Source organism: Eschrichtius robustus, chromosome 2 (assembly GCF_028021215.1).
Source record: "Eschrichtius robustus isolate mEscRob2 chromosome 2, mEscRob2.pri, whole genome shotgun sequence".
NCBI classification, from domain to species: Eukaryota; Metazoa; Chordata; class Mammalia; order Artiodactyla; family Eschrichtiidae; genus Eschrichtius; species Eschrichtius robustus.
The window spans coordinates 127,408,936-127,479,065 of NC_090825.1; the positions used below are offsets into that span (position 1 = coordinate 127,408,936).

The window sequence follows — 70,130 nt, forward strand, 5'->3', positions numbered from 1 at the left end:
AAGGCCCAACCCAACGGCAGGCCATGCTCCCTCAACCTTCCAGCCCACCATCCATGAGATCAGTACTCCCGAGTCTGGTGCAGCACAGGTCTTCCTTAGACCCTTGGAACTGTAGGGCCACAGAGACCACCATGGAGAGATTGTCAAAGACTCTTGTCTAACAGATTAACCAACTGAGGCCCAGAGAAAGAAAGTAACTTGTCTGTGGCCCCACTGCAAGCCTCAGGCTCTGACTCCTTCTTATCTCCCCCAGAGAAACCAAACACCAAGGCTAGGACTAGGGTGAGGCAAGTCAGGCCCTCAGGGTGCACCATTTAAGGAGGCACTCACTCGCGAGTGCCAGCTCTGCACTTGCCTTACCCTCGTCCTGGCTCTGTTGGACACACTTCGAAGGCAGGGATTGTAACTTCCAGAAAGCTTTTTGACATCTTTCATCATGTTGACATGATGCTAGGCACATATTTTGAGGGATCCTAGATGGCTGCTGATGCTAATGAACAATGGATTTCTGACAAACTGATATGTATACAGATGTTTGTATCTTTGGTTAAATATGACCTTCAGGAGACACCAGAACAAAGTCAACAGGGCCCGAGAATGGAGTCTAGACCTGGATTCTGGTCCCCTCTCTGCCATCAGTTTGCTTTGGGAACTTGGGTAAATTGTTCCCCATCTCTAGGCTTCAGCAAAATGAGGTGGTTGAATAAATAGCATTTATTGACTACACACTCTGTGTCAGCCACTGTTCAAATGCTTCTGTGCTTTAACTCATTTAAAGAATTCCTGGCCTTCAACACTCCCTTCACTTCAACAGGCTGTGGTGTGAGGTAAGGAAGGCTTCACAGAGAGTGTGGGATTGAGACAGACCTTCCAAATTCCCACGGGGACAATACTATCTTAAATCATAGTAAAGGCATGGTATCTCAAGGCACTTCTCCATCAGAAGACAGAGAATCACCTGCCTCAGAATCACCTTTGGAACATGTCTGAAGGTGGAGCCTCAGCCTCTGCCGCTAGAGATTCTAATGCACTGATTCTGAAGAGGGACCTGGGAATCTGTATGAAAATCTTCTCAGGTGGCTGGTAGTCTGACTTGGGAAGCACTGATCCCAACGCATTCCCCTATCGGTGGAGAGAATCATACCTAGACAGCACAGACCTAGAGCTCCCTGAACTGATCATCAGCATCTTGAAGCAGAGAAACGAAGTCATGGATTGATTAATGCTGCAAATATTACGCACATGTTGTGTTCTAGGCCCTGTGCCAGCTGGTGATTATGGTCCCTACTCTCAAGGGACTCCTGGTCTAGGTCTGTCACTTATTTTTAGAAACAAGTCATCTAGCCAGAACCAGAAGGGACTTAGAGAGCATCAACCAATCCCATCATTACACAGTTGGGGAAACTGAGGCCCAGAGAGGGAAAGCAACATGTTCAAGACTACATAGGGAGCAAATGTATTTTCCGCTCTCAAACCAGCTGAGGAATCCCAATGTTCTTCCCAGGAGAGGGCTGCATTCAAAATCCTAGGGCATTCACTCTTTGCTTTTTAAGCACTAAACCTACATAGAGTAAATAAATGTTCCTGGAAGTCTCACTTCAGATCTTGCTGACATTTTAGGTCCTTAATATACCTTCAACCAGAATGGAGGCAGGAGGGAACAGGGAACACCTTGGGGGTGCCATCAACTCTTCGGCGCTTTTCAAAGCCCATTCCCCGGCTGTGCTGAGGACATTGTGCCTGCCTCTTCCAGCACTTTAGAGTCTAAAGAAGAGGGGCCCGCCTCACGGGTTCACGAGGAGCTGGCTCCCATCTCTCTGTCCAGACTTGCTTATGTCACTGTCGCCCAGGGCCTGGGGAGGGGGAGAAGCGGAGGGTAAGTTGTGTCCGCCCCTGAAATGCCAGACGCCCTGCGATTGGCTACAAGGACTCCGGCCCGGCCGCGGATTGGTCATCGCTGAGGGCTTGAAAGGTGGATGAGAGCGGACGACACCTCAGACGAACTGCGGCCCGGGATCAGACAGCGTCTCCGGCGAGTCCGAGACGCGGCCCCAGCCCACCATGGCCCGTCTCTTCCGGGCATCCTGCCTTCTCTCCCTGCTCCTGGCCGGCTTCGTTCCGCCGAGCCGAGGACAGGAGAAGTCGAAGGTGAGTGAGCCTCGGGGATGGGTGGCCGGGGGATCGAACGTGGTCCGCAGGTGTCCATCGCTCGGTGGTGAGGCACCCTTCTTCCCGGGCTCCCCCCCAAGTAGGGTGACACCTAGGTGCGAGAGACGCCCTAACTCCCGTTGCCTCCCTCTTCAGCATACCCAGGCCGTCGTCAGACTCTTCGCGGTTCCATCTGTTGGAGACCTGGGTGCCCCGGGTGGGCAGAATGAATGAGGGAGGAAGGAAGGGTCTTCTCTCCCGGTCCACACTTTCATCCCCACGGCTACCTCCGGGTCGCCTTGCTACCTCCAAGCCACCGTCTGTTTCTGAGATATTCCCCTCCAGTGGGGCCTGAAGGGGGTGGGGGGCACAGAAAATGGCCTGGAGACTCAGGGTCTGGGTTGGCTGCAGAGGTTCCCAGGGAGAATGGCAGGCAAGGTGAAAGGGAAGGAACACGCAGCTGTGTGGTCCCCGTCTAGCCCAAGCATAAATGCAGGTAGAATTCTGGGATACTGGTAGAAGACGCAGAGTGTGACAGAAGGAGCTCTGAGCTGGCAGCAGAGAATGCCCAGGATGCTGACTAGACTCCCTTTTCCTTTGTGGACCTCAGTTTCTCCACCTGTAGCAGGTGGGAGGGCAGGGCACAACGAGGCTGATGATTTCAGAGGGGATGCTTGGAGAAGCTGCAAAATCCACACGCTGTTCTCTGAAGTGTCTCCTGTTTGGGGGCAACCTCACTACCCACCACCCACTGCCCACCTTGGCCTGAGCAAACCTAGTAGTTGGAGAAAGCTGGGGACTGCCAGCTCTATAGGAGAGGCAGAATTCTCCTGAGCCTCAGTCTATCCCCAGCAGAGTGTGTGGCCCTTAGCTAGAGTGGAGATGCTGAGGCCGGGAGCAGGGGTGACCACACATGCTTATCTCTTTGGACAGTATATGCCAAAGTGGGCACTGTAGATCTCTCCTCTTCCCCAGGGTGGGGAGGCAGAAGCCAGGCATAGACCCAAAGAGAGAGATTTATGTCTCCAGCATCCCAGTACACACACACACACACACACACACACACACACACACACACACACACACAACGCTTGTATAAGCTGAAGAAGAAGCTTTGCACTTCTGTGTTTCTCAAATCTTCCAGGTCTTAATTCTAAGATCTTATGACTCCATGATTCTGTTTCCAAAATCGTTATCTACTGTTCAGGAAGCCCATTCCAAACACAAGGTTCCTTCTGTCTGTTTCTATCCCCTGTCCTGTCCTCAGCCTAAATTCCAATCAGTCTGCCCCTGCTTGGAGTCAGCCCTGAGACTGGATGGTTATGGGGCCACTTCCTCTAAGCCTCTGGCTTTGTATCCAGTCCTGTTCATAATCTCCAACTCAGAAGGTATTTTCCAGGGCAGGGATGGTACTGAATTTCAATATTGGGGTGTGGAGTAGAAGTGAGGGTAGACCGTGGGTAGGGCAGTATCTTGGAGTCAGTCGTATAACCTCAGTTTGGGGAGAAGCAGAGAAGGGAAGATGGGCCCTGCTTCAAGAAGGCTGGAGGTGAGAACATGGATCCCATGAATAATTAATTCATCATAGCCGTGTGTTCTCTGTAGAACTCTGGGGAGGAGTAGATGGATTCAGAGAAAACAGGGTGGGTATGGTCTAGAAAACTCTTAGGGTGAGGTGTGATCATATCAGATACAACCAGCTAGGACTTGCTAGCTAATGACAGTCTGGGCATGCCTATTTCTCCTCCAGGTCCTGAGAGAGCTGAAATGTCATAGCCCTGGGTTCTAGGACTCAACCACTTATCCTACCCCAACTCCAGGGCCAAGCGATGGGGCAAGGGGCAGGTGGAGAATGGGATGGACAAAGGGTGAGAGCCCCAAAGGGATGTTTGCCTCCTCCCAATTCAAAGGGAGGGGCTGGGTAACAAAGGGAATCCTCCTTTCCTTGCCGTGTCCCCTCTCCAGTCCAGTTTAAGGCTGCCCAGCCTCCCTGTCCTTCCTCTACAAAAGGACTTTGCAGAGGCTAGAGAGAATAACAACCGCTGACGTGCATGGGATCCTAGTAACCGCTGGTTTCTAGGTGACTAAACCAGGCAGAAAGAATCATGGAACCACCGGCTGACAGTCAGGGCTGAAGAGCCCTCAAGACAGCCCTGAATCTGACCCCGCCTCACAGCTGAGGAGCCAGAGCCCCAGAGAAGGGACAGGAGTCGTCACACAGAATCAGACCCAGCCAGGCCCAGAACTCAGGTCTCCTGCCCCCAGTCCAGCTCTCCTCTCACACTTTCCCACTGGTGGGGGTGGTAAGATGGGTGAGGAGAAAGACACAGGACCAGCAACCCTAGCCAGCTGGGGTCCTGGCGGGGTCCCCCCTCCAACTCTCAAGCCATCGAAACTCTCCTGTCTTGTGCAATTGTGGGAGGATAGAGGCACCCTCACTCCCTCTCCCCACCTCCACCCACAACTCCTCTGACATCCGGGTTAAGGTGCAGGGTTCTGGGACTCCATGGGCCCAGAAAAGGGGAGGGGGCTTCCGTAAGGCCTGGGCGTGTGCTCAGTGGTGAATGCAGGCCATGGCTTCCCCCACCATAGGCGCTCTCTGACCCCTCTCGGTCGGAACTCACAGCACTGGCTTCACTGGCCCAGTAGAAAGGATGGAGGCTTTGTCACACATCCCTTCTCCTGTAAACTCCCTGCCCAGTGCATCATCTTCTTCTTACTGGCTGGGGAACATCAAAGCCCTCTTCACAATAAGGTAGGAACGTCAGGGCCCTTTACCCTATCCCTTGATGGGTGGGTGGGGCGGAGGGCGGGTACAGATTTCTTTCCAAGAGGCTTGCAAGACAGTTTTGACCTGCTAGTAAATTCTCGCAGCCATTTTGGGAGGCAGGTGGTATTATCCTCTCCCGTCAGCAGATGGAGGCTCAGACTGAACGTGACTTGCCCAGGGCCACACAGCCAGCAAAGACTCAAATCTAATGAGAGGAGATTCCCACCCTGAAACTGGTTTCAGAAGCTGATCCTCCCGCTGTTTACAAGCTTCCATTATTTAGACAACCTCTTGGCTTTTTTTCTCCCCATTTCACAGTTTGTTTTCAGACCAGGGTGGAGTGGAGAGGCAGGCAGGAGGCCTTTCCTTCTGGCTGCTAGACCTCTGTGGCCAGCTAGGGTGTGTTTGTTGTGCCCTGGCTGTCTGTATTTTGAGGTGGAGCTGACCCCAGCTGGGGCCCACGAAGCCCAGGGGCTGAAGGAATGTCAAGCTTAGGTCTCAGGCCGGCCTCCAGCAGCCACCAGAAGTCACGGGGCATGGAATATTAGACTCACGTGTAGCAGGGAATTTGTACCGGAGCCAAGAAGAGAGCTTGCAGCTGTCCGGGAATGGCCGCGTGGAGGGAGTTCCAGCTCCCCTGGCTCAGCAGGCTACGGAGTCTTCAAGACAGAGGCTGCTTTTTTCACCCTCCTGGGGCCACGCCCTGCCAGCCCAGATGGCTCTCTTCACGCAGTTGGGCAGAGGTGTAACTGGCCACAACAGCAAGTCTTCCAGGATTGGTGGGAAGAGAGGACGTGAATTTGCTTCTCTAACTCCAACCACCTGGCTCTGTCTCTCTGGTCTATAATGCTAGTTTGCATTCGATTTGTTTATTGTCTTCTCACCTCTTCTCAGATGTCCAGGCCAGGACTACCCGTCCAGCTGCTAATTATGGTAGTGATGCCATGACACTCTTTCAAGAGTAGACCCAGATTTTTGTAGTCTGTACCAAAAAATGGCAGAGGTAAGATGGGGTAGAGTGGGGTAAATGCAGCATCCCGCTTGCCGGCAGTAATCCATGCCCTCCTCTCCCACTGAGAGTGACGCTGTCAAGCCATGGTGGTTGAGAACAGCTGATCCAGTTCAAGGTTCTCATTTTATAAATGAGAAAACTGAGGCCCACAGAAGAGAAAGGGCTAGTCCAAGACCACACAGGGAGTTAGTGGCGGAGCTGGTCATGGAATCCAGGTTCCCCAACTTGCAGCCCATTTAACGCTCTCTCTACTAGTTCTGGAGGCTGACCGTGGAACAGCTTGGGCAGAGGAAGGTATAATGGTCATTGTCACAGCTGCTCGCCCACAGGGAACATTGAATCTATGCCAGGCACTGGAGCTTTACCCTGACCATCCCATTTAATGCTCATGGCAGGCCTTGCCCCATTCCTGGCTACTATCCTACTTCCCTATTTTCTAACAGCGTCAGTTTTCCAGTCCCCCAGATCGGGAACCTCTGAATCACCACTGTCCATACTGCTGCTTCCTCATTTCTATTCAGTTCTTCCTTCACGATGGTCTAGTTCAGGGTCTCATCACCACTCGCCTGCATTATTGCAATAGCCTCCCCGTCTCCACCAGCCCATCCAATAACACAACACCAGCATCGGGGGAGTCTCCCTCAGAGCCTGCCCAGTGACTGTTTATAAATTGACATGTGATGCAGAAGTAATGACCAAAGTAAGTATTTCTCCAAGTTTCCACAGCACCCACCAGCTTATTAAGTGCTTTCAAAATTATTGTCTTGTACAAGGAATTAGGAGACCTCACTTCTAGTCTGGTTCTAATTCTTGGAGTGGTCTTGGGCAAGTCAAGACCACTTGGGCCAATCAGTTCCACCTCTCCCTGTTATCTTGGAAATGGTGGAGTCCAAGTTCTCTTCCAGCTGTAACCGCTCCCCGGCACTGGTCTTCTCTTCCAGATGGACTGCCATGCTGGCGTGAGCAGCACCATCTACGAGTATGGAGCCCTCGCCATTGACGGGGAGGAGTACATCCCCTTTAAGCAGTACGCTGGCAAATACATCCTCTTTGTTAACGTGGCCAGCTACTGAGGCCTGACGGGCCAGTACGTTGGTAAGAGCCCCTCTTCCCCTGCTTTATTTGGGGCTGTTTCTGCCAGTTGGGCACATTCCAATCACAGGAGCTTTCCCCGTGCAAGGGGGAAGGGGTGACGGTGATCATGAGATTCCAAACCCTGTATCTTAATCCTACTGTGTTCCATGGTTCTTTGAAAATGATTATATAAGCCTGAGGTCTGATCACCTTCAAACATGTTCTAGAAGATTCTCAGTTATCCTTCATCCCTGGGCACCTCAACTGCTCTAAAAGCAGAAGGAGGGAGGAGATTGGGTTTGTGCCTGGAGCGTCCTTTCATTGGAGTAAGAAATAATGGCTTTGTCTTGCTAAGAATTCCTCACCTGTCCTCAGCCCCATCTGCCTTAGTGCTTCTCTTGGCCCCTGGAAAGCAGGCAACTGGCCTGAGTCCCCAGAGTACGGGTGTTAGTGACAGAACCAGGTGTCGCACCCAGGTTTCATGATCCCTAGTATCCTCACTTCTTTCTCCTTAGCTGGGTCAGAGTCAAGAGCCTGAGGGAACAGGCAGGCGAAAGGCATCTGAAAGCACCCACAAGAAAATGCTTTGGGGGGTGGGGTGGGGTGTGAGAGGGAGGCAAGGGCAATCTGACCTAGAACGTTCTGCCTGGTAATCATTGGACCTTGTGGTGGGTGACTGATTACTCATTTGATGAACCATATTGCTCTCTTTTTCCCCAAACCTCCAACCTATCCAGACTGGAATCCATAGGATGGGACTTGAATCCCAGCATTGCCACACTCAGTGGATGATCTTGGGCAAGTCCCTTCCCCTGTCAGGCCTCAGTGATTTCAGCTGTACAATGGGTGAGCAGGTGGAGTGGTACACAGGAGGGAGGGCTCCTCATCAGGCTACCCCAGTCTCTGCTCTCTCTCTCCCTGGCCCAGAACTGAATGCACTACAGGAAGAACTTGCACCATTTGGTCTGGTCATTCTGGGCTTCCCCTGCAACCAATTCGGAAAACAGGAACCAGGAGAGAACTCGGAGATCCTAGCCACTCTCAGGTGAGTGCTGACTCAGTGTCCTGAGAAAGCGCCCCAGCCTAGCCTCTAGGCATCTCTTGCACCGGCCCCTATTCATGATGGATATTTATCAGCCTCCAAGAACTACTCTCCCCTTCCAGGAACCCCGTTTAGTGGAACGAGTGGAAGAGGGGCCAGGAGAGGAACAGAGACAGGGACGATGGTTGTGAGCACATGACCGGGGAGGGGGAAGGGGAGTACAGGTGGAGGGCAGGGGTTATTAAGAAGGTACCAAACTGGAAAAAGACTGTAGACCCACATTATGCCTGTGCCCATTCAATATTCACTGGCTCCCACTGCCCACTGTAGCATAAAATCCAGACTCCCAACACCCCCTCCCCTGTTCTGTCCCTTCCTCTCATTTCTGAGCCCTGTGCCCATTTCCCTGGGACCCACATAAAAACATTGCTCTTAGGCATGTCCGACCAGGTGGGGGCTTCGTCCCCAATTTCCAGCTCTTTGAGAAAGGGGATGTGAACGGGGAGAAAGAACAGAAGTTCTACACATTCCTGAAGGTGAGTACGCAGCCACCTCTCTCAGAGCCTCTCTGCCCTGCTGAGGCAGGCTCTGCTCCAGGCTGCAGCCGCTCCTGGCTCCAGCCCACAGAAAGACAAGGCCTGTGCCACCCTCCTCCGCTCCTGGGCTCTTGGGGAATTTCTTGGCACCTGATTATTATTCCAACTAGAGGGCTTTGCAAACCCTACGGTCTCATCAGCCCATTTTACAGATGGGCCCCAGAGGGACAAGATTAGGGTCTCACAATCTGCTAGAGCCAAAACTGCGTTCTGGGATTCAGTTTTCTAACTCCCAAACTGGTGCTCTTTCCTCAGTGCCAGGCTATTCTCCTTCCCCCAAGAAGTCCTGGGAAGGAGGCGGGATAAGGGTGGGAGGGGTCCCAAGCAGGGTTGACTCTATTCTCATCTCTGCTCCAGAACTCCTGTCCTCCTACCTCGGAGCTCCTGGGCTCACCGGGCCGCCTCTTCTGGGATCCCATGAAGGTCCATGACATCCGCTGGAACTTTGAGAAGTTCCTGGTGGGGCCAGATGGTGCTCCCATCATGCGCTGGCACCACCGCACCACGGTCAACACTGTCAAGATGGACATCCTGACCTACATGCGGCGCCGGGCTGCCCTGGAGGCCAAGGGGAAGTAACTGAGGCCCACCCCACCCCATGTCCACCACGCAGGGGCTGGGGAGGACTCCGTTCAGGAAGGAATCCATTTCTCCACCCACACCATACTCCCACACTAGACCCCTTACGATTACACAAGGCCTCAGCCTGACACGAACGTGTGCATACAATTGTCTGTACTGCTGTGCACATGGGTGTTTGCACGCATGCCTACAGCTGTGTGTGACCAGGTGTGTGCACACACTTATGTGTACGGCCACACGGGCTGACCTGCACGAATACCCAGGAACGTGTACCGTGTGTGTGGCGACAGCTGTGTGCCGTGGAGAGTGCCAGAGAGTAACTCCCCTCTTTCCAGTTCTCTGTTCCAATGACAACAATTCACTTCCTGCTGAGCCCAAAGAAAAAAACCAGCTCTAGATTCAACCTGGACCTCAACCCTTGGGGCCGGCACCTCCCACTGCCTCCAAACACCACCCCTGAAGTGCCCAGAAGTTTCTGGGTCTGCCACACTGCCCGACCATCCTCCTCTCCATCACACAGCCTCCCTCCTTCCTGAGGGCCCTCCCAAGCCCCCTACCCCGCCCCGCAGTGTTCCCTGAGAGTAGCCAAGGCAGATGTGAGAGCAAGGGCCATGTTCCCCGTGTCAGGGGTGGCATCTCCATGAAGGAGGGGCCCAAAGCCCTTGTGGGCGGACCTCCCTTGAGCCTGTCTGAAGGGCCAGCCCTTAGTGCATTCAGGCTGAGGCCCCTGGGCAGGGATGCCACCCCCGCTCCTTTGAGGGATGTGCCCTCTCCTCTCACCCCGACCCACTGGCATTAGACTCACCCCTGTCTGCCTAGTAAAGGCCTTTCTGCAGCAGCTGAGCCTACTGTGGTGCTTCCTCAATGGGGCCACCCTCGCCGGGGGGAAGGGAGAAGAGGAAGAGGAAGAGAAAAGGAATGAAGGGAGACCTTTGGGCCCTTGCTTTTTGGTTTCTACCTAGGCCCACTCTGCTTCCTCACTCGGCATCTGGAGTTTGTAAAACCAGCTCACGTCTACCGTCATCCCACAGTTCTCCACGGCAGCTAGGGCTCAGGTGAGGTGTGCATGTGACAGACGAAGAAACAGGCTCACAGAAGGTCCAGGCCTTGCCCAACGTCTCCTGACAAGTGAGGGGCAGGACGAGAATGTAGACCCAGGTTGCCTGACCCCCAGCCCCTGGATGACCCTCACGGAGGCTCTGAGCAGGGCCCCAGGGGCTATCTGCCAAGAGTAACGGTGATGCTCCCGGGGGTGTCTGGGAGGAATGGGGTACGGAGGGAGGGGGCCAGGAAAGCAGCACTCTGGTTGACCAGGAGGGGAACATTCATCAGGGCATAAAAGAATACCAGTCACAAAATGTTAATCTTCAACTTGGATTTATGTCCAAGATTCGTGCAAACAGCTGTCCGGGGATCAACAGCCACCCCGATCCGGGCCTCCAGCACCACAAGCCTCCAGCTGAGGGCCTGGCAGCTTCAGGCTGGGGCCCCTCAGCCGATGTGGCCGGCATGGGCTTCATCCCAGGCTGCAGTGGTGCTGGCAAGGCTGCCGTGGGCGGAAGTGGAGGGCCCAGGAGTAGAGCATCCTGTCTCTTCTGCTCCCAGAGGCAAACCCGCTCTTCCCGCAGCTCCTCAGAGGGGGAGGGGATGTGCGTGGGGCAGGTCCTGCTACTGCAGAGCTTGAAGCAAAAACTAAACACACACATGAGCTGACTGTGGTCCCCGGAGGGGCTGCTGAACCACTTCTGGGGAAGTTGTGAAAGGAAGGGGTCTTCACTGCACCCCACTTGAGATTAACATCTGCCAGCACTTTCTGCAGAGGATGGCGGGTCAAGGCCGGATGACGCCTCTCTCCGCTCAGTGGCAGAGTAGTGAGTTTTTCCCAGTCACTCCAAAGGAAAGGCCCAGATGGACGCCTTCTGGATGGAGCCTCCCGAGTCTCTAAACAGGTCAGGTTGGGGCCAGGGCTCAAGCTGGCCATCCATCTCAGCCTCCCGAGTGGCTGAGGCTCGGAGAGCCCGTGGCCTCTAGTTTTCCAGTAAGCTGAAGTCAGCTGGCTCTGCAAGACGAAGCTGGAGCCAAGGGACTGGTTTCACTGAGGTCCCTCACGGTCATTTTTGGTGGACTCTAAATAAACAAAAATTTTGAGGATTTGAAGATGAGGTGCTACAGTAGGTTTCAAAGTCCTATGGAAACCAATATAGTAAGAGTGGAAAAAACCAGTTAGGGTTGTTGGGTATTACCAAGTGCCAGGCCCTGGGCTAAGTGCCTTAGGTATATTTGTCATTCAGTCCTTGCCCAGCCCTATGAAGCAGACAGATTATTATCCCTTTATGGGGGGGAGGGAACTGGGACACAGAGAGGTTTTTAAAAACTCGCTCAAAGTCCCAGGTCTAGGAGGTGCTGGCGCCTAGTCAGTCTGGTTTCAGATCCCAGAAATGGAGTAGTTCTGGGCGAGGGGACAGTCCTGCCCACTTGGCCGCCCTCCGCCCTCATCAAAGCAGGCTCCGAGGGGCTCCACAGAACCTCTAGGGCTCCGCAGGGAAACATCAGAAAATGACCAGCCCAATACCTCCTCCTTCCAACCACGAGATCCTCCAAACCACACTCCTCTAAGTCACCCTGTAGTCTCTGCTCCCACTCCTTCTGCAGAGGGGCACTCGACCTCCTGGCACAGCTGTGACCCTTAGAAAACTCCTCTTCGTGCTGAGATGGACTTGGCCTCCCTATTGCTCCCCTTAGTTGCAGTTCTGCTCCCAGAAGCCCCACAGGCAAGGCAGTGCCTTCTGCCCCATGAGAGCCTCGCAGAAAGTGAGGGAGTGACCAAGGGCCCAGGGTGCTCTTGTGACTAGCGAACGGACCTCCAGTCCCCAACTGTTTATGGCGGACACCGTGGCCAAAGGGAGCTTTACAAAATGCAAATCTAATCTCTCATGCTGCTCTGATTTTATTTTTTATTTGTTTATTTTTTTGGCTGCACGGCAGGGCTTGTGGGTTCCCCAACCAGGGATCGAACCTGGGCCCCATGCAGTGGAAGCACAGAGTCCTAACCACTGGACCGCCAGGGAGTTCCCATGCCACTCTGATTTTAAAATGTCCAAGGGCTGCACGTCATCCTTAGGATAAAGACCAGCCCTCCTGCCGTGGCCTGCAAGGCCCTCTCGGTCAGGACCCGCCAACCTCCCTGACCTCGCCTTGCCCATCCCCCCTTCCCCACCTTGTTCCTGGCTCCAGCCACGCCAGCCTTCTCTCAATCCTCAAGTTGGCCACAGTTCTTCATCCCCTCCCACCAAGGCCTTTTTGCATTTGTCCTTTCTCTGCAAGAACACCCGTGCCTTCTGTCTCTTTACCTCGTTAATGCCACTCATTCTGAGGGTCTCAACTCAAACACCATGGCCCCCAGGCTGGGTCAGGTCCCTCTGCTGTCTGCTCTCATAGAAACCTGCTCTTCTTCCTTCAGGGCACTTGAGTGCAGTTGTATGCCCACTGGTGTGATTTTAACCATTCATTTCTGCCCGCCTCACTAGACAGTGAGGTCAGAGGGCTGGGACCATATCCGAGCTTCCCCAGAACCTCATACAGCACACAGCATTTAGACCCTAAACTGTAATGAAGGAAGGAATGGTTTCAACCCCCTCATGATGCAGTCACCATCCCTTTCTTCTCAACACTATTTCAGAAAGCTGGGCCTCCTCCTCCACCTAGATCAGAAGGTAGCAACATCGTCATCCCCAAACGGGGGTGATCCTGGCAGATAAGAAGTTATCTCCCCCCATGGAAGACAAGGCCCATTACCAGGGGATCGTGCTCACCTGGTTCCGTAGGCCTGGCCGTGGGTGAGCCCATCACTTGGGAGCTCTGACTGCGTATCCCTCCACAGGGCAGCCGCCAGGTGTATTCTGGCTGCAACAACACTGGTGCTTAGTAATCAATAAACCACACTCGAAAAGTACAGTAGCAGCTACCGTGCCGGAATAGTACTAAGTTCATATTAATCGGGTATAACTGAATCCTTACAACTACCCAGGTTGCCACCCCCATTTTACAGGTTAGCAAACTGAGGCTCAGATGGGTTAAGCAACTTGTTGAAGGTCGTCCAGTTAGGCAAGTGGCCAAGCTTTGATTTGAGTCCAGGTCTCTATAATCCTGGAGCTAATCTCTTAAGCCCCACAGTACACTCCAGTGTTTAAAGATGCATGTAAGGAACGGTCATGGGAGAGAAGCTGGATGGAAGGCAGCTGTCACCAGGTGAGAGCGGGGGGTGCCTGAGGGGGCTGTGGCAGAGGCACTGGAGAGGATGGGACAGGTGACAGCAGCTCTTTGGAGACAGAATGATAAGCAAGGGAAGAAAAAAGCAGCCCAAAAAATGGAAGAAAAGAGAAAAGGAAAGGAAACTGAAAAGGGAAAAGAGAAAGAAAAGCAAAGGGAGAGAATGCATGGTGAGGATCTGGTACCTGGTTCCATGTGGAGGTTATAAAGAAGGTCAAACCCAAACTCCAGTACCCCTGGCCTGGTGGGCGGGAGAAAGCCCTCCTTCTGGGCCCACTCCCTTACTTGGCCTCTTCTGTCCTACACCAGTGACCCTGAGCAGCCCTGGGCTGGAAGGTCCTGCCCCTGAGACAGCAGGCTGCACACCACAGTGCTGTTCAGAAGGGGCCAAGGATGCAGCTTCTGACTCCCTCACTTGACCTTGCCCTCTGGAATGTGTCTGGGTGGCCTGTGTGTGTGTCCTGGAGTGAAAGAGGGGCACAGACTCACCAGGTGGAAGAGGCGCGAGTTGGGAAGCGGGGGTGGGTGCTCCATGGCCGTGGGGGGAGGCGGGTAGCGGACCTGGGACCAGTCCTCAAAGCCACGGTGCGGCACAACGGGGGGCATGGGCGGGTAGGCGTAGGGGTAGGCCCCGAAGAGATGCTCCGGGTGGGGCTCCACGTGGTAGCGGTCTGCCGAGGTCTGCAAGAAAGGCTGACATCTGGCTCTGGCCTGTGACAGGCTGCATGGGCCGTCCCAGTGACATCCATCCCATCTCCCGTTCTCCACTTAGAATCTCAGTTCTCTGAAGGCTGGCACGTGGCCACGGAAGGCTGGCACATGCACACAGGAGTGGCACATGGGCATGGAAAACTGGTACACGGGCACAGAATATCAACTATGATAACGGTTAGTGTGTCCTGAGCACGTATGCTGTACCAAGTACTGTTATGAATGCTCCACCCACATTACCTCATTAGTTAGCTGGGCACCTGAGCAAACGATGCCCCCCCCGCCCCCCGCCCCAGTGACTGCAGCACCCTGAAGGAGGTAAAATGCAGTAAGTGCTGCTTCCTCCCTCAAGCCTCCTCACCTTTGCTTTCCTCTTCTGCTGTCTCAGGGCATCTTTCGCCCTTTCCTCATCTTTGAAGGCTTTTAGCTGAGAGAAGGAGGGAAGGAGAGAAGACTGTTAGGCTAGGTGCTTCCTGGCCAGGCCTGGATTCAGGGCCTAACCAACCGCAGGGTTGACCAGCCAATGCATGAGGCACTGCTATGGGCTGTCCTGCCTGGCCCAGCCCCGGGAAAGGGCCCTATGAGACATAGCACAGCCCAGGCTGCAGGCTGCAGGTAAGGCCTGCTCACCCATCACTGGGGGTGGTCTGAACACAGGTCAGGAGGGTTGTGTGAGCCTCACTGCTTCTGTGCTTTCGCATTAACACCTTTTAGTTACAATGCGGGAGAGAGTGGATGGCTCAGAGCTAACTCCTAAATTTGCTCTTTTAAGGCGTGAAAACTGATTGTGGAAAATCAGAGCTAGAGGTCAGAGAAGGGAAGGGCCTTTCTGAGGGCCACAGAAATGTGGCAGCAGAGCTGAAAGGAGGATCAGTGAGTGTCCTGACATCCAGTCTCACCAGGGACCCTCCAATCCCTGCCCCCTCCCCGTGAGGACAGCCAGCTGCCCCCTCCTTGGTCCAGCTCTTCTCACCTGGGCATGTGACAGGGTGACCTGGGCTTGCAGTTTCTCCACCTGCTTCTTCAGCTCTTCCTTCTCCTCATTCATGCGCTCACGGTCGCTGCGCTCCCTCTGGAAGTCCTCCTCAAAAATCTTCACCTGAAGGGGTGGGAAGGGGTGGGGAGGTGGTGAGAAAGGGATGAGGCAGGAGGGGCAGTTTGAGTGGAGACTCAGACCTGCTCGGGCCTAGAACCCCGGGCCTCCTGATGGGAGTGAGACATCAAAACTGGTTTCACCGCATCTCAAAAATCCCCATGGGGAGGGGAACAGGTGTACCTCTGGCCCCCCACCCGCAAGTTCAAACAGATAGCTCTGGGTCTGTCTATCTTATATTCTGGGCTTCAACATAGGCTTTATTTGAAAAAAGGATCCATGCCAAACAAGAAAACAACAGGTTGACAGCCATCAACCAGTCCCATCCTTTCCTTCTGCTGAGGCCCACAGAGAGGTGGAGGCCACAGAAAAAGAATATGAGTGGAGGACTGGAGTTCCAGTCTCCTGGCTCCGAGAGCAGAGGGCCTACAAACTCTCCCAAGGCTCTGGGGTGCACTGGCAAGGAAGGGACGGGGTGGGGCCCTGTCTCTGCCTCTGAAGTTTCACAACCTTACTGCAGATCAGTGAGAAGCCGACCAGGCTCAAAATGATTTAGAAGGATCGAAAGCATGGCACCAAACAGCACAGAAACACGTGAGAGAACCAAAACCTTTTCAACTTCCTTTCAATTCTCTGTGTCCCTCAAGAAGAAAGTCTGCATTTTATGCTACTGTGTCTTTAACAGGTTTCTAGTACTTAACTTCCCTTAAATAAAGGGAGAGGTGACTCAAGCTCAGAGTCTTCATCAGGCAACAGTGTCTAGCTAGAGTTCAATAACACTATTTTACCTTTTACTGTATTTATTGCTTACAGTTACTTTCTATTTATGGCAAATAATAAACAGGTTTTCCCATTTATAGTAGAAATCTGAAGTTCCCTTTTAAATATATTTATTGAATTTATTTTAAAATTTGTTTTCAAAATATTAGGTAAATAATAGCGCAGCTGGGGCACAGAAATGTTTAAGCCATGACGGTGGTAGAGGAATGACCTAGATAGGGATACACTGGTGGTGAGGATAAACCTATATCCAGACAGGGGTCCTGGCCAATGGCCAGAAAGTGGACTACAGATTACAGCTTCCACATGGTTCAAGGCCCATCCTGGGCCCTCAGGAATGCTCCAGCTCCCACTGGGCACCTCCTACCTGACCTCTTCCCCCTAGCCTCACCTGCTGTTTCAGCAGTTCATTCTGCGTGACCAGCTCCTGTTTCCTTAGCAGGCCTCCAGCTCCTTCCGGGCTCCCGAATGCTGTTGCTGGAGATGATGGGGAGGCCTGGATACTCAGTGCTTCCTCCAGGGCCTGGAATGAGGAACAGAGGAGACGGGCCCATCAGCAGAAAGCCCCTGGAAGTCAGGCCTCATTGGAAGGGTAAGGCCCCAATGAAAGGCCCCTTTCCTGATAACAATAATAATAATAATAACCACCACTATTTAATAAGTGCTATCTTATTTATGAACACTATACACATCATTTCACTGAATCCTTGCCACAGTCCTATGAAGAAAAGATTGTGACCATCATCCCCATTTTATGGATGTGAAAACTGAGGTTCAGAGACCTGAAGTGATTTGTCCAAAGTCACACAGCTAGTAAGTGGCAAAGCAGGGATTCAAAGCCAGCGTGTGCTCTTAACCAGCAGCCTAACCTGTGGTCTTTATGTAGAAGGGAGAAATCTCCTTCCCTGAGGATGAGTGGCTCAATTCTTAGCACCCAGACCTAGAAAAATACTAAGTCCTTTGGGGGAAGAAATTTCAGCCTCCTCGACAACTGCGTGCCCTGTGATTCTTCAGCTTCCGTAACCCATTCCCACCAAGCCAACCTCTCCATCCCCAGCTCTTCTGTATTAGATTAGCCTGGATTCTAATTTTGACTTAATTAATATTTTACCTTTCCAACCCTGAAAATGGGCTGACACATCACCAAATAGCATTTTGAAAATTTAAAAAGCACCTGTTTTACCATGTCCACAAGATACCTTTCCTTACGTAAACAGTGTGCTCACATTCTCTTAAAAGTTTGCCATTAACTGGTTTTCTCCTTCAACCCTGTTAACGTGTTGCGTGAGAACTCTGGAACACCTCTCGAGACTGGACACCCCCATCACCACCTGGACTTTCGCTCCTAGACAGCAGGGCCTCTGCTGGCCATGCGTCAGCACTGCTCACAGTGCCTCCCTGGACCTGGGGAGATAAAGGAAACCTTCCCCAACTTGGACTTGGGCCCCACTTGGTCTCCAAGACCTCCCCAGAAACATGAGGAAACTGCTGAGCCAAGAGTAAATTCAGGATGCTCAAGGGGCGGCTACGGCTGCACTTCACCCTCCTCCTCCGTCTGCCCCATTTTTCAGATGAGCAGGCTGAGGCCCAGGGACAGGGAGAGCCTCGCGTTAATCATCCCCACCGGTGTCTGTCCCCAGCTACGCCACAGAAACCTGGAGGGCAGCGACCCTGTCTGAGTCATCCCTACAACCAGCAGCAGGCACGACATCCTGCCTGGATTTAGACCCCCAATTCCCACAGCTCAGGACAGATCGTTCTTTTCCCAGAGAACAGGTCCCAGGGCCCCACACTCAGCATCATCAGCGCTTACCAAACACCAAAACCAAACAGAAAGGGTCACCCCCGGGGCCTAGTGAATGCAAACTCACAGCAGAGCCCGCTGTGAGCAGGAGAGCAGGCAGAAGGGAAAGGCAGGCAGACAGACAGGACAGGAGGAAATGCTGAGCACAGGCTCCACAGCAGGAAAAGCTGAGCCTTAGGAGAAAGTTTCCTTTCAAAGCCCCTCCTGTCAGCTTGTTCCTTTAGCCCCTGCACTGGAAGGCAGGCAGGGGTTATAACCTGGGACCAGAAACAGCCCGGCCCACCGCCTCTCACCGTGGCTCAGAGCAAAGGGCTCCCGCTTTACCTGGGCTCTCCCACCCCGACCCCGAGCCCCATCTCCCTGGATCCCCCTGCTCGAGGGCAGGAACCTCAGGCCAGTGATCATCCACTCCCTTCAGTGAGTTTTTCCTGAACACGGACGGGCTTGGCGCCAGGTGCTGGGGGATACGTACCCTGGTGAAGACGCACACCCCCCACAGTCAGATGGGAAGACAGGTCATCGATAAGTAATGACAAGAAAATGCCAGAAGGGGTGTGAAAGAAGCTGCCGGTACTTTAGACACACAGAATAGGGAGCTCAAAGGAGACTTGGGTTGGGAAGGCCTCACTGAGGAAGCAGTGTTAAAGCTAAACCTGAACGATGAGGGGGTAGCACTGTGTGAGCAAACAGCACGTCCAAGGGCCGCAGGGGAGCAAGCATGGGGTCGTCCCAGCCTGGCACTCAGCGTGCGGGGAGGGGAAGGCAGAGGTGGCGGAAATCACGGGGCAGCACCGAGAGCCTCAGCGCCTCCGCCCTGACCCAGGAGTCGCCCCTCCTGAGCTGAGGGTCTGAGGCACCGGCCACAGGGCGGGCACCGCGGCTGGCTCAGGGAAGCCCTGCCCGCCCAACGGACCACAGCCGAGGCGCCCACCTTGTTGAGCCGCTGAATCTCCTTCTCCTGGTACTCCCGCTGCCGGGTGAGCGGGCTCAGCTGATCCTGCAGGTATTTGACCTTCTGGCGCAGCTCCTTGGCCTCTGCTGTCAGCTGCTCCTTGTCGGTCTGCAGGGAACACAGGACTGGTAAGCAGGGAGCCTCTCCAGGAGGCCTAGACTCCCTGACTGCCCGCCCCGCCCTGCACACGGCCATGCCTCCCCTCTCGCTCTCACTCTGCTGCCCCACGATGCTCGTGCACAAGACCCCAGGCGAGGCACCCGGGTGACAGCGGTAATGTCTACATGGTCCTGTCCTCAAGGAAGGGGTGGCTCAGGTGAATGAAAGGCCCCGGGTTCTGCCACCAGCTCCTCCAACACTGAGCTGAGCCCTTGGGCACTGACCCAGCCCTCTCTGGTCTAAGCTCTCCTATCTGCCATGGGTAAGGGGTTCGTAACAGGAGTCACAAGTGGGCTTCAGGAGGTCTGTGAGCCCCCAAACCGAGCACACAATTTTGACTGTGCAACTTTCTAGAGAGAAAAGCCACAGTTTTCACCAGATTCACACAGGGGTCTTCTATGATGCACAGAAAGTGATAAGCCACTGAAAGTCTCCAAAGGACCTTTCAGCTCTTACAGCCTCTGACCCCAGAGGAGATAAGACCCTCATAGAAATAAATGCGGCATAAGGCAGAAAGGGTTCCTCCACGGAGAAACAAAGTACTACTATGAGGTTAAAAGAAAGAATACTACAGCTGAAAAGAAACCAGGCAAGGCTTCAAGGTGGAAGCACTGCTTCCAGACCTACTATGGAACAATCCAGGTTCTTCATCGCAAAGAGCCACATCTGGAATGGCCCTCAGAGAGCGTCAAGTCCTAGCCCCTTTACACGACAGGAAATGACTATCCAGAGAGGGGAGGTGACTTACCCAAGGCCACGCTGTGAGCTGGGGCTAGACTAGAGCCCAGGTCTCCTAATTCTGGTGCTCTCTGTCCCCTTGCAAGTCAAAGGGAGTGTTTGAAATAGAAGAGGGCAGCACAGTGCAGAGGAAAGACCAGGCACACCCATATTAAACTGTCTACTTCTGTGTGTTTATTTGTGATAAGAGGCCTGGAAAGATACACCAAAATGGTAACCGTGGTTACCACTGGGAAGGGGCTGGAATTGGGGGGGTGGGGGTGGTGAGGGGAGACAGTCCAGGGAAATTCTCACTGTATCTGTATCGTGTGAACATGTCAATATCCTACAAGCTAGCTGGTGAGCTGCTTTCAGCCAAAGATGGCCGAGGGCAGCCTTGGTTGGATCTTGTGGGAGTTGTTGCGGACTCCCGGCTTAAGAGGTTCCCGGGTCAGCACGGCCTCTATGGCCATGTGTCCCTAACCACAGGGCCACGCTTCTGTCTTGAAACATCCTGCCTTTCCCCCAGCTGACAGGGAAGAGTGTCAGATGCCAGGAACTTATCCCACCCACTAACGTGAGCCAGGGTCTGGCTGACAGTCCCAAGCTGTGACTGTGCACTCACCAGAAAAGACAGGCAGTGTCCTCCCTAACACACATCTCCAAGGTACGGGGCGGTCGCCAAGGCAGGCTGACCGCTAGGAGAAGGCCCCTGGGTGTCGCATACTGATGGGAAGGAACTCTGCTGGAAATGGCCATTTCTAAGCCAGGCAAAAGCAGCCCGTACCCAGTTCTCATGAAGGAGAAGGCATGGTGACAGAAATAAAATCTCCAGAGAGCCTGGGGGTCAAATGGCCTTTTCTCTTTAAGCTGCTCCAGGATCCTGAAGGGCCTTGGCCGGTGTCAGTCACACACATGACAGATCAGATGCTACTTCTTCAGGGGACCTGTTCCCGGGCCCCCCCAGAATGAATCCAGGCCCCCTTTATGCTCTCGCCCTGATCCCTGTAACTTCTCCTGTGTCGTACTTAACACAGGTCTACTCATTTGCTTCTGTAATTAGATGTCCCGCGTCTCTTCCCCCGAGGGCGGGGTTGACTGTTCACTGCTGAGTCTGTGTGCCCAGCACGGTGCCCAGGGCACGATCTGTTGAACACTGACCAGAGGAAGGACTGAAGGAAGCTCTAATGCTGGAGCCCCTCGCCCACAAAGAGCCATCACCGCTGTACACATTCACCAGCACCCAGCCTGTCAAGTGTACTAGGGCAGGCCTGCGGAATCTCTTTTACATTCTGTGCTTCCCTGTGCAGTTCCCTAGATTGTAAGATTTTAACTGAACCAAAAGCTCTTTGGTATAAAAACAAGAAAAAAATGAAAAGAATAACTAATCCAATCTCGATTTTCAGATGGGAAACTGAGGCACGGGCAAGGAAAGTGCTTTTGCCTCCAGCCACACAGCCCTTGAGTACTGGAGTCAGAGATGGAACCCGCGTCTCCTGAGTCCCACCCCTGCTTGTTTACTAGCTCCAGACTGCTGGGGAGGAGAGGGCTGGCGCCCCGGAGCCGAAGCTGTGGGACCAACCGTCACACTTGCCTCCTCCATTTCTATCTTGGACTTGGCCAGGAGGAGCTTGCGGTCAAAGTCGCGCTGCTTCTGCTCCCGCTCGGCCTCCAGGTCCGTCACCTGCTTCTGCAGGTCCGCCAGCTTCTGGCGCAGCTCAGTGATCTGAGTTCAGAGGCAGAGAAAGGGAGTGTGTGAGGGCCGGGGGTGAACATCCAAGGTTCAAGGCTGCTGCGAGGGAAGCAGCACGCAGGATGCTGGGGATGCCCGGAGAGCCCAGCTGTGAAGCAGGGCTCCAGCCTTGAGTTCCCATCACCCCCACAGTACCTTCTGCTCATACTGCTGCTTCATGGACCGGAAATGCTGGTCCCATTGCTTGTTCACTTCCAGCAGCTGCGGGGGAGAGATTGGGGTGGGCAGAAGATAAGCAGAGAACGACCAAAGAGAGCCAACTCCTCCAACACCAGCTTCGCAGGCATGTGCAGCGTGCGCGGACGGCAGCTACACACACTGCCTCGATCCTGCGCTTCTCAAAAACGTTCCTCAAAGCAAATCACCTTTATCAACCACCACATTTTACCCTTGCCGGGAAGGCAAGACTAACACCAAAACACAGAAAGAGCATACAATTTTTATTGTAGAATTATGGAACACACACCCATGTGGAGGGCAATTTGGGACTTTGTATTTAAATTTCAAATTCTCATTCTCTGTAACCAAATAATTCCACTCTGAAAAATGTAACCAAAAGAAGCACTTGCACAAGTGTGTAAAAACTATGTGTACTGTTGATCAGCTCAACAATGTTCATATTGCAAAAAAATCTAGAGGCCAACCTGAGCATCAGAAACAGGTTAAGGAAATGATAGAATAAACAGAAAATGGAGCACTGCACAGCCCTTCAGAAATTCAGGTGCCTAATACATTGCCTCCGTTCTGAGATGATACTAATTATTTGCCATAATCTTGATATAATGACAATTTGAGGAAGAAACACAATCCAACATCATTAAATTAACAATGGAAAGGGCATCCCAAGTTCAAAAACATTAAAATATGATAAAAAGTACTCAGAAGTAAAGAAACATAGGGTATGTTTTACATATAAATAAATACCCTCAAAGATATAGTTAATTTTAAGGAAAGAAAGAAAAAAAGCAATCTGCAATGTGGTATGTATGATATCATTTTTACAAACATCATACATTAGTAAGTACATAGACAAAATTGAGGAATATGCAATGAACTGGTATCAACTGTGGTCATCTCCAGGAGGTGAGATTCTCGATCTTTTTATAATGAGCATTATATAACTTCTGTAATCAGGAAAAAAAAAAAAAAAAAAAAAAACCTTACAGCAATACAAAAAGAAAACTAAAATGAATATGCATATAAACAGAAGACCAAGAGAACCTGACTCTCAAATGTGCTGGAGGACCAGGGAGGGCAGAAAGGCCCAGGGTCTGGGACAAGGACCGGGCTGTGTGGAGAGGAGGGGCTCAGAGAACAGAGAGGATGGGGCTCCCACCTCTGGTCCAGACATACTGGGGGTGGGGGACAGAGGAAGACTATGCACGAGACACAAGGAAAGAGCCTCAACTTCTGGAGACTCTCAACTGATTAGAAGCAGTGCTGCAAGCAGGTATGGGATCTCTCCTTCTGTGACAGTCCCTCCCTGAATCAGCTGCGTGGTGACAGATGAACCCCAGACTCCCCATTCCTGATGCTAAAACTTGCCCGTTATCACAGCCTCTCTCCACCGTCCAGGGTTTACCATGGGAGCCTTCCTAAACTACCCCCCGCAGCAATTTTAGGCCATACCCCAAATGCCACCTCCTCGGAGTGACTCCTGTGGGCAGGGGAACTGATCAGGAGACAAGAGCCAGGGCAAAGCAGCATCTCTCACCCATGGGCAGATGGTTCAGCAGTCACCATGGCAACGCATCACAGAGACTTGGGCCTAGCCGGAGCCAGGGGGCCAGGGAGGGTCTTTGTCCTGCTGGTCCCGGGAGTGAGGAGGGGTCTTCCCCGACCACCACCACTCCCTCCAGCCACCTACCTCCGTGCGCTGCTGCTCCAGCATCCTCACCTTCTTCTCAGCCGCACCCAAGGCTCCCACCTCTGGGACTTTACCTGCTGTCACACCAGCCTGAGGAGAAACACAGAGGGGCCTTCAGCAGAGCCTCAAATGACAACTCTCTCCCCTACTCAGTGCTCCTCTGAGGCTGCTCACCCACGAGGCCCAGCCCTCCGTCTCGTGCCTCTCTACCCTCCCACCCACCAGGACACTGCTACTTGTCCCAGCTATGACTGAGTCCCTTCGGGAAGTCCACGGAGAGCATTATTGCCCCTCCCTGACCCTCAGTGGCTCCCAGACCCTTCCCTCTCCCTCCCCCACCCACCACCTCCATGGCCACTTCTCTTCCTGCTCAGGCTCTATCTCTAAGGCACTGCCAGCTGCCCTCTCCTCCCCCACCCACCAGCCAAAAATGCTCCAGCCTGGAAGGCAAGAGTTACACATTTTTTTTAAACATTTTGTAAAATGTTTATTTTTACAATGTTTTTTAAAAGACACACAAATAAAGATTTGTGTGCATGTGTGATTAGTACACGTATTTCCTAGCTCTGACCTCTGAGAGGGCCTAAAGCAGTGTCACTCCAATAGCAGTGAGCACAGATCTTGGTTTCTAAACACCATTCTCTAACAAAAAGAAACAGGGCTCCTTGGAGAAGTGGTTAATTTCAGGTCTGGGGCAGGGAAAATATAAGGTGATTATGGAGCGACTTGTGGTGCCAGAAGGTAAGGAAGTGCTCAATCATAATAATAATAAGAAGAAGAAGAAGAAGAAGAAGAAGGGCACGTCAAATGGGCATAGGAGACAACTTGAAAGAGCTTCCTACGACCAAAGCTGGAACAATTTGAACAAGAAAACAAATGGCGATAGTGCTGGATTATAAGCCAAAGAATAAAATAAATATCCTTGAGTCCCTATTAATAGAAAAAAATAGATGAATAAATAAATAAATAGATGGGGGAGAAGAAAAATTCCAATTAGTAAATAGAGAAGGAATGAGGGAAGCACAAAATCACCATTAGAAGACTATAGCAATAATCACTGCAGGTGAGATCGGCCAGTGGATACTAAAATTAGTATAAGGAGAAACAGGACATCTGCAGTCTCAAAGTGTCTCCTCAAAAGTAAATATTTATTAACTACAAAGGGAAAATTAGTCCCTTTATTATGGAGAAAGCTGACAGACACCCCTTTAGCCAAATGATCAAGATTGAATGTAAATAGACACATCGATATCATGTACCCTTGACATGATGCAAGATGTCACTCCAGTGATCTTCTTGTCCAAATCCATAACATCAGTCTTATCATAAGAAAACATCAGAGAAACCCAAGTTGAGGGACATTCTACAAAATAACTGGCCAGTATCACTCAAAAGCCTCAAGTTCATGAAAGACAAGAACCACTGGGCGCTGTCACAGACAGAGGAAACTAAGGAGACAGGACAACTATTGCTAAATGCAATGTGGGATCCTGGATCCGATCCTGGTACAGAAAAAGGACATGAGTGAAAAACAGGTGAAATCTGAACAAAGTCTGTAGTTCAGTTAATAGTATTGTGCCAATGTTCATTTCCTGGTTTTCATCACTGAACCACGGTTAGGTGAGATGTTAAGGCGATGGGGAGAGGGACACTCTCTGGACTATTTAGCTACTCTTCTGTAAGTCTAAAATTATCTCAAAATTAAAAATTAAAAAAAAAATTTTTTTATACATAGGAAGTGTTGGGAATTCCCTGGCGGTCCAGTGGTTAGGACTCTGCGCTTCCACTGCAGGGGGTGCGGGTTCGAACCCTGGTCAGGTAACTAGGATCCCACTGCATGATGCTAGCAATTCAGAAATTGAACACCAGCTCTATCTCCAAGGCCCTGCTTGATATAGGCCAAGACCCACACCCTTTCTGGGCCTCGGTACAAAGAGATCAAACAGGATGGGCCCCAACCTCTGACATCCTGTGGGTCCGACAGCATTTGTCCTGGAGTCGTTGCCCACATTCTCTCTGTTCCTTGCCTTCCCATTCTCGTCCACACTCCCCTGTGGCTGGTTGGGGGGTGGGGGGGCGGGGGGGACGGTGCTGAGTGAACTTGTGAGGCTCAAGCGCCCCTACAGGCTGAGGTCTGTAAGTACACCATAGAGCCCGGGAGTAAGGGGAGAAGGCTGGGGGAGCCCTCCAGGGATGGTCTCACCTCCTTTAGGAAAAGTGAGAGATGGGCCTGCCTGTACTGGAGAAGGAGGAAGGGGGGTGCCGTGCTCCCGGGTGCATCCTTAACCTCCACAGAGAAGAGAGGCACCAAATCTGCCATTAAGAGTGACAGCCAATGTTCACTGTTTACCATGTGCCAAGTGCTAAACCTACTATACAGGCGTCACATCGCTGAATCCTCCAATGACCCTCTGAGGTAGGTGTCATTATCTCCATTTCACAGAGGAGGAAACTGAGGTCAGGTTATGCAACTTGTCCAAGGTGGCAGCACTGACCAGAGGTAGAGTCAGCATTCAACCCACATGCAACTCCAGGGCACAGGCTTCACCACTGCCCAGAACGCACGCCTCCGATGGGACCTCCCTCCCCGGCAGGGCAATAAGGGCATCTGGCCTTTCGAGAAGTCAGTGAGGTTAAGGGCTTTGGAAAAGTGAAGAGGCCTGCCCACACACTTCTGAGAACCCAGGGGAGATCGGGAGAGTCCACAAGTCACTTCCTCAAGAGGGCAGACAAGGCAGGCTCTGACTTGAGGGGTAAATGGAAGAAGAGAGGGGCTTCGTGGGCTGGGATTCAGAAGGCCATTCGTCAGCACGTTGCCCTCTCACACCCCACGTCTGCCTAATAACAGGTGGGTGCAGGAATCTAGATGATGTGATGTCACAGGACCTCTCCAAACCTCCTGCCATAGCTGTCTCACGGAGTAACAGTCCCAGCCCTGCCTCCCTGACATGTAGAGAGGACGTCCAAATCACATAATGAGTTTGCAAATCCCGGGTAGACTCTACATTGCCACATAGTAATAGGGAATTAAGTTATTAGGATAATTATTACTATTACACAAGTGTGGGGTTTGTTAAAGACATTGAGTCCTGCTGTACAGCCATTAAACCCCATTAAAGAGGAGAAACATGTCAGTAAAAAGTTGGGACTCAGCTCTGCAGCACAGCACAGGCCAGGCAAGGGGCCAGCCAGCTCCTAGCTGGGAACTGGATGTGAGCCAGCGCTGGGAGCTGTGGTGGGAAGGGGGCAGGTGGGCCAGCCCAGGGCATTAGCAGGCCTTGCTGCGTCAGCCCACACCCTGTTCTCTGCATGTCAGAGGCTCCCAGGTAGGAGCTTAACAGAGTTCCTTCAGGGGCTTTCTCAACCTAACACCCTAATACCACTAGGGGTATCTGAGACATTAAACTGATTTTTGGGAGCCACCCTGTAAGAAAGACTTCGACAAACTGGAATGTGTTTAGGGGATATGCCCAGACTGCACAAATGACACGACACCACCTTTATGAGAAATGACCAAAGGAACTGCAGGTATTCAGCCTGGAGAAGAGAAGGCATGCGGGAGCCAGGGGGCCAGAGTCACAGGCAGCAGGCTGAGCGTGTGTCCCAGGGAATGGGACGCTCCATGTGGCTGGCGGCAGAATAAGGGCTGAGGAGTGGAAGCTACAGGGAGGTGGACTCTCAGGACAAGCCAAGGAAACGCTGCCTAACAACTAGAACCTTCCAGCAGTGGGGCTGGCTCACTGCCTCTGGAGGCTGGGCACCAGCCACTGCAGTGCTGGGGAAGGAGTTTCTGACCACATACCTGCTGCTGTGCGGCTGCCCCCTTCTTGCCCGTGCCTTCCGTCTTTGGTGAGCCTGGCCATCTGGAGGCACCATCTTTGCCGCTGCTCATCAACAACTTCCTGAGCTCCAGGTTTTCCTCCCTGGTTGGAGGCAAAGAGAGAGGTCATATTGCTGGCCCTGGGTCGAGGATCCTGGGGACCTCAGACCTGCTACTCATCTGAGTTGCAGCTGAGACGTGGGGAGTAAGGCGAGTCCCCGAGACCTGCCCTCAGGTGTAACCACATAGGGCATCCTTACGCCACTTTGCTCGGCTTCCCTAGAAGTTTCTGATGCTCACCAACAGGGTTTCCCCAACTGTGAGACATCTGTATACCTGAGATCTTCAGGATACATCCATACTGCATTAAAGAACCCTGGATCGCACTCTCTGAGAAAATTCCACCCTTTCCAATTATCCTCAGACATCCTGTGCGGAGCATGGGGAAAGTCTCAGTTTGGTGCTGATAGGTCCTGAGTGCCTCTCTAGTGCTTGCTAGTCTCCCATGTTAACAGAGAAAGAGCAGCCTTCAGCCTCAGAGCCTTGAGCGGGCAATTCGCCAAAATTAATTAACATCCTTCCATTTTTGTTGTGTTTATTATTGGAGGTATCTTCTATTTATTCCAGGTCAGGCTGTTTTCCAGTTACTCTAGTGCAAGTTTTCATTATAATAATCTTAAGCAAAAACATGATGCAAATTAAATTCTTAAGTACATAATAAGGTAGGTGATACAGGACACAAGAAAAATGGTGATGTGGACTCAGGTATGACTGAAATATGGAAACTATTTCTTTGTATTCTATTTGCCAGCTGGTTTCCATGTGATAATAGGAAAACAGAAGTAAAATGGCTTTCCCAAGGTCACAGAGTGGGGACTTGCATCCTCGCCTTCTAATCATGGGTCTTTCCTCCAGCCTGGGTTTTTGGATCCATGGATGGAGTCATTATGGCTATAAAACTCCAACTGCTTGGCCATCCAGAAGTCAATAAATATATGCTGATTCAAAACGGCACAGTGGAGCAGTAGTCACACCTGACTCCCTCTGGACCTCACAGGCCTCTCCCTGGACCTCAGTTTCCCTCTGCAGGGTGAGGGGTTTGGCCCACATGATCTCAAAGGGCCCTTTGAGCTCTGACAGTCAAGATCAGTGCCTCTCAGGTGTGATCCTGGGTCTACCTACATCGTAATCAGAGAGGCCCACTGGAAAATGCAGATGCCTAGGTCTCACCCCAGACCCACTGAACCAGAATCTCAGCACAGGAGAGAGGCGTGGGAGTGTAAACTTGCAATGCCTTTCCTGACCCTCAGTGATTCTGATGCACAGTTAAGTCTGAGACCCAGTAGTAGCCCAGGTGAGCATACCCCTGACTGTTCTCAGGAAACAGAGCAGGTCAGGATGGTGACCAGCAGGGGGCAGCAAAGTCCAGAGCCCTCTCTCCAACAGCCAGCTAGCTGCTGTTAACAGGCGGAGGGGGTAAGTTCCCAAGGAAGGAGTGCACTTTGTACAGACCTTCTTCTGAAGCTCTCAAGGCACTTTATACACAAACACTCCCCAAGGTATTAAAAGGACCAGAGAGGAAACACCCAAGGAGAAGGACCAAGAGACCTGACATCCAAAGCAGGGCTCTGGGCACAGGCCTCAGAGCGCTCAGCCCGGAAATCAGTGCCACGCACCACCGCCCTCCTCCTGCCCATCCGACTCCTCACCCCTCCTCTGAGGAGCCTGGACTTACCGGAGCCTCTCAGCAGCCTGATCCCGCTGTTCCAGGCCCTTGTCCAGCTTGGCCTTCAGTGCCTCATTCTCCTTCCGAAGCTGCTCACACAGGGTCTGCAGGGCAGAGAGGGAGATGGGGGCAAGGTAAGGGAAGGGGTGCACCCCAAATGCAGGTTGATGCTGCGGGGCGGTGGGGGGGGAGCTATAGCCACACCAGGTCCCGACACGGTATCCCCTTTGCAATGGCCTCACCCAAGCCCTCTTGGGACAGCAGGAGCCAAGCCACAAGGCCCACCCAGGCTTCTCTCTGCATCCTCTCCCTCAGGAGCCAGCCATGAGGACGCCGGACCAAGAATCAGCCACAGCGCCTTCTGTTCCTCCAAGGCAGAGAGCACCATCCCTCCTCCTCCTTCACTGCTGTTCCCACAGCCTAGAATGCTCTTCCCCACCAGCCTTCCCCTGGCTGACTTCTACTCCTGCTTCAAGTCTTAGCCTAAACGTCACCTCCTCTGAGAAGTCCTCCCTGACTCCCACATCTCAGGTGAGTTAGGTTACGTCAATAAAAAAAATTTTTTTTTAAATAACAAGGGTTGGCAGGACCCCTTTTATGAGGCCCAGTATCAATCCTTATTTCAAAGCTGAAAAGTTGGGACTCCCCTGGTGGCGCAGTGGTTAAGAATCCGCCTGCCAGTGCAGGGGACACCGGTTCGAGCCCTGATCTGGAAGACCCCACATGCCGCGGAGCAACTAAGCCCGTGTGCCACAACGACTGAGCCTGAGCTCTAGAGCCCACGAGCCACAACTACTGAAGCCCACGCGCACACGCCTAGAGCCTGTGTTCCGCAACAAGAGAAACCACCGCAACGAAGAGTAACCCCTGCTCTCTGCAACCAGAGAAAAGCCCGCGTGCAGCAACGAAGACCCAACGCAGCCAAAAATTAATTAATTAATTAATTTAAAACAACAACAACAACAAAGCTGAAAAGTTGACACTCAAAGTGATCCCACCACAAGCAACGCACCAGGCCTCCCCAGTGCTCAGCCTTGACACTTGACATCTCTGGGCCTTGCTGATACCGGAAGGCTGTCTCCCTCGGGCTGGCCCTCCAGGCTCCAATCACTCCTCCAGCCTCCCAGTGTGGCCCCTCACCCAAGGTGGGGGTGGGAGTCCTCTGCTCCCCCCGTCTCTCCTCACACCTGTCTCCAGCCTGGACGCCCCTCCTGCTCTTGTCAACCCAGGCCCTTCCCAAAGCTGCACACAGTGGACACCCCAGCACCCCATCTGTCAACTGGGCACTCGAATGTTTGCTGACATGAGTGAGACAACAGGGCAGTGACTGGCCCAGAGGAGGGTCTAGGAGGCAGGAAGGCTTGGAGTTACAGCTCTGTCACTAAGGTGACAGACACTCAGGTCCTGAGCAGGTCTTCTCGGAGCCTCAGTTTCACCATCTGTGAATCCTTCCCTACCCGCAAGCCCTCAAGGCTCAGATCCCCTGCCCAGTATGGATGAGCCATCACCATAAAATCTTAACAGTGACCACTTTTTGAGCGCTTACTATGTTCTAGACTGTACAAGGGGCTTCATTTAATACTCAGAGCAATTCCACGAGGGAGGCATTTCCAGCCCCATGTTACTGATGGGGACAGTGAGGAACCGGGAGGATAAGTCACTTGCCCAAGGTCAGAGAGCAATAAAGAGTCTCCTGGAGCCAAGGACCCTATGGTTCCAAGGCCTGGCCTGCCCTAGGAAGGAAATCTGGCTTCGTTCCCACAGCACAGGAAGGGCTGTAAAAGGAAGCCTCCTCCACTGGGGAGGCAGGTTGGGATGGGAGTTCAGAGCATGGACTCTGGAATACGACAGATCGAGGCTCAAATCCCAGCTGCACCATCTACTAACTGGGGGACTTTAGGCAAAAAAAAAAAAATCACCTCTCAAGGGCTGTGGCCCCACCTGTGAAGTGCGGATAATGATGGTCCTGGCTCAGGGGGCAGGGGCAGTAACATACAAGGGGCCGGCCTCTGTCCCCTCCCTTTCCCCACCTGTATGTGAAGAACAAAGGCAAGGCTGCTGCCAACCTACCACATCCACAGCCTCGAGAGTAACCCCAACCATGAAATCTGCATCACCCACACCACTATTTCCCAGCTTCCTGCGTCTTCCTCGTCCCTTCTCACAACTTCCTTACCCTGCTCACTGCCTTGAACAAGAAGCCCAAGTCGGGTCCCCATCCTCACCCTCGGAAGTCCCCGTGGTACCCTGGACTCCCCGGAAGAGCTGGAGGAAGCAGAGGGGGAGCCACACGGCAGACCCCAGGCCACCCTCCCCGGGCCCGGCCTCACCTGCAGGATGGAGGTGCGCTGCTCGTTCTTGTGCACCTTGGAAGCCAGCCGGTTGAACTCGAGGGCCATGCGGCCCAGGTGCGTGAAGAGCTGGCTGTGGTCAGGCTCCTCGGCGCACACGCTCAGGGTGGTCTCCAGGCGCTGCAGGTGCAGCATCAGGTTGCTGTCCTCGTGGGGCAGGGGGCCCAGCTCCTGGTGGGGGGAGGGGACGCGGACCGCTCTTCACCACAGTCTGAGTAGGTGCCGCCAGCCTTTCTCCCCCTGCTTCCCCATTCCTCATGACTCAGCTCCCCCCTCTGATCCCAGCTCAGCCCAGGGACATTCTCCAGTTATGCAGGTTCCCTGTCTGGGGCTGACTCACAGGGCAAGACCCGGGATTCCCGGGCCACTGGCCGGCTTACGAGTGCTGGAGCCACCTTCTTCCCACACATTGGGCCTTGCTGAGTGCCTGTGGGTAAATCACTCGTCCACAGGGACTCAGAATCCTCATCTATTACATGTACACATCCCTTTTCTTCCCTTCTACCCCACAGGGTTCTTATGCAGGTGAAATGACACATGAAAGCAGCAAGCCCAGGAAATGGGTATCACTCAATACACAGTACTGCTTCTTCAGCTCAGGAAGGCTTGACCAGCAGACATCAAAACTGTCTATTATGTCTATACGTGTGTCTTCTGGGGAGTGGTCCAAGCATTCACCAACTTTTCAGAGGACCCAAGACTCAAAACACGTTAGGAATCATAGATAGTTCAAAGAATCCCGATCTAGCAGAGAGATGAGATAGGAAGCAAACCGTGGGCAATACAGTCCAATCTCAGAATCTATCACTCCCTGTCTCTCTCTTTCTCTCTGTTTCCTCTGTCTAGAACACTCTTGGCAAAGACAGTGCCTTAGCTATGCCAACACCACGTCCAAGGATCCACAGGGGTAGCTGACGGCTGACTGCATCAAGCTCCTGCCAGGCGTCCGAGTCCCCCCCTTCCCCTGCCTGAGCCCCTACCCATCAGGCCCCACGCCTCTTCCGGCTTCATTCCTGTGGTGTCCCCTCTGTTCAGCCTTCCCAGCGCCCCCGTGTTTCAGCTGCTCTAGCAGGCCTCCCCTACCATTTATGGCAGTCACAGGCCGCCAGAACTACGGGGAGCCTCAGGGTTCGGGATTGGAAACGAAGGTTCGGGGGGAAGGAGGTTGCTCAAAGTTGCCCAGTGAGTCAGTGGCAGAGCCAGGACTGGAACTCGGGCTTCCTGACTCTCCATCTATGGCCACTTCCCTCATCTGAACTCTGCAGCAGCGGAAATGCCCTGACAGCCACAGCGTGACGTCCAGCGAGTGCCTCCATAATACTCCTAGCACCGTATTCTATCAGATGCTGCTGCTTCTTCAATTCTGCCTTCATTCCCCCACTGCCTCTTCCCACACAGGATCTGAGGTGGTGAACGGTGCTCTACTGAAGGCTGGTGAATTGTTTCATCGCCCTGGCTTCTCCGACTGGCCTACAAGCTCCCAGAAAGCAGGGAGGCTGTCTTGTCTTTGCTCAGCACAGACTAGGCACATGGTGGGGCTAAGGAGGAACCTATTAACGAGATGAAGTCCGGGGTCATAGAGTGAAATGCTTTCTGAGCAGGGGGGTCTCGCCTCCTCGGCCAGCTTCTCAGAGCCCTTGGGGATAGAACAGGACAAGGGGACAGAAGTTCCCAGGGGACAAAACACAGAACATTTCTGATACTCAGAGCAGCCCCTCATCACTGAAGGCATGCTAGTGTAAGCTGCATGACAACTTGATGGGGACACTGCACTGGGGACTGACAGACACAAGATGCAATCAGTGAACTAAAGAGCAACATTTTTTTGGCCTTGTTAATTCAATATTTTTAATTTAATTGCATTTTAACTAATTGTTTGGCTTTTAACTTAAAATTTTAACATTTTAATCAACTATTTGTAGCTTAAAAAGTCAAATTGTTTTACAAGGTTTGTAATGGAAACCAGCAGTTTCCTGTCTCACTTCCCTCCACGTCCCAGTTACCACTTCCCAAAGCCATTCACTTTACATGTAAAAAGAAACATTTGTGCCCCAAATCCTTGGTAGAATGAGGCAGTGGAGACCAAGGTATCAGTGAAGGGTTACACCACTTATTGCCTGTATAACAATCAAAAAATCTCGAAGTGAGGAAGGAGGAAGGAGGAGGAGAGGGCGGGACTTGAAGACTTTTGAAGAACGTTCCGCACCTTTCTCAGTGGTTCCCCAATAAGTCTGCCATTTTAAGAGAGAACAGGACAACATAGTTGGAATAAAGGCAGCAAGTAGGGTAAAGTAGAGAATGAGGATGCCAGGTGGACACCCCAGAACTGTAGGGGAGTGTGTGTGTGCGCGTGCGTGCGTGTGTGCGTGCGTGCGTGCATGTGTGTGTGTGTGTGTGTGTAAGTGCAAGGTTTAACCTCCTACCTGCATGCCCCAAAGGGGAGCCTGGGAGGAGCCAAGAGCCTGCACAGAAGGGCCACACCCGCCTCAAGCTGCTCTGGGTTTCTCTGACCCTTTCTACTCTACCCAGGCTACAAGCCCACAGGCCCAAAGGCTGAGTCAGAGCCTGCGGAGGTGCCCGGCGCTTGGCGGAGGCCAGCGGGGCTGGCGACGTGCCCGGGCTTTCACAATGGTCGGGTGCTCGTGTGGCTCACAGGGAAGTCACCAGCCACGGATTTGCATATGTGAGCGAGAAGCACCCCCTGGTGCTGGCCCCTTAAGCGTATCCCTAGTGACTCCGGGGTGCCCAGGAGATATAAGCGGGTCCCGTGCCTCTCACGCGGGGCCAGGTGACTGAAACAGAGAGGAGACGGGGGACATGCCCAGGGACCTGCCGTCCACTCACCATGGTATTTCTGGTGTGGCCGCCGCTCTCTGGTGAAGAATGCCCCTCGGCAGGGACCACCTCAAATTCAGAGGAGGTGCTCTGTGCAGAAAAAGGGGGTCAGGGGCTGCCTGAGAGAAAAACACCTCGCCCCTCCTCTGGGGCCCCATGGCTGAGAGTACAGTGGGGTCAGAGAATGGAAGGAGGAAACCCCTTCTCACGTCCAAGTCCTCTGGGCAGGAGGGGAGCCGGCCCAGGGTGAGCTCACGGACCACGAAGCAGGAATGAATCCCAGCAAGTCAGCCCGCAACCCACTGTGTGACTCAAGGTCACATCCCTCTGTGGCCAGTTTCCTCATCTGTAAAACAGGGATACTGGACTAGCTGACTTTAAACCGCTGGCACTTTAGGATCGTATCTTTCTTAATGGCTTTACACTTTTAAAATGTTTTCATGAACTCCATTTTTTCTCAAAGCAACCCATGGAGTGGTCAGAAGGTTATATCCCCATTGGGCAGATGAGGAAACTGAAGGCATATCATTAATAAATGCAAAAGTAGGACTGCATTCGAAGGTCTGCAAATCCAACATTCCTGCTATGGCACCAGAGCTGTCTCCTGGGCCTAGGTGTCTCTGACTAGTCACCTGGAGAACACAGACAACAGTTAGTGTGGCCACAACCATGGTGGTCCTGTGCCTGCCTTGCCAACCCAGCCCCTGAGATCCCAGGGGAGTGGACTGATATGGGATAAGTCCCAACAAGACAAACACAAATTTGGAGAGACTTTTTCAGGACACACTCAAATCCAGGGAGGCCAAGGACTCCAGTCTCCCCCACATCTCCCAGCCACTCCAAGTAGAAGGTACTGGTTGTGCCACCAGAGGATGGGCCAATCGTCCCTCTGGACCAGCAACTGGCTCTGGGATTGCTGTTAAACCTGGTCGAACAAAGGCTAATTCAGCCTTCCTTCATCCCAGGAAAGGGCAGGGATGGGAGGACCTCTGGGCTCAGGTTCTGCTGAGCCCCATGGCCACCAAGGGCCCAGCTGTGGATCTCGGCGCCACCCTAGAAAGTTTCCCTTTCACCTCTACAGTTCCTCAGCTGTCTGCATGACCTCACAAAATGTTCTTCTCTCTCTGGATCTGATCTGTGGGATGGAGACTCTAACTGATACGACTGGGACTTCCCTGGTGGTCCAGTGGTTGAGAATCCGCCTTCCAATGCAGGGGACGCGGGTTCAATCCCTGGTTGGGGAACTAAGATCCCACATGACGCAGGGCAACTGAGCCCCCGTGCGCGCGCGCGTGTGCCACCTACAGAGCCCACGCGTCACAGCTAGAGAGAAGCCCGCGCACCCCAACGAAAGAGCCCACGGGCTGCAACTAAGACCGGACGCAGCCAAAAATAAATAAATAAATAAATAAATATTTTAAAAAATTTAAAAATAAAAATAAATGATACGACCACCTGGGTCCCTTACAGTCCTAGGATACCAAGCAAAACTTCTCAAGGCAAATCTGCAGAAGACAGTTTCTGAGCCCCTGTTGAGAAGGTGAGTTCCCTGTCACATCTGCCTACTTTCTGAGCACTGTGCAGCTGATACACGCTTAACATTATGCAACCTAGCAAATGGGAGGAACTCCTTGTACATATCAGGGTCTTCCTGGTAAGATTTAACTCCGACCTTCATTTGAAAATGGGTAAACCGAGGCCCCAGAGAGATTGAGATCAACTTGCCAACATCACCCAGCAAGTCAGAACCCAGGTTTCCTGACCCCAAACCTCTCTCTTGCTGTTCTGCCAATGGGACCTTGAAATCCAGGCAACTTTCAGCCATGACTCCAAATGCAACTTACACTTGCTGGAGGTTTGGGGACTGGCTCTGGCTTGTCGCTGGGGTGTGCAGGGTCAGCGGGGGTTGCTGGGACATCTGCATCCTTTCCTGGAGAATTGAGAAAACATGGGTGAGCAGCAGGGAAAGGGGAAAAGCCCAGATGCTGCCCCCTTAAGGACAGCCTTGGCCAGGAAAGTTCTCAGACAGAGTTCCCTACACGAGTCTGGGAAAATGGGAGGTGGTCCCAGCAGGGCAAAGTAGCCTGGGAGAACGACTGGCTCTGGAATGACGGAGTAGAACCTGGGCAGAGAGACCATCTTCCCTGGATTTGCTGGGAAAATCCCAAGGTGGCCACTGCCCCTTGCTACCCTGGACCTGCCTCAATGATGACAAGGATGACAATTTACAATTAACAAAGTGTTTTTATATTTATTATCTCAGCCAATTCTCAAGACGGCTCTGTGTCCCCATTTTAAAGGTAAGAAAACTGAGGCATGGAAAGGTCACCAACTGGCCCACGGTCACACAGCTGGTAACTGCAGAACCAGGACTCAAACTTAGCTCTCCTTCTCCGAATTCCTGGGGCTCTGGCCACAGGGGGCCCCTTGAGGGGAGTTGCACGGCTCCCTCTGGGGATGGGCCCGGCACCCATCCAGGACTCAGAAAACGCTACTTAATGGACAAGTGGAAGCTGGAAACATCCATTGCCTGCAGCACAGTGGACTCTGCGAGCATCACTTTCCTCCATGTGTCCATTCAGCAAATGTAGCCAGCAGCCAAACGGAAGGCTGGCACGCTGGCCTGGGCTGAGACTGTAAGGTGGGGTTGCAGCAGGAGGCATCTGAGCCCCATGTGGGGCGGAACTTTTTCCTCCCTAGTCCCAGACTTTGTCCTGGACTTGGAGACATGCCAGAGGAATGCACGGTGATCACACACAGGACTTTAACCCTAAGTCACAGTCAACGCTTTCCTTTAATAGGTAGCATATGGACCTGACATCTGAAAGACACTGCAGCAGGCTGATAGGCAAGTCTAGTCCTTCCACAGGCCTCAGCTTCCTCACCTGTAAAATGGAAGGAGGGGGGCCAGACCAGAGAGCTTCTGACTCAGATGCCAACTCTAGTGACCCGAAGTGGCTGCCTGGAGCACGATGCCTGGCACATAGTAGCTGCTCATTAAATATTTGCTGAATAAGTTACGCTGATAAAGATCCTGAGTCCACATCCTGGGTGCAGTGGATTGTTGTGATCCATTTCTAATGTCTGCCAGGGCCTCAGGACTCCTGAGTCACCAGCTATTTTTGGACAAGGTTATTCTGAGTCCTTTCCAAATCTGACCTTCTGGGGATTCTATAGCCAGAACATGACTGGGAGAATGGCCTGCGGCCTAAGGATAAATGAAGGAGAGGTGGATTTCTGATTAAGAAGGGAGTCCAGGGCCTCCCTGGTGGTGCAGTGGCAGAGAATCTGCCTGCCACTGCGGGGGACGCGGGTTCGAGCCCTGGTCCGGGAATATCCCACACGCCGCGGAGCAACTGGAGCCTGTGCTCCGCAACAAGAGAGGCCGCGGCAGTGAGAGGCCCGCGCACCGCGATGAAGAGTGGCCTCCGCTTGCCACAACTAGAGAAAGCCCTCGCACGGAAACGAGGACCCAACACAGCCATAAATTAATTAATTAATTAATTAATTAAAAAAAAAAAAAAAAAAAAAAAAGAAGGGAGTCCACGGTTAAGGGATTAGAGAGTAAGGAGTACGGGCAAGGCAGAGGACCGCCTGGGCTCCTCTTGTACCTGTGAGCTCAGCCAGGTGGTCGAAGGAGGTCAAAGAGGGAGACGGCGGTGGGAGCAGCTCACTGTCCTTGACCAGCTCCTCTGCCTTCTGCCGCAGCCTGGACGCTTCCATCTGAGACTCTTCCAAAAGCTCCCCTGGGGAGACAATGGGGGAAGGAGGAACAAAAGGAATTACTCAGTTCAGTGTGCTCGTTCTCCCATCCCAAGCCTCTAAGCCTGCTTCTACCTGGGTTCTGGAGCTGCAGGCCCTGGGTTTCACTCCCTGCATCACCTTGTGGGCTGAGTGGGACACACGTCATTCTAGCCCACAACCAGAAACAGGCCTGATAAGGAAGAGCCCTGCAACCAGGGGAAAAGGAGCAGAGGGGAATCTAGAACAAACTCCTGGTCCCTGGCACCCTCTTCCTGCCCCACTCCCATCGCACCTGGCTGGGGACTCCACAAAGCCAGGGGCTCTTTTAGGCCCACCATCATGGTCCCGGGGGGCTACCCACAGCCTACGGCCTGCAGTCAGGGACTGCCTGAAGGGAGGAGACCCTCCATAACATCAGCCACCCCTCTGGGCCTCGTTTGCCTTCTTTTGTAAGTGGAGACAGGGAAACTCCATCCCTCCTCCCCCAATCTGCCATTCCAAGGAGAGATCTGCCAAGCAAGGAGAAAGCATTTGGAAAATCGGGAGCTGTGCTCACCCCCAAAGCCTAGGCCCGGAGAATGTTGCAGCAAGGCAAAGGAAGAGTTTTAGGAGTTTGGAGGAAAGAGAGTCCCCTCTGGATGGGGAAATCAATGAAAGCCTCTCATGGAGGAAAAGATGGCATCTAAGCTGGGTACTGACAGATTGGGACCAGTCAGTCATGTGGAGGTAAGCAGGCTTGTTCTGAGCAGTGGCGACAGGTTGAGGAAAAGCCAGGAACAGAGAAACCAAGGGGCCTCCTCCCACCTTGCTTCAAGCCAAGCTCAGCTCCCTGCTCTAACACTTGGAGACCGTACCCTGGTTGCCCTGGTGATGCCAGCTATCCCCATTTCTGGTCCTTCTGGAAGATGGGCCATTCTGTTTCCCTGTCTGCTAACTGGGCCTGCCAGCTCCCTCTCCGCCACCCCAGGCCTCCTCCTCAGTCCCTCAAGGTATTCTGAGTCTTGTCATCATGGTTCTGGGGTGCTAGGGATTCAGGGCTGGGAATACTGCCACCGTGCTACAGAAGTACACAAAGACACAGCTGTGGGGCAGGAGGGAGAGGGATGACTTGGGCAGAAGCATATGCCAGCTGGCACTGCAGGCTGCAGGGAGGAGGCTTGCAGGCAGAGTGCAGGGTCTGCTTTACCTAACATCTTTATCCCTTGCATTTTTTCCTTCAGTCTGGAATTCTCCTCCACTAGGCGCTCAAAAGCTGCGGACGCCTCGCCCAGAGGTACGCCGCCCCCAGGGTCGTAGATCCGGTATGGTCCTCTCCCTTCCATGATGGTGGCTCAGCCCCTGCCGTGGTGCCCGCCTGGCTGTAAGGACAACAGCAGTATGTCAGGGGGCTGGCCAAGCCACTGAGGCGTCCTAGTCAATCAGTGCCCCAGAAGGCAGTCACCATAACCCAGAAGAGAACACAGCACTTCAGACTGGCTGGCCACAGTACAGCAGAGCAGAACAGTCACCTCCTTTGATCTGGAAACTTTGCCCCTATTAATGCAACCTAAGAACGGCATCAGTTTCTTTTAGCAGCCTCACTGTACCACCGGTTCATCTGGAACAGCAGTCAACTGTGAGGTGCAATGTGGAGTACAAGAAAGAGCACTGGGCCTTGGAGTCAAAACACTTGAGCTCATGTCCTGTTGACAGGGTCCAGAAGAAGAGGACCCTGCATCACTGCATCCGCAGCGTCCAGCATGGTGTTAGCTATGACAGGAATGCCCAATAAACACTTATCAAATGAATAAATAGTCTAGCTATTAACTCACTGTGGGATTGTGGGCAGTCCCCTCCCCTCCCGGAGGAGGGGAAATGAAAGTCTTACACTAAATCAGTGATCTTTAAAATGAAATGCTTGTGCCCAAAGGGATAAGCAAGTCAATCCAATCCGAAGTTCCATTTATATGTGCACTATCTTTTTTAAAAGAAAGAACAAGAAGAAAACCCCCTGACTAATATTTACTACACGAATTGACACTGTCAACCTCCTCCTTCCAGTTCTAATGAACAGATGGATTTTCCATCAAAGCACCATCTACTTGTGCAGCAAGTGCTCTGCATTACTCTGTTCAATTTCACCGGCTTTATTTCATTTGAAACCACTGTGCAAAGTGATTTCAGAATCCGAGTTCTGTGACTTAGCAGAGAAACTTCTTTCTTGCATTCATTCATTCCACAATTATTTATTGAGCATCTATTCTGTGCTGGGTGCTAGTCTAGGTGCTAGGTAATTATCAGCAAACAGAAGAGACAAAAATCCTTCTTGGAGCTTACATTCTAGTAATGGAGGTAGATAAATAGATACATAGTGAGAGAGACGAACATAGTATTAGGGGTGATAAAAACATCTATGGACAAAAATTAAGCAGTAAGTTTGAGGCAGGGACTTTATAGAAGGAGGTGAGGGAACTAGCCATGCAGATATCTGGGGGAATAATATTTCAGGCAGAGAGAATAGTAAGTGCAAAGGCCCTGAGGCTGAAAAACTGATTCAGCCTCCAGCCCTACAAAGAGCTTACTAACCACGAAAGAGCTCCAAAGGCCTCCACCGGGGACTTCAGAAGGACTTGGGGCCCTGAAACCTCCCTCTCAAGATCACCACCCCCAGGGCCAAAACGAGTTCAGTCACGAGTCCTCAAAGGCCCTTTGAGCACCCACAAGTGCTCACTGCAAGAAAAGAGTAAAAAGGGACTAATAATAACAGCCACCATTCATTAACCTACTTGCCAGGCACTGCATTAAGCCCTTCAGATGCATTATCTCAAACTGCACAACAACCCTAAAATACATAGTAAGTTATCCTCACTTTATAATGGAGGCTTGGTGAGGTTAAGTAACTCAGCCAGGATTACATAGCCAGCAAGTAAGGGCCAAGATGAAAATCCAGTTCCACCTAAGAAAGCCGCGCTAATCACCTGCTATCCTCACACAGCTGCCAAGACTCAGGCCAGACGGGCAAAATGCAAGTTCAGGCCTGTTTGTAGGGTAACATGGGGCTATAAATTGGGTACCCTCTGGGCTGTTTCCCCTGCCTTGCAGCACAAGAGATAAACAAGGATTTTGCCCAGAGGGTCCACATTACCATGCGATGCCATGAGCCGGGAGGAAAAACAAAGTTCTGGTGAGTGGGACCTTTCCGCCAAAGACTAACGAAAAAGAGAATCACACACTTGAGAGGCACCCATGCCCTGCTGAGCCCCACAGAGGCAAAGGACAGCTGCCCACACACCCAACACAAAAGTCACCAGTCAGCTTAGGGGGGACTTATTTTTAACTTGAAAGGTCAATGTTACACAGCAAAGCAATAAAGCTTTGAAGTGGTCACTGAATTAAAAAACTGTGGGTAAGGCACTTGGCACAATGACTGGCATATGGCAAGGAGCTTGAAACGTTGGTAGACGTTGGGGGCGTCCTTCCTCTATGCTCTCCTTTCTCCTGTGTGCCTCTCCAGCAAGCCCTTATGCCCAGTATGGAATATATATGACTGGGGTAAGCCTATGTGCATCTGACTGAGAACCTCCTGGGGGCAGGAGCATGCTCTCCTCATCTCTGTTGCCAGCACAGGCCTGGCACTTGGGAGGTGAGCCGTGATTAAGAGCTGAATGGAGTTCACAAATGGGGAGACCAAGAGCCGGAAGGGCCGTAGCCACCTTTGGTGATAAGTGACAGCAGGTGTCCGGGTTCCTGCTCACCACTCCACACTCACCCTACATGGAACTCACAGCTGACATTATGTGATGATTTGGGAATGTTTTTACTCCACATCTGGCTTGCCCAATAGATTAGAAGCTCCGTCAGAGCAGGGGCCGAGATCACCTGGCCTACCAGGGTATCTTCAGAGTGGTCCAGAATAGAGCCCCAATAAATCTCTAATCGGAACAGAGAGACAGAAAGAGCCAGAGGAGCCCTTGACCCTACGCCTGCCTCCTGACAGGCCATGTGCAAACATCCGGAGATCCTAACCGTGATCCACGGACCAGAAGCACCTGGACAGCCATATACTTCTAGAATGGAGGCTGGTACAGCCAAAATCTCTCAGAGATGCCCAGATGTAAGGCCAAGCGACAGAGCAGGATGCAGGATACAGGAACTGAAACCCCGCCTCCACATCCTCCAAACCACGCATGCTCTCCCTCAGCACTGGGGAGCCAACAGGGAAGCGGACTCACGGGAAGCAGCGGAGGGGCAGGCAGGGCTATTCTCCTGACTCCAGCCTGGGCAGCTTGGGGGCAGGGGGAGAAACGGGCTACAGGCAGAGGGAGCCCAGACCAAACAGCCTACTGTGAGAAAGTCCTCTCTGGAGATCAGAGGAGCTGCCCAAGGGAGGGTCTGGACTTCTGGAGGAAAGAAACACAAAGAGAGGAATGGGGAATTTCCACGTCCTGCTGACCTCATGCCCAGATGGTCAGCGGCAGTTCCAGGATGACCGCCGGGCAGATGGGAACTCTCCTCCTGGTCTGTGTGGTTTTTAGGCCTTTCCTGGAGAGGGGACTCATTCCCAGGATGACAGAGCTGGACAGGAATCTCCAAGGGCAACAAGGCCAAGCCTGTTACCAGGCGCCCCAGAGCTCTCGGAATGCGAGGCTGCATCACTGTCCTGCCTCCCCGGCTGACAGCACATTTCCCCTCCGTCACAGACCGCAGGAGTGGGTGTGGACAGGGGAAGGAGGCGCTGACCACCCACACGCCTTGCGTGGGGTAGTACGGGAGCTCAGCGCCTAGGCGTCCCGGGGCATGAGCTCATCTGACCCTCCCTCATGGTGTGAGGGCAGCAGTCAGGCCCCAGAGCAGGAAGACCAAGGTCACACAAAACGTCAGGATGGAGCTGGAAGGTGCCTGCTCTCTCTCCAGTCTGCCACTGCCCCCACCCTCCATTTCTGCTCCTGTGCTGCAATCCCACTGCAAAGCAGAGGCCCCATCCACATTCTTGCCAAGTCTGGCCTAGACTCCATACCCACCTGGGCCTGGTTCCTTTAAATTTAAAGCTACAGATCAGGTGACCCACCAGCAGTGGACACCAGCCTGCCTTCCAAAAACAGAAACCGTCGGTGGGGGAGAGGCAGCCAGCTCAGACCTTCTTCCAAGACAAGATCTTGGCTCAGGGCAGGGGGGTGGGATCCCACAGCCCACCCTGAGAGGCCTGGGGGTGCCCACTGGAACCAGAAAGTCCCAATTTAGGGGCAAAAAAGGGCCCAGAGAGATGGCAGGCCAGGCAACGACCACAGAGTGAAAAGACGGAGGTGATCCTGTTGAAACCGAAGGAGCCACCAGCCCAAAAGAGGAGGAGGAGGAGGAGGAGCCAGCATGACAGGTGAGCAGCTAAGGGGATGGGGGGGTGGGAACGTGGGCCCAAATCGCAACCTCCACCCAAGAGGACGATGACGGTTGAAAAAGGCTAGATTCAGAATTCAATTTACATTCCAGCTTCTGCACTGAAATGCTTCAGCCCATCAGAAGCTGCCTTGTGATCAGCCATGTGCTGGTGCCAGAAGTAGGGGCTCCTAGGTATGAATGAATGATATGAATTTGCAGAGCCAGTAACATTTGCAAAATACCTAGAGTTTCCCAAGCACTGTTTTTCTGTCACAACAGCTTTGGAAAGAAGGCATGGCTGATGTCTGTTCGACAGATGAGGAAACTGAGGACCACTTGGGAACTTAGTCTGATCTAATGCCACTGGGCACTGGCTGCATCCTGAGGTCAGCTAGACCCTGCAGCTCTGGGGGAAGTGAAGTTCTCCCTGGACCAGAGGAAAACTCCTGAGTAGATCTCTGGTACTGGGAGTTGGGAGGTCACGGTGGCCAGCAGCCTCCTCCCCAGGCAAAGGCAGGGGCTGGCAGGGATGCTGGTGGGTGGGGGTGACAGCGTGGTGAAGGGACGGGGTCTTCAGGAGGAAGGTACAGGACAGGAAATCAGAGGTCCTGATGTCTACTCTGTTGCCTGCTCGGATGGCCATGGGCAAGCTGTCCACTCTCTGTACCTCAGTTCCCTCACAGGCACAGGGAGGAGCCTGGACCAGAGAGAAACTGGGTGATGACTTAAAACTGGCCTAAGGATCCATGGAGACCCAAGCCTTGGCTTGGGAGCCAGCCACAAGGCAAGGAAAGAGAGGGGACCCAGCACACTGGAGATAAAACAGCCTTGGAGTCAGGAAGAAAGGGCCCCAGTAGGGCGGGATCTGGGGGTAAGCAGGTGAGGCACGCAGGGTGCAAAACAGAAGGGGGCGCCCAAGTGCACGCAAGCGACCCTGAGCGGGAGCCCTCCTTACACGCTGCACCTGGGGCCTCACCTGCGCCTGCCTCCCCCTGGTCAAGCTCTGCCCACCCCTGCCCACCCCAGCAGGCTGTGTGATACTGGACCAGCCCCTCACCTTTTCTGAGCCTCAGCTGCCTCATCTGCAAAATAGGAATAATAACAGAAACCACTGCACGTCAGATTAAGGAAGTTAAATGAAATAATATATGTATAATTGGAAGGGAGTTCTCACTTTCTACTTCCCAATTGCTTATTTAACAAAGAAATGTATTCAATTCATAATAAAATTTCCTAAACAATAATAATAATAGTACCTCACTAAGTACCTGGCACTCAGTAGGTTCTTACTAAAAGGTTGAAGCAGCCCCATAACTGTGCCCAGCTGATTGGTTGTGGCATCCACTTAATTTCTGTGAACTGCAAATAATCGTTAAGCAGGGACACTGGGACAACACCATAGCTGGTGAAGCTGAAGCTACAAGAAGCCCATCGACCAAGGCGATGCTCATGAAAGATTAGGAATCATCTGAGTCTCATTTTCCTCAATTGCAAATGGGAATATCTTGCAAGTCCCCCAAGGGCTAACGGGAAGTGAGGCACCATGAAAGCACCTCGCAAACTAAAGCAAAAATCTGTCCACATCTGCACTTCGTGATGACCACCAGTCCTCCTCACCCATTTCACAATCAGGGAAACTGGGTCTCCAGGTCCAACCATCAAAGAGCAGGCGGTGCCCTCTTGATGACTGTCAGCAAAGAGACAGCACCTACTTTAGATGGTTTGTACCCAGGGAGCCCGCCCTAGCATCCTCACCAGTGAGGAGCCAAAGATTTAATCAGTCTTTCCAACGAATTCAGTAATAAAGAGGCTGCAGGCATGGGGCGTAATATGAGGAACAGGTGGGGCTCAGGAATCATAGGATCCAGTCAAGGTACACCAAGGCAGATATCTTCCATCACCCAGCCTCAGTGTTCTAAAAGGAGAGGTTAGCAACAATAGCAATAATACGACATAAGGGGGAAGACTGGACAAACTTTAAGGCCCCTTCTAGTTCTAACATTCCAGAACTTGCAATTTACTGTCATCCCTTTCTAAAACCTTCTGACCTTGAAAAGCCTGCTCTCCCCAGCTCCAATCCCTCCCCATGCCCAAGCAGATTTCCCTGCCTCATCGATCCTCCTGCAGTGCTATCAGGGGTGCTGTCGCCTCCCCAAGAGCAGGGAGAAACCCCTGGATGATGTCTGCAGCCCTTCCCCAGGTCCTGCCCTCCTCTCTGGCCGGCACCCAGGCTCTCCAGCTCAGCCTGAGAACTGTGTCCTTCAAACATGGCACACGTCTCTGTGTCCTTCTTTCCCCCCTCCCCTCCACTGACTCACCCACAGAGGGAGCCCCACTGCCCCCACTTAGCCTCCAAGACCCAGGCTCTACACTATCAGCCTAGGGACAGTGGGGAGGACGAGGGCCATCAGCTGGCTGGAAACGCTGCATAAGTCGACCAAAGAGCATCTAACTAAAGCTGGGAGAGGGCCTGACAGTTGTGTGCTACCATATGCCAGGCACTAGGCTGGCATCATTACCAACATTATTACGTCATTTTCTTCTCACCACACAGAGATAAAAATTCTTATTCCTGTTTTCCAGCAAGGAAACCAATCCTCTCGGCTAGATAGCACAATCCCTATTTTTCAGATGAGGAAGCAGACTCAGAGAGGTTAAGTCCCTTGCCTAAGGACACACAGCCTTAGTTAGTTAGTGGCAGAACAAAGAATCCAGCCTTGATCTATCAGACTCCAACATCGGTGCCCTTTCCACTGGCCTGCACTGACTGAGAGGCACAGGGCTCTGTGCCTCATGGGGAGGACACCAGTCCTGCCTGTTGTCCCACTATCTGGAACATGCCCCAGGTTCTAGGTCCCTACCTCTATGTGTAGCTAACTTTGCATCAGGTACCAGTCTGCCCTTGATTGCCAGCAGTCAACAAGGCTTAGACTCTCAGGATGAAAGGAAGCTCAGGGGAAATTCGGTCCTGTGCTTATCTGGTCCCCAGGGGAGCCAGGGGACTCTGGTTGACCATCTTTAGTGACCCAGACCAACTTCCTCCTCAAGGAGCCTCCCCTGGGCAGCCAGCATTGGCTGTAGTTAGGCTATTCCCAGTTCTGCTTCCACTGACCCTTGCTCTGCTTCCTGGGGTCCCCTAGAATAAGGAACAAGATGACCCTCTTCTCCATCTCAGCCCTGAGGAGATTTGGAACCTGCAGCATTCTCTCAAAGCAGATTAGCCCTTGTTCCCTGCATCGCCCTTTGTAGGGACTGGCTTCCAGACCCCTCCCCATCTACCCCTTCAACCCTCCACCCCCACCCTATCTGCAGCTGGCTTTGAAACTGGACACAACACTCCAGGTGTGGTTTGCCTGACCAAAGAGAGGAAGTTTCACCGCCTTGTGGACATTTGCTTTTCTTATAGCTGGCTGCCCACACTAAAGAATGTCCTTTCTCAATGACATCAACAATCACGCTTGTATGCCTGATTGGCTGAGAAGAAAGTTCTCTTGTAGAAAAGTATACTTGAGGAGGTTTCAACTATCTAAAGAGTCAGAGGTAACTGATTGGGGTAATCGCCTATTTAAGTAAGCCAGGAATCTCTGTGTCACTGTACACAGAGACTGGACAAAGATGTGCACTGCCACACACTTTGTAACAGCAAAAATGTCCTGAATGTTCATCAAGTGGGGACTAGTTTAATAAACTATGGTGCATTCATTCAATGGACTACTATACAGCCATCAAAAAGAATGGGGCAGACTGCTTTGCAATGACAGAAAGGTGCCCATAAAATATTGTTATGGGGACTTCCCTGGTGGCACAGTGGTTAAGAATCTGCCTGCCAATGCAGGGGACACGGGTTCGAGCCCTGGTTCGGGAAGAGCCCACATGCCGCAGAGCAACTGAGCCCGTGCGCCACAACTACTGAACCCCGTGCGCCTAGAGCCCATGCTCCGCGACAAGAGAAGCCACTGCAATGAGAAGCCCGCACACCACAATGAAGAGTAGCCCCCGCTCGCCACAACCAGAGAAAGCCCATGCGCAGCAACAAAGACCCAAAGCAGCCAAAAATAAATAAATAAATAAATTTATTTATATTAAAAAAAAATTGTTAAGGAAGAAACCAAAGTATAGATTTATATGTATAATAGGATACTATTTATTAAACAACACACAACTACGTGTGTATATATGTGTGTGTGTGTATATATATACGTATATGTATGAAATCTTAAATATGCATAGAAAAAGGTCTGGAAAGATCCACACCAAACTGCTGCTAGTAGACACATCTAGAGAAGGACTTGGGCTAGGGGACTGGAATCAAAAGAAACTTTTATTTTACCTACAGTTTTTTAACTCTTTACAATGGAATCTAGTCCTGTTCTATTTTTAAAATTAATTTTAAAATACAGGCAGGAGAGAAGGAGAAAAGAACACAACTTTCATTTTTTACGTTATACCTTTAGTATTGCTTGAGTTTTTGGAGTGTTTTCTCTAATGAATACATGTTATTTTGTAACACTTTTAATGGGAGAGTTTAATTTTTTGTTTGTTTGTTTTTAATTTAAGTGGCTTGACAGGGCCAGAACAATAGGAAAGAGCTATTGTTCTGGCACCAAATGAGGCTGGAGGGCTGCGGGCAGGGATGAGAGCCTCCTTATTATGAATCTGCTTCACGTGGACAGACAGGCTACAGGGACAGAATCATAAATAAGGAGGAAAAGTCCAGGGACAAGTTTTCTCGTCAAGGAATTCAGTAGATGGAGACTTGGCAACTGTAAAGGAGAGTCTCCACCTGGAACCCGCCAGAAGGGATCTGGCTTCAGGAAGGTCAGGGCTGGGCTTGAGGTGACAAAGGCGGGAAGAAAAGCACCAGACTTTGGTGCTGGAAACAAGGGCGAAGCTTCCCACCCATTGCCTGTGGGCCCTCACACGGGGCCTTATACCTGTTTTGCTGGAGGGGAAGCCGAGTCAAGACAGGTGCAGAGCTGGGCTCAAGGTGGCAAGGTTCCCAAGGGACAAAGGAGAACAGCCCCACCTGATCATCAGTCCCCAGCCCGTACTCCCCACTGCCAACAGCCCCCTAAGAAGGGCTGACAAGGCAGCCCAAGCAACCCCAGCCCGCTTTCTTTCGCCTCCTCACAGCTCCTGGGATCCACAGGTGCAAATACTCTGCGCCTAGAAGCCCAGCTTCCCTCCCAGCAGCTGTGACTCTCTTAACCTAGGAGGAGCACATCCACTATCAGCCACAGGGACAAAGGGCACTAGGCCCAACCTTGGGATAAAAGGGAAGGGAGACTCGACTGTCCTCCTGTCTACCTGACCCCAAAATGCCCAAAGCTGGTTTATCCAACAAAGGCTTTCTCCAGCCCCGTAACTCCCTCCTCCAAGGGGGAAGATGACAACTTTTGAGAATTCCCCTCGTACCAAATATGGTGAAAAGAGGGTTTAATGGGTTCAACTCCTGGTTCTGCTCCCTCACCAAATGAGCCTGAGCAGTCCTCACTCTCCTGGTTTCTTCTCCCTGTGGAAATGCTGTGAGGACCCACTGGGAACCAGAGAACAGTCTGTAGACTATCCCAACAGGAGCCACAGTGGTTAGGAAGAGAGCTTCCGGGGGCAAGACCACCCAGATAAAAGCCAGAGATGTCCTATTTTAATAGCAAAGGCTGGAAACAACCTAATGAAGAAGAAAATGAATAAAGACATCGAAGCCATTTCACACCAGGGAATGCTAATACTATACAGCTGTGCAAAACAAATAGGCCAGAGCTAGAGACACAAACAGGGATGAATCTCACAGATATAACACTAAGCGAAACAAGCAAGTTGCAGAAGAACACAGGCAGTATGATGGCATCTAAATAACATTTGAAAACAAACAAAACAATACTAAATATCGTTTACAGATGTATATGTTTATAATAATAAAATTGTAGAGAAATACAAGAGAATAAGCTCTAAATTCAGAACACTTGTTTGCTTCTGGAGGGGTGGGGAAGGAGGTGATCGGGGAGAAATTTCACGTGAACAGAAAATACGTTCCTTCTTAAGCTGGATGGGTGGATGCCCAAGTGTCTGCGTGTTACCCTCTGTGTCTGAAAGATTCCTTCGTGTTTTCTAGAAGTCAGGGCTGCCGTCCTCAGACCCCCATTCCTCTTCCCAGAGGTTGGGGGTGGGGGGTGGCAGCACCTCAGAGGCAGCAGTGGGGGTGTGGCAGGAACTGGGGTCCCTCAGACCACTGAGATGAAGCTGGCCGTGAGGAAGGCACAGAACCAGGGTGTGCTGGCCAGCTGAGAGCGTGAGAGCGGTACAGGCGTTCTCCACTGCGGGTGGAGACCAAACCAAGGGCCCCTGACTCATGGGACACCCCCACGCCTGCCCTAAAAGCACCAGCTCTGGTCTCTGAGTAGATGACTCCCTGGTGACACGACACCCCAGCCCCCACCCCCTCCCCCCCGACACACACACACACACACTCACACATCTGCCTGGGCCACCGGGTCTCTCCACCCCACAAGTGCTCAAGGACACAGGCAACAGCCTCGGGGTGGGCTCCTCGGGGAGAGGAGAGCTCAGCCCCGCCCGGGGACAGCCCCCAGACAAAGAGCCAGCCGCCCCTCAGCCCAGAGCTCCTCAGCCCAGTCATCCGTTCCTATCGGAAGAGCGACTGTCCGGGGCCGGTCACGGGGAAAAACATCAAGGACTTCCTCCTGCAAGCGGCCAGGCCAGGCCGTGGCGGCCGCCCAGGTCTGTCTCTGCGGCCCAGGGAGCCTTGCTTCCCACAGGACGAGGGGCGCTTCTCCCTGCTTCCCTGTGCCTTCCTTCTGGGCACTGTCCAGGGGGCTCCAGACACTCTCCAAAGAGGAACAGGAAGAGGAGGGGCAGGCGGGGGTGGGGGGCAGCAGCAAGAAGCCGGGAGGGTGGGCACAGAAAGGCCTGGCCCAGTGGGAAGAACTTGGCAACTGCTGGAGCCAGGGAGGGCGGCCCAGTCACTGGGCTACAGTTTTCTGGAAGAGAACGCCCTAAGACGCCTGCCACTGCAATCCCTTCATTTTGCAGCTGGGACACCAAAGCCAGCAAAGGGAGGAGGACCTGCTCAAGGCTGCAGGGACAGCGGTGACACAGAGGGGAAGCAAACCCAGTCTTCTGGTGGCCAGGTGCGTGCTCTTTTCACCACACCTCCTACTGCCCTCCCCCTCTCTCGTCCCGCTTCCCTCCCTCCAAGTGGTCAGGTGAGCAGTGAGGGGAAAAAAGAGGGATGAGAGAGGAGGTGGGCCCACAACGGGGAGCCACCTGTAACAACACTGGAAGGGGCCGCCTACAAGGCAGTTCACTCCTGACGCTGCACTGGGGGTGGTCAAGCGGAGGCTGGCTGATCACCTGCTGGGGTGCTGGGTGCTGTTGAGGAAATTCGGGCCAGATGTCCTCTGCGGCCCTCCCACACGTCTACTGCCACTATTCCAAACAGGGATGGAAAGACGGCTGAGACAAAACAAAGGATGACCCATCCAGAGAGGACACAGCATGGTCCAGAGGTGGCAGAGGACTCAAGGCAAGTTATCCCGAAGCATGAAAAATCAGACCATCTGCATCATCTCCCGCTGAAATCCCTTCAACAGCCTCCTGATCAGCATCATTAATAAGATTTAACGATGTTCGGCAGCCAGCAGCGATGGATCACTTACCCCACGCCAGCCCTGTGCTGAGTGCTTGACACACACTGTCTCATTAATTCACACCACCCTGGAAGTAGCACTTATGTCACGTAATCCTATAGAAGAGGAAGCAGACGCAGCACCCACCCAGGTGTGCTGAACCCTAAATCAGGCACACTACACCACAGGTTCTCAGAGAGCAGCTGGGCCGGCAGCGTCAGCACCGCTGCCACCAGCTGGATCAGACACGCTTGGCGGCGCGGCCCTGCAGTCTGTTTAACAAGCCACCCAGGGGATTCTCATGCACGCTTGGGTTTGCCAATGCTCTGATCACTTCCCAGTGCTGCTGACGGGGAAAAACTGACACTTCTCTGCCTGGTAGTCAAGACCATAGGGTTTTTCCTAGCCCAGCTGGTCAGCTCCCCCAGTGCAGCAGAGCCTTAGCCCAAATCCTCTTACCCTAAGTTGCAGAAGGGGCCCAGGCCCCCCTCTGCACCTCAGCATCTTGCCTGGGCCCGGCCTTGAAGTCACCTCCTTCCAGAAGCCCCCTGACCATCTGGCACCCCCAAATTGCTCCACACCCCAGTCAGACTTACTACCGGGCACTTGCTGGCACACTATGCCTTCCAGCTAGCGCTCATGGCACATTTCTGCCCAGTCCACAACGAGTTCCTGGAGGGCAGAGCCAGTACCTTATTCACCTGAGTGCCATGCCACTCCACACAACACCAGGCCGGAGGGCTGTCAGGAAGTGTTTGCTGACTATCAGAAGAAAAGAAAAATGCCTTGGGAAGCAAGTTCTGGCCCTCACCCTGACTCTGCCACTACCTCTCTGGGACAAGAGCCTTCCCATCTCTAGGACTCAGTTTTCTCATCTGTGAAATGCACCATTATTCTAGTTGCTTCTATGCTACTCATCTGCTGAACAAACCCAGCAAAGCCTTACCCCAGACACTCTTTATCTAGTATCAGGAACGCACACGTGAAGACTAAAGAGGTCCCTGCTCTCTCCCTTCTATTCTAGGAAAAGAGGAAGACAACAAACAAGCAAGCAGTAAAAATTACTGTATGCCTGACACATACAGTATCTACACACATACTTTCTCAATTGCAAATAAGCAAGATCATTTCAGGGCATGATGAATGTATTAAAAAATACATATAATAGTAATATGACAGAAAGTGAAAAAAGGGGTTACTTTGCATAGAAAGGTCAGGGAAGGCCCCTCTGAGGAGGTGACATTTGAGCTGAGACTTGACAGATAAGGAAGAACAAGCCATGAAAAGAGCTGGGGAAAGGTGTTCCAGGCAGAAGGAACAGTACATACAAAGGCCTCAGGCAAGAATAAACTTGGCCTGTCCAAGGGGAAAAAAAGCAGGTTGCTGTGGTTAAATCACAGTGAGTGCAAGAATAAAATATTACCCAGTAGTACCCAGAGAGGGGGGCAGACAACCGACCTCCTACAATTCTGAGGTGTTCAAATCAGGTCGGCCAACCCAACCCAGAACATCCGGGGCCCAAGGCACAGGCAGCACTGGGGGTTAGCGTATGAGTCAGACCCCACGGCTTCCTGGGGCCCCAAAGGCCCTGGGGTGGGAATAGGGGCAGGCAGCAACCCTCAGCATGAGTGCCATGCCATACCCACGGACACACATGGGTGGGAGAAAACAGGGTCACATAAGTATGTAGAACACAAGACACTCACGGCTGCAGCCTCCAGAAGGACATGATCAAGTGCTTCAGTGAAGTGCCAGGCCCTGATCACATTATCTTTCCAGGACACAGCCAGGATAGTGGAAAGGAGACAAGGCCCAGGGTTCAAGGCTTACTAGTCTTGGGCAAGTCTTAACCTTTTGGGGGTTCAGTTTCCTCACCTCAAAATTGAGGCTACTACTAGTGACTCTCTCTTAGGGTTGCTGAAAAGAGTAAATGAGATACTAAACATAAAGCACTGTGCCTGGCACACAGAAAGTGCTGATAAATGGAAGCTGTTATTATTACCATTATTGGTTTTTCACTGCCTCAGTTCTCTCTGCTGTAAAATAGTGATATTAATACATCATAGGATTGCTATGAGTTTGTGCTAATATTCCAGCCTCCTAACGCAATATCCATTGCCAGGAATGAAAAAAAAATTGAGAGTACTCTTTCCGAATCTTTCATCAGGTGCTGAATTCCCCTCTACCCTACCGCATTGTTTGGAAAATGAGTAAGAGCTGATTAAATTCTATTTTGACAATGCTGTGAAATAAAAATGATGCATTAGGAATCCACAGATTTCTCTGCACTGTCATTCTGCAAGGGGGTGGGGATAAACGTTGCTGATTCTTCTGCATCATCCACAAAAGTCCCCCCCCCAACCAAAACACGAAGTCTCACTCAGTTGCACAAAATTCCCACCCACAAAATTCCCATACAATTAATGAATATATAATACAATCACTTTCATGTACACACAACTTCACACACTCTTGCAGACAAATGTTCTACAGCGGAAAACTCACGCATATGTAGAAACTCCACACCCCAAATCGCTCCCCAAAATTCACTACAGCTACCCTGCAAATGCACCCAAATGTTGTCTCCGACAGTGGGCAAAATATGTTCAACAGAAACAGTATAGCACAGAGTCTGGAGTCAAACGCCAGAGTTCAAATCCTGACTTTGCAACTCTCTAACTGTATGACCCCAATCTCCAAGTGCCTCGGTTTCCTAACCGGTAAAATGTGGATAATAATAATCATACTCGTTTTGAGGATGGAAGTGACAATTAAACGAGTTTAATACATGTAAAAAGCTTAGGTCAGCACTTGGAAAGCGCCCAATAAGAGTTATTTTCCTCTTCAATACGTGTGCACACGGCTTCCAAAACTGGTCTCCCACACTATAAACAGACCCACGCCCGCACACACACCCTCCAACCCGCGGGTCCGCACACCCAGCACACAGCCCGCCTGCAGTACCCAGACACGCTTGCCCACTCAGTGCGCACGCGCGCCCACCACCCTCCGCGCAGGTCAGGGATTCCCCACTCGGCCGGACCCGGCCGCCCCTGGAGGTGACCTGCGCCCGGGGACCTCGGGCGCCGGAGCCCAGGAGCCAAGAAGCCCAGGCCACCAGTCCGGGCCTAACCTCCCCCTAGCCACGCCCGGTGGACTACCGAGGCTGGGACCGGCCCAGCCCCAGACTCCCTTCCTTTCCATACCCGCTCTGCCCGGCCGGCTTACCTGAGGGTGGGGACCCTGGGAGACCGCGCCCCGCTCTCCGCGTCCAGCCCGAGTCCAGGGACGCGGTAGAGGCCTGGGCCAGACTCTGGCCCCGCAGCACTGCACAGGATCCCGGGTCGGGGCAAGGAGACAGGGCCGGGGACTAGGAAGTGCGGGGGGCCGGGCCGCCCCACCCCCTGGGAAAGTCCCCAGCGATTGACAGGCCGCTCGCCCAATCACGCTGCGCCATCTGGGCGGGTCCGCAGCCAACGGGGTGGGACGCAGAGAGGTAAACAGCCGCCGCCGGAGCAGGCCGGTCCCTGGGTAGCCTTTGCCTCCGGCTGCAGCCTTTGCAGGTTTGGGCAGTCCCTCGGGGCCCTCCCTGCTGCGGAAACTCCGGGCGCCGGAATGAGGCTGGGGCCACCCTGAAAGCCGGAATTTCAGAGTAGAGACGAGCCGAAGAGACCACCCACCCTTTCCTTGCGCCGAGGGGCACAGGGGCCGGAGCGCGGGGAGGGGACTTGCCAAAAGGCATGTAAGCATTTGTAGCTGAGCCAGAGCTAGTGTTTGGTCTAGGGCTCCCCCGGACTTCTTACAGAGCTCACAGAAATTCTGAGGTGAAAGTACCTTTAAAGAATCTTATTGTCACAGCTGACATTTTTTGCATACTTACTGCCCCAAACTTGGTAAGCACTTTGCATGCTTTATTTATTCAATTCGGTCAGTCACCCTAGTGAGATGGTTTTTATCCCCCCCTTTTTTTCTTACCATAAATAAATTAATGTACAAGGCGCATGGAGGTTAGATGACCTCAGTAAGTGGCTGAACCAAGATTGAAACCCAAGTGAGCAAATCCGTAGCCCACTTTCTACACTGTCTACCTATATGTGGGCCAGATCATGCAAACAGGCTATGAGATTTCCCAGACCAGGAAGGAGCAGTAACTTGGTTTAAGGTTGGGAACACTTGTTTTTTTAAGCCCACCATTTTATTTAAAAGAGGGTAAATTTTAATTTCAAAAAGTGGGAAGTCCTAACCTTGGAATATAGGACAGTTCTTTAAATTGGGTTAATATAGCTTTATGAAAAACTTATTCCAAAAGATTCGTTTCACCGGAACTATTGAAAACTTAGTCATTGACAGGCCCTCATCCTCAGAAAGGATTTGGGGAATTATTTCATACAGGCCCTCATTTTACAGGAGAGCTCTGTAAATTAACTGTGACTCTGTGTGAAAACACACACACACACACACAGAGACACACACACACAGACACACACACACAACCTACCCAACTATATGCCTAATCCAAGAACTCTCCTTTCAGGCTTTGTGACATCCTGGGATGCTTTTAGTTACTTCAAAGGGGTTATCAAAGTCTCAAAACGATATTAATTCTAGTTCATTTTAATTATGAAAATAAGTACACATATTTCGAAGAGGGGGAGGGAGAGAGGGATGCGAACACCAAACAAAGCACCACTGAGTGTCACCAATCACCGGGAGATTACGATCTTGGACTGGTTCATACCGCAGCTCTCAGGCATCACCTCACCCATTTGTGCGCCGCCCCTGCCCTGTCCGGTTTTCTTCCTGCTCTTGTCTATAATTCCCAGTTTGCCTTTTCCTGGAATGCACTCTTCCTAATCCCAACCAAAGTCCTTCTCATGAACGCTGAAATTTACTTTAAAAAATGAAGAGTCTCCAACTGTTTGCATTTTGTTTCCAGATATTTCAGCTGTTTTCGTCAATGTCTGACCTTAGAGAATTAGGCAAATGGTTTCATTCCCCAAAGTGCCAGGTGACTCCTAGAGGTGGGCTTGTTGGACAATGCTCTAGTATGGCACAAAAAGGTCACACAGTCATCTTTTTGCCTGATTCCCTCCTTTTGGATAATTTTTCTTAACAATTGCAATGTGTGAGAAGATGCATCTCTTCGAAGTCATGACCACATCCACCTCTTCCATCCATTTCAGTCTGTTTGAGTTCTAAACATTCCATGTTAGGGGCCATGGGACCGTTGATCACAATCCCCTATTTGGCAGATTGGTAAACTGAGTCCTCAATGTAGTAAATAACTTACTTAAGGCCACGCACATGGAGTGATGAAACCAGGGTTGGAACCCAGGTCCTTGGCTCCCGGTCATATGTGCTCTTTCCACTGCATCATGTTGTCTTTACAGTGTCCTGATTTTTCTTACTTTCTTACAGAAACTCAACACTCATGATGAACGTAGGCTATGGACCTAACTAATGGGGTTCTAACCACTCAACCACTGCCTTCCTGGGTTAAGTCTCTGTTCCTCTCTGAAAAATGGAGATAATGATTACCTACCCCTTAGGTGATCATGAGGATAAATGAGATAATGCAAGTAAAGCCCAAAGCTTGGCACACAGTAAGCATTCAAGAAAAGATAGTGGTTTGTAGATGTGGATTGCATGCATTGAGTAGAACTTCACTGTTAAACCCAGGAATGCAACCTCCCCAGGCTCCGTCCCACCATCCACAAACTCTCTGGGACCCTAGACTCTGGGGGCTAGGCAGGGTAGGAGATGGGCCCCCTAGCCTGGCACCCCCTTCTCCCCGCAGCCCTGGAAGGAAATTTCCAAGCTGGGAAGCTGGGCCTGACACTGAGAACTGAGTGACTCAGTCAGCTGGCAACCTCTTGCTCTTCCAGAGTGAGGACAAGCACCCGTGCAAAGCCCCACCTGGCAGGAGAATCAAAAGGCCTGTGCGTTGTTTCGTTGTTTCGTTTTGTTTTGTTTTAAGGCAGGCGGTTTCCCAGTCTCCTTTCTACCACTCCCCCGCCCCCTTCCACCACCTCCACCAAGGCTGCTCCAAAGTTAACACCTAAATCCACATTTGAGGGATATGAAAAACATACCAAAAAACCCTCAACCTATAAGCGACTGAGCTCTAAATCAAGGGCCTAAAAAGGAGTGAAAGCTGCATATTAAAAACACTAGAAGATAATATTTATGGCATATTTGCTGTGTGCTAGGTCTGCACTTTCACATATCTCCCAACCAGCCTCTAAGGTCAGAACCATTATCACCCCCACTTCACAGATGAAACTGGGGCTCTGAGGCATTAGGTGACTTCCACAAGGTCTTCAGCAGCAACAGATCACTGGAACATGAAGATCCCGGCTCTTAAACCCTTCACGCTCTTGAGCATTATGCTATGGAGTCTTGCCAGCTAGCAAGGCACAGAACTCAAAATGCCAGTCCTTAAAGAGTCCTTAGAAAGGATCAAACCCAGCCTTTTTCTTATAGGGATGAAGCCACTGAGGGCCAGGGAGGGCCAGGGACTTGTCACAAGTCTTACAGCAAGTTTGGGATAGCACTTAAGTCTCCTGCTCCCGGAGCAATGCTATTTCCACACACCTCAGTCATGGGAAACAGAGCTTCTAAGACAAATGAACATGTGCCTCACTCTGATAGGTGAATTAGTGAGTCTGGGCCTTCGCTAGGGGTGATGAGCAGCTAATGAACTAAGAAAGGAGCAGTCCTGGGTCTGGGTCCCTTCCTTAGATCCAGTCCCACATCTCCATAGCCAGAGGCAATCTCAGGAATGGAAAATCCTACGATGGATTCTAGGTGCTTTTTGGTGTTGGGTGTGTGTGTGTATATGAGAGGGAGATTTCAGTGATAAATGAGAAATGCATGTCAAGCACATGGTGTTGGCTGAAATTGTATTAGGTAATCGTATTTGGGGGTAAAGAGTAAATAAATGAGCAGAGTTTATGGTCTCTGCTTCCCACCCTAAGCCCCAGAAAACATTTTTAGTTCTATCTACATCCCAAATAACTGCATGAGAGGATGGATACAATGGCGCTAAGAAATCCATAACTTTTGGGCTTCCCTGGTGGCGCAGAGGTTAAGAATCTGCCCGCCAATGCAGGGGATACGGGTTCGGGCCCTGGTCCGGGAAGATCCCACATACCGTGGAGCAACAAAGCCCGTGCGCCACAACTACTGAGCCTGCGCTCTAGAGCCCGTGAGCCACAACTACTGAGCCCGCGCCACAACTACTGAAGCCTGCACGCCTAGAGCCCATGCTCTGCAACAAGAGAAGCCACCACAATGAGAAGCCCGCACACCGCAACGAGGAGTAGCCCCACTCGCCGCAACTAGAGAAAGCCCGCGCGCAGCAACGAAGACCCAACGTAGCCAAAAATAAATAAATAAATGCAAATAAATTTATTTAAAAAAAAAATCCATAACTTTTCACATTCATTCAGCACTTTAAGGTGAATTAAACCGTTTCATATTAACAGTTTGCCCCACTTCCAAGAGGCATGTTATGCAAGGGTTAGGAGGTGGACTCTGGCGTCTGATAGACCCTGGCTTAGATCACAGTCCTGCCACTTACACCTCGCGATGACTCTCCTCCAGATTCCTCATCAATAACAAGACAGCTAAAACAGTGCCCAATGCACAGGGTAGAAAGAATGAAACGTCACAGAACCTGGCATCAGTGAGAGGCAACAATGATACTTATGATCAGCCCTATAGGGTGGGCAGGGATTATTCATCTACTCTTTCCAGTGAGGACCTCAGGGCCCAGAGCTGTGGAGGAACTTGCCCTAGACTTCACAAAGTGTTCTCGGAAACACCAGGCCTAGAAGGCATTTCTCCTTTTTCTCCAGGGTCTTTCCTGTTTTCCTCTTTTTTCATCCCAACTGTTTCCGCTGCGTCCCTGGGCTTGCCTCTTACTCTAGGCTTTCTAGGGCACCGCTGGAGGAGAGGAAAGGGCAAAGTGACAGTGGGGGAAATTCCCGCCTGTAGCAGACGTGGCCTAGCCAGGCCCCTCCCACAGTTCCTAGGAGCCCCAGGCCAGCTCCTCTCCCTCTGGCCTTCCTGTCTCCAGCTCAGAATGTCAAGTGGATCTGGGTTTGGATCCAAGTTTGCCCCTCGTCATCCTCCTGGAAATGGGAAGAGGTCAGCCGGGCTCAGCCCAGCCCCTGAATGAGGCAGACCCATGGGAACCAGAGCATTTCCTAATCCTGGGAAGCCCTGATGGTGCTGTTCAGCCTCACCCCAAGTCCTCTCCCATGCACCCTCTTCTAGGGCCCCTCCCACTTCTCCCTCCATTCTTCTCCAGCCCAGAAGCCACTGTGACAGCAACTTGGCCTCCACTCCTTGCCCCTCCTAGCCAGGGACTTCCCTGGGCTGGGCCTCTGCCCAGCTTTGGAAAATCTGGACTGACTGTGATGAAAGATGAGGCCGCATCACCACTGTCTGCCAGCCCATCACCCACTCCTAGTGCCTCGGGCTCTCTCTGTGTTAAAGGCTCAACCACAGAAAGGTCCAGCTGACCCTGGAGGAGAGCAGGTGGGAGAGCCCTCCAGACGTCCTTTCTCCCCGGTGTTAAGGAGGGCCCTAGCCTTCCACCATGTTCCCAAGGGAGGCGGGGCCAGACTCCCACCTGGTCTCTTCCTATCTAGCTTTAGACCACTGAAGTGCCCAACACATGCCCAAACACTTACCCTCAAAAACTCACAGACGCATAATCATGTAATGACCCAGACACAGACGCCCACGGACACACACACACACATAGACATGCTCACACGCTTTTGCTCACACAGTCGTACACACAGGCACCTCGGGAGACGTGACACACGCTCACAAACGTAGACACACGTTCTCACACATGCACGCACACACACCTGCCTTCACACTTGCAAACCTACCCACCCCCTTTTCTTGGGAGAAGGATAAGACAAAAACAGACCTTTCTTTTCCTTCCCTTTGGAAAAACTGGCAGCGACTAGAGAGAAAAAGACTGGCTGAGAAGGCAGAGCAAGAAGAGGAGGGCAGGAAGAGGAAATAAGAAATGGAGGGAGAGACGCAAGAGGAGAGCGAGGCCGGGCAAGGAGGTAGAGGCCCAGAGCCCAGGCCCGTGGGGGGAGAGGGAGCTGGGCCGGGGCAGCCACAGATCCCAGCTGGCAGGAAAGCGGAGGGGGGCCAGGTGGCTCGTGGCTCAGCCAGGAGGGTCTGGTGGCCCCGGCAGTCTTGCGCGGTGAGCCCTTGCCCTGTCCTGGCTCACGGCCCCCGTGCCGGGTCACTCACCTGGGGAAGGGCAGGGGAGGACGGGGTCTGTGCAGCGGGGCTGCCACCCGAGAAGGCTCCTCGGCTCACTGCGCTTCTGCAGGAAGGAGAGCTGGGCCAGGCTGACTTTTAGGCAGGAGGGGAATTCCCCACGACGGAGACGCAGGCAGCCCCGCAGACTCGACTGAGGCCCATCCCGCCCCCTGGCAGAGCACAGGGCCCTTCTTTGTCAGTTCCCCACCTGTCACTTCCCAGACGGGCTGTCGCTTGCTGTGAATTCCAGGGCAGGGAGGGGGCTCTGGGTAAGAGCCCGCCCGGAAGCCTGATGATTCTGTGGCTGGACTGAGAACTGGCCCAGGGGCAGAGGCAACCCGGCCGGCCCACCCTGCCCCAGTGTGGGGTTCTCCCGAGGACCTCGATCTCTTCCTTTGCCTAAGGTGGGGGGATTCCAGCGCCCAGGGTCCTGGCTGAAATCACCAGCCGCCCAGCGCACATCCTCTTGCCCATCCCCCCCTCCCCGTTCCTCTCCCATCTGTTTCCACTTAGTTTCTTCTCCACAGGGTAGGAAAAAGCCCACTCCTTCCCTCTGTGCCGGATCTCATTGGGATGTTGAGTGGGGCCTTAGAGACCTACCCACCAATGAGCAGCCCAGCTCTGCACTAACTCCTGAGGCTCACTTCCCCATCCTGAGCCTCAGTGATCCCCTGCTGTAAAATGGGGATAATGAGTCCTGCTTTGCCCGCCTCCTGCGATGGTAATTAAAATAAAATGATAGTTTACAGACATTCTTTGTAAACTATTGATTACTTTACAAACGTAAGGTCTCAGTTCATTATCTGCTGAAAAGATGCCTAAGGAGGAGATGGATGGGGACCATCTGGATGAGCTGGCCTTTCTCCATCATTCCCGTTTCTGGAGTTTCGTCATTCTTGCACAACATTATAGACCACTGAAGACCTAGGAGTGGACAAGTCAGACCCACTTTCTGCCCACTCAGAGCTCACAGGCTCTGGGCTGCGCTGTCCAGTACAGTAGCCATTAGCAGTCCATGGCTATTTAAATATAAATTAGTTGAAATTAATAAAATTAATAATTCAGTTCCCCAGTAGCACTAGCCACATTGCAAGTGCTCAAGAGCCACGTGTGGCTTCCACCTTAGACTGCACATGTATAGAATATTTCCATCACCACAGAAAGTTCTATTGGATAGCATTGCTCTGGGGGCTGCAGGCAAATCAATAGGTAACTACGGTCAAGTGTGGTAGAGTTGTATTCTGACAGGAGGCTCTATAGGAGCCAGGACAAGGGAGCGTCTCGTCAGGATTTGGGAACCGGGAAGTCTTCCTCAAGGAAGGGACACCTTGGCTGAGACCCGAAAGTAGCCAAGCAAGAGCGTAAGGAAGGGTGTTCTCAGCAAAGGGAATAGAATATGCAAAGAGAAGCGAGAGTACATTCAGGGAACTGAAAATTGTTCACTCTGAGTGGACCATGGAGTTTGAAGCAAACAAAGGGGAAGTAACAGAGGTGGGTCTGGAGAAATACCCAGGGCCAGATATCAAGAGGCCATATCAGTCCCGGGCAGGGCATTGGGAGGTAGGGGGACAGGGGGTGACGGAGTGGGAGAGCCCACTGACTCTGATCCTCAACTGTTTCTGTGCCCTTCAGATTGGGATTGCCCGGGGAATGCTAGAGACACCTCCTGGCCCAAGAGTCTCACTTTACAGATGTGGAAGTAAAGAACAGACAGGGGAAGTGACTTTCCAAGTGAGTTAATCGAGGGACTTCCTGACTCCTAGTCCAGTGCTCTTTCCCACACCACACTCAGTCCCCCGGTTGCACAGGCTGCTTTTTAAATGTTTCGATAGCCACATGTGGCAAGCAGCTACCATACCAAACCACGCAGAAAGTCCTACAGGACTAACGACACCAGTCCCTGAGCTAGACCAGGCGCAAAGGGTGATACGCTTCCCCGCGTGTAAACTCTTCTCTCTGCAGGGAGTGAAAATATACCTTCTCACACCCATGTTGTCAGATGCTCCCATCTCTGTCCTCTGATGCCAAATTGCAAGGCCTCCCTTACTCATGTCCCCAGCAGCTCAGAAACTGGCATTTGGGATGAAGGCAGGACTCAGCATCAGGGAGAGCAACCTTGCTCCTGGCTCCCTTTGTGAAGCCCCCTGAGTCAGCCAGAGCCTTCTGTGAGATTGAGGAATGTCCCTTCCTAGAGGAAATGGAGTTTCAGATTCCTCATTAGTATAATGTGTAATTCAGCCCTGATGTTCCGGGCTTGTGCTATTTCCCCTATACACAGTAGTTTCTCTCCAGAGGCCACAATCATCATAGATCCTCTGTGAATTCACAAAACTCAGCTTAGACCGGTTCCTGCTCCTGGAGTCCTAAATGGTGGAGGGACCTTAAAGGGCTAAGGAGGCTCAAGTAGCTGGACCCACCTGAGTTGCAACCTCCAGTTAGAACACCTGGTTTGCGCACCCAGTGGGAAGATTAGCTCTGGGCTTTCCCTGCTCAAATGCTGAGAACAATCAGCTTCTCCCACCTTCTCTTCCCCTTCTTCCTTCTTCCAGCCATGGATTTCCTGAAATTGCCTTCCCTGTTCAGGCCAAGGGATAGACATCAAGGAAGAAGAGGCCCTTGGACTGGGTATAGGAAGACTTGAGTTTGAGTCCTGGCTCTGCTGTGTGGCCCTGAGCAAGTTCCTTCCCCTCTCTGGTTCTCAGCTTTGCCTTCCATAACATGAAGGAATCAGACTAGATGATCACTAAGCGACCTTCCCTTCTGACACTGTAAGGAAGTCTAAACGTTCAAAGGAAGGAGAAATCAGAGCAGGCCAAGATGGTCAGGAAATAATAACAGTAATATCTGATACTTAAGATTAACATGTACCAGGCATGGTACTAAGTGCTCTTCAATGCGTTCTTTTATGCATTCCTCATCAGAACCCTATGAGATTGGTACTGCGGATTTACAAATGAGGAAACTGAGGCTTATAGTGGTTTAAGCCAACAGCTACTAAGTGGCATAGCTGGAGTTCAAACTCAGGTAATTAATGTCTCCAGAGCTTACCTGGGGGAGATGAGACCTTTGCTGAACTTCAAAAGATGGGTGAGATTTGGATATACAGGGGGAAGCTCTCACAGGCCCACTCCTTTGCTACTTAATTATCCAGACACCCCACCACCCACCCCACCCTTAATTTCCTCTCCCACCCTGACGTCTCTGGTCCCATTGCTGATGTTGTGGGAATAGCATTGAGCCTGTCTCGTAATAGTCAATCAATATTTATTTAGCGAATGAATGGATTTGACTCTGTGGGCTTCCTGATTCATCAATTCTGTTGAAGGCTCCCCCGGTGCTATTTGAACCTAGACCAGGACTCTGGGCAGATTTCTGGATCCCACCATAGACCTGAGATATCAGACCCTCTCGGGGATAGGGCCCTAGAGATGGCACTTTAAATAACCTTTCAGGGGTGGTCTTAGTACTTAGCAGTTTGAGAAGTCCAAGCTCCCTAAGCTGGGTCTTCCAACTCCAAAGTGAGAATTACCTGCTCAGATACAGGCAGCCAAGAACTCACCGTCATGAACTAGCGGGAAGTACCAAGTATGCTAGCACCTCTCTGGGTCCCCCAAACATCAGATCTGTGACTTTTGCAAAAATGCTTTGAGTCCACAAGCATCCACTAGGTGCTAGGCCCATTGCTGTTGCTGACTCACTATGTGACCTCAGTGGAAATTTCCTCTCTCTGTCTCTCACCTTCCTCATTTGTGAAAAGCGGTCAATTCTCTTTGCCCATCTATAACCAGGGAATAGCTTTGTGCGTAGAGGTGTGCCCATTAGGATGATTTCATAAAGAATATCATAGGGGGCTTCCCTGGTGGCGCAGTGGTTGAGAGTCTGCCTGCCGGTGCGGGGGACATGGGTTCGAGCCCTGGTCTGGGAAGATCCCACATGCCGCGGAGCGACTAGGCCCGTGAGCCACAATTGCTGAGCCTGCGCGTCTGGAGCCTGTGCTCCGCAACGGGAGAGGCCGCGATAGTGGGAGGCCCGCGCACCGCGATGAAGAGTGGCCCCCACTTGCCGCAGCTAGGGGAAGCCCTCGCACAGAAACGAAGACCCAACACAGCCATAAATAAATAAAGAAAGAAAATTTAAAAAAAAAAAAAAAAGGGAAAATTCTCTTTGAAAAAAAAAAAAAAAAGAATATCATAGGTGAGGGGTTTGTCAACTTTAGTGTCCGTCAGAATCATCTGATCCATTTGGTCTTGGGTGGGGGTCTTAGATCAGCGGTTCTCAATCCAGGCAGCACATCAGAATCACCTGGGGAGCCTTGTAAAAATACAGATGCCCAGGCCCCACCCCAGAGTAATTACAGCAGAATCTCAGGGGGGGTGTGGCCTGGGATTGGTATTTAAAAAGCTCCCCAGGGCTTCCCTGGTGGCGCAGTGGTTAAGAATCCGAATCCGCTTGCCAATGCAGGGGGCATGGGTTTGAGCCCTGGTTCAGGAAGATCCCACACGCCGTGGAGCAACTATGCCCCTGCACCACAGCTACCGAGCCTGCGCTCTAGAGCCCGCGAACCACAACTACCGAGCCCACGTGCCACAACTACTGAAGCCCGCGCGCCTGGAGTCCGTGCTCTGCAGCAAGAGAAGCCACTGCAATAAGACCGCGTGCTGCAACGAAGAGTAGCCCCCGCTCGCCCCAACTAGAGAAAGCCCGCGCACAGCAGCGAAGACCCAATGCAGCCAAAAATAAATAAAAATAAAATTAATTAATTAAATTTAAAAATAAATAAATAAATAAAAACTCCCCAGGTGATTCAAAGTTGTGACCACTGCTCTCAAAGGTCTTTTCTAACAGTTGGTTCCGATGCAGGTGGTCGCAGGACCTCACTGTTTCCTTTTTTTGTACCAGGGAAGGTAGCTTCTCAGTACCAGGGTCAGAGACCAGGAGGATAACAGCTCTTAGCATCTGGAGAGCTCTATCCCTCTTCTGTGGGTCACAGGACATCATACATGGTAGATGTGAAAAGAAAAATTAAAACTCAAACCAAGTCACTACGAGGAGAGGAGGTACATATAATTCTGTCAACACCTGAAAAATGGAATTCAGGGATGCATTTTGCAAAATTGTTCTTTCCAAGGAAGCAGAAACAGGGCAGGCGGTATGTAGCAAGAGTCAAAGGAAGAAGATCCAAGGACAAATGCTGCAAGACTGCGCTGCTGAAGGAAGTGGTTTCTTAGCATATCAGCTCTGGAACAAAGCTTTGAGATTATCCAGACCAACCCCCTGGCCAGATGGAAGGAGAACCTAAGGCCCAGGGAGGGGGAGGCATGTGCCCAAGGTCGAGTTAGCTTTACAATCCAGGCTTCCAGAACACCTCCTGCCTGCTGCCCTTTACTCTGTCCCTCAAGCACGTATCACTTCTGCTTTTGTTCCAGATTCCCAGCCCACCCTCTACCCTCACACCCTCTTGGACAGCACCCAGGATCAAAGGATGGGACTAAATCTGCGAGCCTGGATCTACACCGGCCAGATGACAGGGACGAAAGCCAGCGGGAGACTGGGGGGAGCTGGAGAGGAAGGAGCAGTGTCTGATGATGCGGCCTGACCTCAGAAAGGAAGCCTGGTCACCAGGGGGAATTTCCCCGGGGTGAGGTCTCACGTCTATGCAAATATTGCACTCCAATTAACCTGGACCCCAGGATGGGAGAGAGGCAGGGGAGAGAGGGGACCCTGGGAGAGGCAGGGAATTGGGAAGGCAGGTAACAGGGCCTGAACTTCCCAGGTACCAGGCATTGTGCTAGGGTCTTTGTGTGCTTAATCTCATTTTGTTCCTGAGACGTCCTCCTAAGTAGGAAGGTTGGGAGCCTGAGACCCAGTAAGGGGAAGGTACATTTGCCCATGAGAAAGCACAGCACATTCTGACCCCGAGGGGAGAGGCCATGATGATGATGGGTCTGGTGCTGCAGCTGCTGACTAAGGTGACAGTAATGGGGCCCAAGTCTGAGAAGTCTGGCAGTTTCGTTTTAGGTTTCCATCTCACTCACCTGGGGAGTTTTATTCTGGAAACAGAGAAAAGGCATCAGGGATGCCCTGACTTCCTGTGGGCAAATCCGAGTCCTCAAGTTTTCCCAGGTTCAAGGGTAGGAGGTTGCGGGGTGGCAGCTGGCGCTGTTAACCCTTTCACCACCAGCTTCTCCTAGAACACTCCGAGAAAAGTGGAGAAGGGGCTGGAGGCTTTTGAAGGAAAATCTCTCTCTCCCTCCTGCATCTTTACATTTCACTCACCTGAGGCTCACTTCCTCCAGGAATCCTTTCCCAGGGATTCTACTCCTTTGCAAGGCTGATTTCCACCCCCTCCTCCAGGGAGCTGGTCTTGCCTCCCCAGAGCTCAAGGCAGGGTAGTTAGGCCCAAAGTCTGCCTGCCAGACAGCCTGGTTGTTTCTCCTCCTATCGAAGAACAGAACGAAGTACACACACAGGAACAGGCAGGTCACAGGTTCCTAGAGTTGTGTGCTGCACAGCAAGGCTGGGTGCCAAGAAAAGCATGAGCTCACACGTGCCCTAGCGAGTGTGTGTGAAAAGCAAGTTTGGGTGCTTGTGTGAGGCCCTTCCTGTGTGGCCAGCAGTGCATCTGTGGGCAGCGATGTCTGTCTTTCTATTTGTGACAAACCGTGTTGTGGAGGCCTAATCATATTTCTCTCTGTGGTCAAGAACGTGTGTTTCTGATTCTGGGTATACAGAGTGTGTGTCCCTGTGGCTGTGTCTGGTGGTGATTTGGAATTGTGTGTGTGTGTGTGTGTGTGTGTGTGTGTGGTAAGTAGTACTTATGGGCTTTGAGTGGATACCCGATGTGTGGGAAAGTGGAAATGGAGATCGCTGGCCCAGCACAGGCTTGGGAATCTCTGTGTCATCCCCCGCCCTCCCTGCTCTCCTATCAGGCCCTCCCATCCCCACCCATGGCTATCTCCAGGTCAAGGTCCATGGCCATCTCAGTGGGGTAGCCACTAGGGGGTTCTGGCTACAGCTGGCAGCGCTGAAGGCAGGTGGTGGGGCTAGAGGAAGGGGTGGGACCATCCCACAGAATCTGTTAACTGCTAGACACCTGGGCCTGGGGGAAGGGCCCGTTCCCAGATGGCTCTGGTTGAGGGCCTCCTCAGTCCTCACCTAGCTGAGCGGAGGGCAATGGGATGGCCCGCACCAGGGACCTTGGCCTCTTCCTGCCTTTAAAGCACTTCCTGCTGCCTCTGGGTTCCCAGGTGATGACACCTGGCTTCACCTCGGCCTCCCTCTCTTGTTTCCCACGGCAGATCAGGCAGTTTCCTTGGTTTCTTGTTCCCTCTTGTGTCTTTCTTCTCTTTTCTCCATCCCTGCTTCCCCCTACCCTGGCTCGGGTCCTCATCCCTCCATGTCAGGGGAATAACTGCAAGCCTGTCCGATGGTCTCCCAGCCGCTGGGCTGGTCTCCTCCTCCACGCAGGGCCCCAGAGATGGCTATCTAAAGGATGTCTCTGATCATACTACTCCCATCCCCAGCGCATTCAGGGGCTGGCCAGGGCCCAGAGGGTAAGCGCTGCACTCTAGCCCGGACTCTCCGTGACCTTCCCAAACGGTGTTTTCACGCTGGGTGCGGGGCCCAGGACCTCCACGAGCATACCCCACCGCCTCCAATTCCCAGCTCTGTACCTTTACTCAAGTTGTCCCTGCCTGCCACTCTCTCCCTCCTTCAGTATCTTTTACTATTGAGAGCTTCTCTGCCCATCTTTTGAGGTGCTTCTCACATGCCCTCTTTCCAGGGAGATTTTTCAGGCCTCTCTGTAGTTAATCTGTGGCCTCTGCACTTGGTACCCCTTCCTACTGCGTGTTTGGTTGAATTTTTCTTATAATCTTTCCCGACTTAGCTCTCTGAAGGTAAGGAGAACAGTTGTAGGGACTCAGTTACATCAGAGGCTCTTGAAAGAGACGCCTCCTCTCTGTCTTTCTCTGCTCTGAAATGGAATCCAGCCTATTCATTAATAACAAAGAGTTGATAATTATTGAGTCTTTGCTGTGTCCTGGACAGTGTCCCCAGAGATAGACATGCATTGCCTTAGTTCATCTTCACAACAACCCTGTGAGATAGAAACCTTGGTTGTTCCCATTTTACAGATAAGGACATCAAGGCATAGTGAGGCCAAGCAACTTATCTACTTCTCAGTGGTTGGCTGGCATTCAAATCCAGGCCGGTCTGCCTGCCTCCCTCCCTCCATAGATCTAACTAGGCTCAGTGACAGAACTAGAATTTCCCATTCGCCTAACTGTAGCTGTGAAGTGGGGAAGTCTGCCCTGGGAAACCTGAGGTCTGAGGGGAGCGGGGAGGCCCGTTAGAGCAGTGATTTACCGCTCTGGGTTCTGAAACTTGGACTGCGCAACTTGACACTTCTCCCTCCTGTTCTCAGCTCTGCCATCAGGAGGAAGAGGAGGATGTGTCATCCGAGAGAGCAGAGCCGGAATCAGGAGACCCGGGTGCTAGTTGCAGGTCTAGCCCTTGCTCACAGCACGGCCACAGTCTGCTCTGTGGGCCTCGATTTCCAAACTTGGGAAATAAGAGGGTTGGTCTGGATGATCTCTAAGACCATTTCCAGCTCAGTCAATCCATGATGTGCTGTCTTCAGGCAACTTGCGTCACCACTTGGACCCTGAGTTTCCTCGTTAGTAGAATGAGGTGCTCACCCCTGCACAGCAGCAGAGGATTATTGAGGAGGGGGATCACTCCAGTGGGATCACTCTGGCGATGGTGACTCGCAGCTCTCAGCAAAGCCGGGCACAGCAAGTTATCAGGGTGCTGTAAACAGCGAACAGTTCACACAATGTTCTCCAACAGCAGGAAATGTGATGGCAGCGATTCCCAAATAGTCGCTCTCTGCTCAGCTTAAAAGGGCAACCTCCTCCCAGCCAGCCACTTCCTTCAGACATTTCCTCCTGGTCCCAAAGACCAAGGTGGGCGCAGCCCGGTCCGGAGCTGCCGAGAAGCGTTTGCCCTGAGAGAAGAGGCACGGCCCAGGGCAGGAGGGGAGCAGTCAGGAGCTGGAGGGAAGCCAACTCTGGGCTGAAGCCCTCTCAGAGGGGAAGACTGAAGAAAGTGGAAGGACGTGCAGGGTGTTGACAGAAGCACTGGACCAGGGCCAGGACTGCACGGTTCCAGTTCTTTCTGCCGCTGAAAGGCTATGTGACCCTAAGCCTGCTGCTTCCTCTCTGTGAAGTGACAGTTGTCTGACTGGCTGAGAGGGAGGTGAGAATTTCTGAGGGCCCCTTCCACACGAGAGCATCACGACCATCCTCCTGTGCTCCCACTTTGAGACAGCAGCCGTCTGGGCTTCTGCTTTCTCTTTCCTTTTAGTTTTAATTTAGTCCCCATCACTTCTCTCCGTTGAACTTCGGCCACAGAAACAACCTCCAGTGTTGTTTAGTACAGTTTTGGAGACGGCTGGATGGGAGGGACACTTGAACATAATCTTTTAAGGATTAGGACCACAACGGTCTAAGTTTTTCTATCTTTAGCATCTTGCACATGGCATGGCACACAGGAGGCATAGTAAGCATAAGGTGCATGAGTGGATGGATGAATGAATGAATGAGGTGCCTTGGATTCAGAATAGTGGTTACTCCCTCCTCTGCCACAGCTCCAAGGAAAAAGCGGGGTTTGCTCTGCAGGTACCTGGGACTTAGCGCAACTGTTGTAGTAGCCTCCCAACTGGCCACCCTCCCTTCATAGGCTTTCCTTAAATTCATAGAGGCTTACCTTCCCGGGCCAAGAACCTCCAAAGGCTCCCCCTGGGTTATGAGATAAAATCCTGACTTACAAGGTCCTCTAATTGGATGCAAACTCCCAATTCTAATCTCATCTACCTCCCCTCAAAACGCTGAGGGTCTCCCCTCCTACTGCTGACCAATCCCAGAATGCAACATACTTTAACTGAAAACTCAAGCTAACTTAAGTGAAAACTGCATGTTGAGGGATTAGTGTCGTGTCTGGTACACGGCCAGTGCTCCATTTGAGC

General features: G+C 52.2%; 2 protein-coding genes across 8 annotated transcripts; one reads left to right on the plus strand and one right to left on the minus strand.

Moving 5' to 3' along the window:
- The first annotated feature begins 1,977 nt into the window (after positions 1 to 1,977).
- On the plus strand, positions 1,978 to 10,062 carry GPX3 (glutathione peroxidase 3). The gene is made up of 5 exons (XM_068536236.1): positions 1,978 to 2,148; positions 6,872 to 7,025; positions 7,932 to 8,049; positions 8,483 to 8,582; positions 9,000 to 10,062. Exons 1-5 carry the CDS (start codon positions 2,062 to 2,064, stop codon positions 9,219 to 9,221), a joined length of 681 nt encoding a protein of 226 aa, XP_068392337.1. The 5' UTR covers positions 1,978 to 2,061; the 3' UTR covers positions 9,222 to 10,062.
- Positions 10,063 to 10,584: 522 nt separating this feature from the next.
- Positions 10,585 to 54,193, minus strand: TNIP1 (TNFAIP3 interacting protein 1). Of its 7 annotated transcripts, none has more exons than XM_068536232.1 (18): positions 54,035 to 54,193; positions 38,992 to 39,163; positions 37,673 to 37,807; positions 35,906 to 35,991; positions 34,071 to 34,151; positions 31,206 to 31,397; positions 28,885 to 28,979; positions 27,132 to 27,252; positions 23,330 to 23,419; positions 21,598 to 21,663; positions 21,304 to 21,435; positions 18,813 to 18,941; positions 16,469 to 16,600; positions 15,178 to 15,303; positions 14,566 to 14,631; positions 13,983 to 14,174; positions 13,037 to 13,123; positions 10,585 to 11,351 (listed from the first exon to the last, which is right to left on the minus strand). In XM_068536232.1, the coding sequence occupies exons 2-17, from the start codon at positions 39,125 to 39,127 to the stop codon at positions 13,070 to 13,072; spliced, it is 1,833 nt and encodes a 610-aa protein (XP_068392333.1). In that variant the 5' UTR covers positions 39,128 to 39,163; positions 54,035 to 54,193; the 3' UTR covers positions 10,585 to 11,351; positions 13,037 to 13,069. The 7 variants fall into 7 exon arrangements, with proteins under 7 accessions (XP_068392333.1, XP_068392331.1, XP_068392329.1 ...); XM_068536230.1 differs by having other exon boundaries at positions 21,292 to 21,435; XM_068536228.1 differs by having other exon boundaries at positions 13,037 to 13,127; positions 21,292 to 21,435.
- Positions 54,194 to 70,130: the final 15,937 nt, after the last annotated feature.

Excerpts from the sequence above, each read along its gene's own strand:
- TNIP1 (XM_068536228.1), bottom strand. The coding sequence starts at position 39,127 with ATGGAAGGGAGAGGACCATACCGGATCTACGACCCTGGGGGCGGCGTA. Across the intron at positions 35,992-37,672 it reads CCACCTGGCTGAGCTCACAG|GAAAGGATGCAGATGTCCCA; the intron begins GTACAAGAGGAG and ends TCAATTCTCCAG. Across the intron at positions 14,632-15,177 it reads TCACCCTGTCACATGCCCAG|CTAAAAGCCTTCAAAGATGA; the intron begins GTGAGAAGAGCT and ends TCCTTCTCTCAG.